This window comes from Asterias rubens, chromosome 10 (assembly GCF_902459465.1).
Source record: "Asterias rubens chromosome 10, eAstRub1.3, whole genome shotgun sequence".
Taxonomy (NCBI): Eukaryota; Metazoa; Echinodermata; class Asteroidea; order Forcipulatida; family Asteriidae; genus Asterias; species Asterias rubens.
The window spans coordinates 11,561,916-11,623,028 of NC_047071.1; the positions used below are offsets into that span (position 1 = coordinate 11,561,916).

Genomic DNA, 61,113 nt, shown 5'->3' on the forward strand with positions numbered 1-61,113 from the left:
CTGTGTGCATAAACGACTCCCTCTGAAGTAACGTAGTTTTTGAGAAAAGGGTAATTTCTCACTAAAATAATAAAAGACTTCTAGGTAGAAGTCTTTTATTCCTATCTGAAAGCACACAAATTCGTCCAACAAGGGTGTTTCTTTCATCATTTTCTCGTATTAACTTCGATGACCGATTGAGCCCAAATTTTCACAGGTTTGTTATATATTATGGGATACACCAAGTGAGAAAACTGGTCTTTGACAATTAACAAAGATGTCCAGTGCCTTTAAAGAATGTGATTATATAGGAACTGTAGTTTTGACTCTTCCCAAGCCTCAGTCTTATCTCGATAATTGTTGGGAGTATTTCTACAATTCATCATCGCATCATACGAATGTTAATCATGGAGCAACTAAATTCAGAATCATATTTTGGTTATCAGGGATGTTGCATGTTGTGTACGGAGGCTTAAAGTGAACATTCTCGTGACCCTCCACAATTCCAAGCTCTTGCAAGTAACGTGGACACTTTATTTATTTATTTACTTTATTTGGCCAAGTTCTCACTCTAGAACACGTCCCCGGATTTGCTGTATCTGGTTTACACAATTCACGATTTCAGTTATCATTTATCATGGATAAAGAAAAGAGTACAAGCCAATGCGTGTTTTCGGGGCGTGGGGGCGGGGCGGGGGTACGGATGATATTGAGTTGAAAACGGCCTAGTTGGTGTTGCTTTATGGCTTCCGTATAAAGTGAAGAACTGGGAGAAATATTGCTACCTCCGTGGTAATAGAAAGTGACAAAATCAAGCCAAAGCCACGAGAACTTGAAAAGTAGAGTCCATTCCTTCAAACGCTAAATGATTTAAGGGTTTTGATGCCTTATGTTTTTGGCCATGACATGAATCCCTACTCACTGTGAATGTTGATGTACATGTAATATTGTTTACTTGTAGAAGTTTCAGCTTCATTAGTCGTCAAGTTTTTGAGAGAAAAATATGAAAATCGCAAAACGATGTTTTCAGGATAGTCGCGTATTGCCAGTTCTGGTAATACGTTGTAAAAATACATGCTAAAATAATGTTCGTCTCCTGAGACGAACATCATTTTCGTGACATTGATTTACTCATTTCTACAAAAATACAGCACCTCAGCAAATAGGGAAGCTTTCTACTATACCATCGTTATCTTCAAATCGTGTAAGTTTACTGTAACTCTGTGGATAATGTGTTTTGTGTCCTACAAAAGTTACCCAAACCCTTAAACAAAGCATCACTTGGACGAATATTTGATTATAGACAATGCAAATTAACTATAAGCCGCCAAACGTTCTTCAAATGTTCCCTCAAACAGTCGTCGTCTTTGCATTTATTTAAAAAAAAGGTCGAGACATTTATTCAAACACATACAGCCTGGCCCCCGACCACCCTAACATGTCAAACTGCTCTACGTAGGGTTTCTTAACTCTTGTCTCACCAAACCTGCACTGTTACTAGGATGACCTTATCGGCCACACACTGGGCTATACTTTGTCACAATGCTAATTGAATCACCCCAATCGGCCGTAGTTTGCACGTCGCTGCCTGGGTAGTCACAGAGTCCAGGGTTTTGCTTACTTTAAGGCCAGGGTACTCCTTGGCATACCAACCGTCACCTTCTATTTTCACAAGGAGCCGGTGAAGTTCGAGTTCAAGCCGGTATAAGAAGTTCCAATCAAACGGCGATTGGCAGCGACGGAGTGGTCTATTAAATTTTGATGTACCAATTTGTCATTTGTTTGCACAGTGCTGTGTTGACGGGTCCAGGCGAAACCGCGGCGTTGCAGCTGACTCACGGCGGGGCGCGGCCACCCCGAAACCCGCTCCGCTTTACGGTGCTGTCCTCTCCGGTCTCAAACGCAGCGGTCACCCTCTCCGGGATGAGACGAGCCGATGCCTTGTGCAAACAAACATGTTGACGAAACAATATTGAGAATTATATTGGAACGAATTTACTGTTGCTAAACTTCTTTTGATTTTTCAAAAACGACCCGTGCAGTTCTCTGGGATCGAGTTACATGGAGGCTGTTGACGACGAGTTAATAAAAAATGCCATGGCAAGTTATTTGATTGTGTGTTATGTTGGTGGATTTTTTTCCATGAGAGAGAAGGACTCGCAAACTTCAACTGTGAAGCGTATTATCCCAACAGAGGCCGACTCTAACAGACTTCGTTACCACGGCGAGATGTCTTGTTTGGACAAGCTGTAGTAGTAATTCGTACAATTAAATTTGCCGCAGAGTAACAATTGGCAAAACCAACCCCAGAACAAAATGTTAACAAAAAATATCCCCAGTGCACTTTGCCACATACCAGAATACCTTGTTTTAGTTGCAAACTGGATGGTAATTTGTAGCCAGGTGAGGCTAAAGTAAGTGATAAAATCCGACGTTGGGGAGCTCCCTCAGTTCTCCCTCTTGCCGCCATGTTTATGTTGCAAACTAAACTCAACATTCTGTTTGCGGCGCCCTCAAAGCGAAGCCGCACAATTCGGCAAATAACAATGCTGATGATGATTTTGTGTACTGTAAGCGACACCGAGTGTAGTTTCTTGTGGCTGGTGGGTCTCCCTTCCAACTGGATGGGTCGGGTCCCTCGCTACTCCCGGGGGCATCTTAGAGACCTCATCTGAGGCACATGATTCCCCGGTCAAATTGAGGGAATTACGATAGAAGCGTACGAGGCGTGAACTCCCCGCAGCTGAATGCAACTAAACACCCGTATATATGAGGACACAGTCCATGTGCAAAATTTTCTCCAGTTCTTTCTATATAACATAGTGGGTCTGATGAACACTGTTGGTATTTACATGTTGGGTGGGTGTGCCGTGAACTCACAACTTAGAAAGATTATCTTCTAATAAAAGCAGTAATCAAACATCCTGAATTGTTATAGAGCTTGAAGCCTCTTGATTACAAAGAGGGGACTTGTACTTTACGAACCTTTCTGGTAGGCAAGACACTACACTATCCCCATGGGGAAGTTTTTACATTCAGTGTCATATGATGATCAATGTTCACTTACTTGTGGGGCGGGTGTGTCGTTAACTCACAACTCAGAAAGAGTTCTATATGTCAAATTTAACATAGAAGTAATCAAACATTTCGAATTGCTATATAGGATGCAACCTCTTTTTACAAATAGGGCCTCGTACTTTACAGAGCCTTTCTGGTATGCAAGACACTACACTCTTCCAATGGGGAAGTTTTTACATTCAGTGTCATATGATGATCAATGTTGGTACTTTGTAGGAAGGGGTGTGTCGTTAACTCACAACTCAGAAAGAGTTCTCTATGTCAAATTTAACATAGAAGTAATCAAACATAGTAGGATGCAACCTCTTTTAACAAAATGCGGGACCTCGTACTTTACAGAGCCTTTCTGGTAGGCAAGACACTATTCTATTCCCATGGGGAAGTTTTTACATTCAGTTTCATTATGATGATCAATGTTGATACTCTGTGGGGTGGGTGTGTCGTTAACTCACAACTCAGAAAGATTAATAAAAAGAGTGACATTGTACTTCCAATGGCTTTTTTAATCACTACACTGGTCAACATTCGGTACGATGAACAACGTTTATACTTGCATGAGTGGTGGGTTTGCCGTGAACTCACAATTTAGAAAGATTATCTTCTGATGTCAAACTTAAAGACACTGGACACTATTGGTAATTGTCAAAGACCAGTCTTCCCACTTTGTGTAATCGCAACATATGCATAAAATAACAAACCTGGGAAAATTTGAGCTCATTTGGTCGTCGAAGTTGCGAGATAATAATGAAAGAAAAGGCACCCTTGTCACACGAAGTTGTATGCTTTCAGATGCTTGATGAGGGCTCGAAATCAAATTCGTGGAAAATTACTTCTTTCTCGAAAACTACGTCACTTCAGAGGGAGCCGTTTCTCACACTGTTTTATCCCATCAACAGCTCCCCATTACTCATTACCAAGTAAGGTTTTGTGCTAATAATTCAATTCAACATAATGCTTCGTGTCTATCTTTCACGGTTTAAGCCAATGTCAGTGCGAAATGTCCATAATGTATCAGTTTACAGAAACTTTCGAAATGGATAGCAGGCTGGCTCAAGCTCTGGTGTTTGTGATCAGCAGATTGGGGGTCCGAGTCCCGGTCTTGACATTTTTGTCCTTGTGCAAGATGATTATATACCATAACTGTTTATCCTTCGGATGGGACATTATAAAACCTTTATAGGTCAGTTCTGGTGCTGATTTACCGGAGTGTGGGTTCGAATCCCGGTCGTGACACGAGTGTCCTTGAGCAAGATACTTTACTATAATTGCTTCTCTTCACCCAGGGGTATAAATGGGTACCTGCGAGGGTAGAATTTGATATTGTGAATGAAAAAGTATTTGGAGCGATATAAACTGTTGCCCAAATTGTATACTCCCAAGGGAGCTGAGAAACATCAAAAGGGATGTTATTGGTCCTATGTCCAGGGCACTAATGTAAAGCGCAATTGGTTATTATTATTACTGTTTTGTAAAAGAACCCACAACACTTATCGTGAAAGAGAAGAGGTTAATCCCCAATTTCCCGCAGTTGTCATGTCGAGCTCATCCAGTGGGATGTAGCCCTCTCAATGAGCTCGCCATTTCCCTCATGTCGTACCCGGGTAGGATGATGTTGTCCATCCACCTCTTTCTCTGCTTGTCCCGTTTCCTCCTCAATGTTGTTGGTTGCCAATCTGCTATTCTGGTCCATCTATAACGCTAGACGTTCGTGTTTTCTTTCCAATTTTACTGTGACGTTTTCTTAAATTTACCACTGCATCTTGTTGTGTCCCCGGTGAATATTATTTCCATTTTCGAGTTTTTTTTGTTGTTGCTGCGCGTGTTTCCACAGTATTATGTCTTTAGTTGCAATGCCTTGTTGTTCGTATTATTTGCCGATTTTAGTATACATTTCATAAGACAAGTCGCAAGCTTTGTTTGGTTATAGAAGATGACAGTCCCATTTTTTTAAAAGCATTTTTTTATGTATAGAATTTCGTGTGTTGTTGATGTTAGTAGGCCTACCCCCAGTGACCATAGTCCACAACTGATCGCAAGCAGAGGGCGCTATCCACTATAGCCATTCTGCTATCCCTCAGTCTGTAATAATCGACAGTATCCCGAATGCTATTTTTGCTCTCTGTAGTAAAGAATTGTCGTTCTCAAAAACATTCCCGATTTCTTTTTTAAAGGATTCCCTACTTTTTAAATCGATTTAGAATAATACAAAAAATCCCCTTTCGGAAACGCTCTAAAGACAGTGGAAATGGTTGGTGTACAGAAATAAAAATGTAGTCCCGAGCAGGTCTAGTGATAACTGCGGGCTACAGTTAAATCTCACACCAGACCGCACTATAGGGACCCGACTGGAATTTCTATTCAAAATAACTCAGTTGTTTGCATAAGATCCTGACTCCAGATACAGTTTTTGAAATGAGATATTATGAACACCACGTCACTTCATAATCGCTAGTTCATCACGGACTACAACAAAACCAAACCAAAATTATTACATGTTTATCGTCCTTCCTTTTTGAAATAAGGATAAATGTTTTTTGTGTTCTTTCTTTTTAAATGGCTGCCCGACACAACAGACAAACGGCTGAGCTATTTTTTTAAAGACACTGGACACTCTTGGTAACTGTCAAAGACCAGTCTTCCCACTTGCTGTATCTCAACATATGCATGAAATAACAAACCTGTGAAAATTTGAGCTCAATCAGTCATCGAAGTTGCGAGATAATAATCTAAGAAAAAACACCATTGTCACACGATGTTGTGTGTTTTCAGATGCTTGATTTCGAGACCTCAAATTCTAAATCTGAGGTCTCGAAATCAAATTCGTGGAAAATTACTTCTTTTTCGAAAACTACGGCTCTTCAGAGGGAGCCGTTTCTCACAATGTTTTAAACTATCAACCTTTCCCCATTACTCGTTACCAAGTAAGGTTCTATGCTAACACACATTTGGAGTAATTACCAATAGTGTCCACTGCCTTTAAACTGTTTTGCTTTCTGAGATCATAAGAATATATCCCTTTTCCTTGAAAAAATCTTAAGACCTGTGTTTTTATCAGTGATATTCTGTAAATACTTCTCTGATTGAAACTAAAGAACTTGTCTGTGATTTTTGTCATTAATAACACAATATGCCGCTTTGTTTGCCACCTTTGTGGATATTTAAACACTGATGGTCGAGCTTCCAGTGCTTTTTAAAAGTATATTTTGATGTGCTAGTTGTCTTATATAACTTAGCAGCCGATGTTTTTGACTCTTTTAATAGTGTAAAGCGCTCAGCAACTGGTTTGAAGTTTGGCTCTGTCTAAATCCTGCTTATTTTTATTATCTTTAAAGGGAAGCGGTCGGGGACGCCAAACACGTTTTTAATTGTATATGGCCTTATCAAGCTATACACAAATCATTAAATCATATTCTTATACACGCCGTGTGACTGTGAGTCCCCCAACGGCAGGCCCACCCACCGGGCCAAGCATCGCTCCATTAATTCCCCCGTTTGTTTTTAATTCCAATAAAGAATGCGTGCCTAAATCTATTTTGCCAACAAATTTACAGAGTAAATACAATTGACACGCAGCATAGAGTGCCGACAAAGTCGCGAGGAATCCCAGTCCTGCCCCCAAGTGCCAGATCGTGTCCCCAAACTTGCCCCAATGCATTCTCTCAAAAACATATACACCGTCTCTATATCTATCTACCAGCAGTCATGGTTAATATACCCAAATATAGCTTTCCATAGTCATCAGTCCGTTGTTATAAAACAAAAAACAGTGTGAAGGGCCCTCAAGAAACACTCCTAATGCGTTTCGACTATCCCCAATTTGCCTCCACAAATTGCTTTTTTTTGTTCCTTTTTTTTTTTTTTTTTTTTTGAAATGCATTACCCGAAAAATACATAACTTCATTTTGGTTTTGTAAAAGCTGAACCAAAGAGCCCATCTGCGTAACATACCAAACCAGCGGGTCCTAGATACAAGTTGACAGGACACCGCGGAGGTCCAATCTGCCACAAGCGGTTACATGTACACTATTTTTCAGCCGCCGGCTACGAACCTAATATCATTCTCTCGCAGCCCCGGTTGAAATTATTAATACTACTGGAAACTGATGCTTTTTATTTTGGGGCGGGCTTTTGATGGAGCGCCCCCACGCGTCGGCTAACAATGTAGATTATGTTTTAGAAGTACAGCTGGCCTGTGGGTTTAAAGGCAGTGGATACTATTGGTAACTACTCAAAATAATTATTATCATAAAACCTTTCTTGATTACGAGTAATGGGGAGAGGTTGATAGTGTACAAATATTGACTGCTTCGAGTGTTATGGTTAAAACTTTGACTCCCGAGGTGATCCCCGGAGCGTTCTATTTTCCCTCGGCTTCGCCTCGGGAAAATAGAACGCTCTCCGGGGATAACCCAATGAAACGGCAGAGTATTGGTAAGGGGTGTTATAATATAAAACATTGTGAGAAACAGCTCCCTCTGAGGTGACGTAGTTTTCGAGAAAGAAGTTATTTTCCACGATTTTGATTTCGAGACCTTAGATTTAGAATTTGAGGTCTCGAAATCAAGCATCTGAAAGCACACAACTTCGTGTGACCATGGTGCGAGAGAAAGGTGTGTTTTTTCTTCTTTTGTTTTCATTAATATCTCGCAACTTCAACGACAAGTTGAGCTAAACTTTTCACAGGTTTGATATTTTATGCATTTTTATGTTGAGACTGTGAAGACTTCACCAACTGTGGAGACTAGTCTTTGACATTTACCAATAGTGTCCACTGTATTTAAGGCAGATTTCATAATAAAGGCGAATACAGATCAAGGGCGGGGGACATGGTCTGTATTAAAGGCACTAGACACTATTGGTAATTACTCAAAATAACTGTTAGCACAACAACTAACTTGATAAACGAGCAATGGGGAGCTGTGTTTTTTTTTCTGTCATTATTCTCCTGCAACTGCGGTTACTAATTGAGTCAAAATTGCACAGAGTGTTGTTGTATGCATATGTTTGTATGATGTAAAGAATCATAATGATATTGTTTGTCAAAAAATCTACAATGTGCAATGCATTAGAACCACAGCTAAGCAGAATACATCGTGACGAAGTGTTTCCATCCAGTCAAGCGCCACCACTACGTATGGTCGTGCCAACCGTAATAAATGGTGAGCACCATCTTACACATCGGAAAATACCACGAAACAATTAATTTGTATTTGTACATATGGACACTTCAGAAATACCATTTTTAAAAGAACTGATGTGTGAGAACGACTCATAGCAGCTTGTTTGCAAAAAGGAAACCTATAATCTTAACACCGTAGCTCATTGAGAAAATAAAAACTTTAAAAGTGAACCTATAATCTTAACACCGTAGCTCATTGAGAAAATAAAAACTTTAAAAGAAACAACATACACATACCCACAATAAATCACTCAAAGAAACCGAGGTTTGGAAGGGATTTAGTACCCCTATAATTCGACTCCTCCCCCTCCCTCTTCCAATGCGGCGAACTGTGTACAAATTTCGTCTGCATAGCGCCCTCTTTTGAATCCAAGTCCATGTAAATTCCGAACGGTGGACAGAATCTCCAGGATGCTGTCCCCAAGAGATTCTGTTTCCCATACGGCGAACTATGAACAAACTTCTCCTGACAGCGCCCTCTTTTGAAATGAGGGGCGGGGGAATCCCCGGAGGACAGATTCCCTAGGCAACGGCACAATCAAATTATTGTTCTTAACGCCATTAATAAGAACGTTGTGTCTTTACATTTTTATTTTATTCACATAAATTTTTATTTCACATACAATTGATTTCATTCACAAAGACAATAAAAAGATAGTTGAATATTTTACACACCAAACAAAAATTCCGCATTTTTTATATAACAACTATACTTAATAGTTATATATAGCTTTACAAAACACATTATGCGTATCCAACCAAATAACACTTAATAACACTATAATTAATTTTGAGTTAATAAATATTCAAGATAAATGAAAACATCAAAATCGTTACGATCCAAACTTTACTTTAGACTATATAACTGTTCTCAAAATTATTTTTTAAGTTGGAAAATGACACACATTAATAACCATAATTGATAAAATCTCGATCTTATACACAGAATGTTTTGAGAAATTTGTAATTATTTTTATTTGGGGTTTTCCGTAAGTTTGATATTCATTTAAATATTTAATTCTTGCTGGGACTAATCGTACATGGTATGCGAGTACGTTCTAAATATGCTCTGTAAATTACGTATGTCTCATACACCAAACTCGCACTGATATGTAGTTAGATTCATAAAAACCTCAGACAGTTTCGCTATTCCTATTGGTGGAGAGCGCGTCACATGGGATGTTTAAACCTTTGATAATGACCAGTGTGTATGACCGGTTATGAGCGGATACTCCATGCTAGTCTTGGTGCAAGACGTTTCTTGTCACGGACGATGCGCTGTTGGTGAGTTGGCCGCGCTGTGTGTGTGAAGGAAAATGATAACGTGTTGCCGGTTCTAAACGGCCGTGAAATAACGAGTCACTACACTTTACATCCCTTAATCACAATACATTTATGGTTATAACATGTTGTTTTCTTCAGTCGTTTAGGTGAAAATGGTTCCAGATTGGGTCACAAAGTTTAAACATTCATGTTATTCATACGAGCACAACGGGCTATTGTGTTTCAATTTATTAAGTCTAATATTATTTACACTGCAACATAAGATGCTAATGTTTCCTTTGAATTGTGTTTACCCGGTCTTAAATTGTTAACAGGTGAATGTTGAATGAAGAGCCTTTTTGTGTAAATATAACAATATCTCAAATTATGTAACTTCTATGTTTCCAACGCCCTTATGATTGACAGCTAAAATTAGTCGTAAGATTGTCGATGTATTACTTGATGAGGCAGGTTTTGAAGTTCACAAGTTCAAAACAATTCCACATTATTGTTCCACTTATTGTGTTTTGGGACCTTACCACATTCGCATGTCAGTGTATTAAAGCGTATACACGTACCGCCATATTATTAAAAAACCTTACATTTGTGTACTATTACGATAAGTCCAAACTTTGTGTGTACACTCTAAAAATAGTGTTTGGTTTTACACACATCTAAGTGTAAGTTTTATACCCTCTTTGTTCACATGTTTAGCCTTTAAACATGTTTAATTAATGGATACAACATGTGTTCAAACTCTAAACACAGTGTTACGGTGTACGTACGTGTACGAAATGAAAATGATAGTTGAATGTGATTTTAAGATACATTTCTTGACAAAACTAGTTTTGCTGACACCCGAAGAAAGCATACACCTGAGGTCGGTGCTTTCAGAGGTCGGTGCTTTCAGAGGTCGGTGCTTTCAGAGGTCGTGTCGACGCTAAATGGTTCAAGAGATTGAACTCCAGCTCTGGTGTTTCTGATCAGCAGAGTGTGGGTTCGATTCCCAGTCGTGACACCAGTGTCCCGAAATCAAGATACTTATTACCATAATGCTTCGCCCTTCGGATGGGACGTAACGCCGTTGGTTCTGTGTGCCGTGCCAACGCACGTAAAATAACCCAGTGTACTTATCGAAAACAGAAGGGGTTCGCCCCGGTGTTCCTGGTTTGATTGGCAGCATGTTGCGCCACCGCACTTGTAAAACATTACATGGTGCAATGTAAAAGGAGTAGGTCTCATACTTCAAACGTTGTCCCACATACCTTTAAGACAAACTCTGAATGTTAAAGCGCCTTGATCGTCACAGAGTGACGGATAACATCGCTACAAAGAAGCCACTATTATTATAGAAACAGAGATAATGAATGACAACGGCAGTACAGAAATTGTGTAAAATAAGCTATCTCAGTATTGCTTTGTGTGTTTTATGTTCAAAGTCACCGCATAATCTACGCGTATTCATTGGTTTGTCTTATTGTAGTTGGCAAGACACGTAAGCATTTTGAAATGAGGACCTGCCTCAATAAATCTTATTAATTTATTATAAAAACAGATATACACAAAGAATTAGTTTATTACAGCAGCCTGACATTAAAAGCAACGGACCTTTTTACAAATATAAGAATCGTCCACTATAAAAGAAAAACAAAGTTAAAGGCAGTGGACATTATTGGTAAATACTCAAAATAATTATTAGCATAAAACCTTACTTGGTAACGGGTAATGGGGAGAGGATGATAGGATATAACATTGTGAGAAACAGCTCCCTCTGAAGTAACGTAGCTTAAGAAGTAGAAAGAAGTAATTTTCCACGAATTTAAAATCGAGACCTCAGATTTAGAATGTGAGGTCTCGAAATCAAGCATCTGAAAGCACACAACTTCGTGCGACAAGGGTGTTTTTTCTTCCATTAATATCTCGCAACTTCGACGACCGATTGAGCTCAAATTTTAACAGGTTTGTTATGTTATGCATATATTGAGATACACCAACTGTGAAAACTAGTCTTTGACAATTACCAACAGTGTCCAGTGTCTTTAAGCAATTTAAAGGTTGCAGTATTACTGTATAAGAACGTATATAATGAGGAAGAAATTATAGTATTACAAACAAATGCAGAAGAATTCTTCAGTCCCGTCACAAGATGGACACTCTCATGGAGGACATAAGTAGAATAGTGACGACTACGACTGAAATAAGCATTGAAAATATGACCAGGAAGAGACGATCCAGTACCATTGCCACCTCCTGCCACTCGGTGGAGATCTGTTGGCTCTTATCCTCGTCGCGTCCCCGCCTCACCAGATAACCAACGTTCTTAGAAATAGACGTCATGTATTGCTCGATCACCGAATCGCCCGCCGTGTACAGTCTTTCCTTTGATCTGTCAGCCTTGTTGTCCGACGACATTCGTACAGGGCTCCCTCTGTCGTCCTCGGCGTGCTGCTCCTCGATGCCGTCGTCGCCTTCGAAGATAGGGTTGAGGACGCCCCCTCGCGACGACATGTTGGCGAAGTCCGTCTCGGAGGGACTGTGCATCTCTAACTCCATGGAGGACTGGGAGATCTGGCTGCGGACTCGGAGGATCTTGGCTAGTTTGACCAGAATGAGACGGTGGGCCCACCGGGGTACATGCGTGCTGTCCCCCCGGTGGTGGATGCTGAGCACCACGACTGTAAGAGCCGCGCAGACACCAACCAGAATAATAATGGCGGCGTAAAACTGACCTGTATAAACGGGAAAAGGTTCAAAACAAACTCAAATCAATTCGCAGTTAGTGCCCAAAGACGTTCGCGAGAACTTATTTTGTGCCTTTCTGCCAAACCTTCCGCAGCTAAAAAACTTGTAAACCACACCTGTTTTAAGGACTGGTTTGTACAAACTTGTATGCAGTGTTTGTGAATTTGGAAGAGTTATCGTCTGCAAAAAGCAGGGAAAACCTGATGTGAACATTTCCATGTAACTGCTTTTTGAAGTTTGAATAAACATTTGTTATTAACAACGTTGTCATATTTGTTGACCAGCGACCATAACTGTGTGATATCAATACGATACTCGACATGGGGCAATGTGTATCCCCCCCCACCCAACCCCTCGACTGTATCTTTATTGCATGCTTAGAATCTCTTGGTTTCTTCAGGGCGGCACTTCTATAACCGAGGAAAATTTGTTGCGACATAGGGAGGAAACATTGGGGGATGATACCCCCCCCCTGCCCTATACGAGGCATGGTATACCCCCCCCCCCCCCCAAAAAAAAAAAAAAAAAAAAAAAAAAAAAAAACCGTGGCTCTACCGGCAGTGGGGCAGTTTCTTACATAGGCACCCATTACCGTCTGTATTATTCTATCTTATCTACTATGACCTTGATCACCTCGCAACTGCACAGCGTTTATCCTCTCATCGCCATGGATAAGTTTGTTTTGAGCTTTTCAGCCAAGAACCAAGAACACCACGTTTAACACTTACCAATTAGAGGCACAACCTCGGACGTAGGTGGAATGGTTTCAGCAACAAGCAGGAGGAACACGGTCAATGAGAGTAGAATGGTGATGGTCAGAGTGATCTTCTCTCCAGCGTCGGATGGCAGGAAGAATCCCAGGAGAACGATCGACGAGATGAGGACGCAAGGAAGAACGAGGTTGAGCATATAGAACAGTGAGCGACGCTCCAGTATCACGTGGAAGTGGATGACTGGGTACGGTTCGGCGCAGCAGGGCTGGAAGGTAACTTCTCGGGATGCTGGCATTTCTGTATGGAAGAATATATGACTCAATTGTGATAAAAGCTGAACAGATTAGTAAAAAAAAAATTTCAAAAACGGGCTTCAATCTCAGACTGAGTTTTGTGAATCTGAAATTCCTAAAGAAAACAAAACATGACATTAAGTTTCACTCACAGTGAGTAGGGATTCATGCCATGGCCAAACACCTGATACTGTTCAAAAAGGAAGGAAACCCTTTAATTACGTTAGTAAAGAAATTGTTTAAAGGCAGTGGACACTATTGGTAATTAGTCAAAATAATTATTAGCATAAAACCTTACTTGGTAACGAGTAATCAAAAGAGGTTGGTAGTATAAAACATTGTGAGAAACGGCTCCCTCTGAAGTGGAGTAGTTTTCGAGAAAGAAGTAATTTTCCACGAATTTGATTTCGAGACCTCAAGTTTAGAACTTGAGGTCTCGAAATCAACCATCTAAACGCACACAACTTCGTGTGACAAGGGTGTTTTTTTCTTTCAATATTATCTCGCAACTTCGACGGCCAATTGAGCTCAAATTTTCACAGGTTTGTTATTTCATGCATATGGTGAGATACACCAAGTGAGAAGACTGATCTTTGACAGTTACCAATAGTGTCTACTGTCTTTAAAGCACACAGCGTGTGCAAGGAGTGTGCAGCTGCAGTTTGAACTATCGATTTCAGAGTTTAGACCAACTTTACAGCGTGACTTTATTCTAAATGGATAACGACAGGGGACAAGTGTAGTTGACTTGTTTACCCTAACATGTCCACAGCGCCCTCTGTATGGTCAATATTTGATCGATCACATGGTCAAAAGATCGGGACCTAACCATTAAGAGTTTATATTAATCGTTACCGGAGCCAAGCAGTAAAGTCGTTGCCGAGTCGGCAGATATTATGGCTACGACTTCGGCTGGATCGCCGAGCCATGTTTTATTGTTAGGTGTTACGATCTTTGTTTTTTAAATCTGATGAGGGCGGTCCCCCCCCCCTACCCTCCCTATTTGCTATTTATGCGCACGCATGTTTCACACTCACCAATCAAATCCCATTCCCCATTACCCGTGAACCTGGACGTGTCTGCTTCTGTGACGTTGAGCTGTAGGTTCAGCTGGTAACCGTTGAACGTCCACGAGCCGAACTTGAGCGTGCAGTTCTGTATATCGAACGGGAAGAACAGCGGATTCATCTTGCAGGCGCTCATCAAGATGGCCGGGGCTCGCCACGTGACTAAACCCTCTGAGTCAATGAGGGCGCGAGTCTGCCGGATACCGCCCTCTAAGTTGTCATTTGCACTGTCGGGAAAAAAAATGAGGAGGAACAAGGAATATTGAAGAACTGATTGTTGGACCAATTAAATCCTCGTTTATGTCTACTTTTACAAAAATTTAACATGTAAAGCATCAAACACTTTAAGAGGTTTTCTGTGAATTAGTGCACTATTCTCAAAAGTCATTCTGTTGCTAAAGTTTTGGTTCTGTCGTTGTCGTTGTCGTTGTCATTGTCATTGTCATTGTCGTTGTCTTTGTCGTTGTCGTTGTCGTTGTCGTTGTCGTTCTAGGTGTCGTTCGTTGTCATTGTCATTGGCAAGTAAATAGCCCTACATTTGTAAGCTATAATTATGGCTCAAAAAGAACGTCAACTACATTGTGTAAACTTGTTACATTCTCTCACTACATGTTAAACTTGTTTACAGACTGGTAACTCTAACATACACGAGCCGAGAATATATTTCACAGTTTTTAGAGCTTTTGTTCATTTTGTCAAGAACTTTGAAGTTAACTTGCGTCTGCTGCCGAATTATGGCGATTCTGAAAGTCACCCTTTTCGTAAACTTCTGGTTTGAAATTTAACTAAGAGATACAAGTGTCTACTTACTTGTTGTATAGCACGATATCCGGTTTCCATATCTCATTGGATGGAACAGTCACCTCCGAGATGTTGTAGAATTCACGCGGGTTCCACTGTAGGTTCTCGTCTCTCCATTGCTGTAATGGAACACATTTGTTTTACATATTTAACTCATGACAACAAATAAAACAAAAGTGAGGATGGGCGTAATTTCACAATTCCCATCTGACACTGCGCCATCACCACACAACGCCCTCCTAATCCCCCTCCGTCCCTCCCTAACTCACGCCCATACACCAACTTTTCGAAACATCCTCCGAAAACGTCCCTTCGCCTGACCAAACCATCTATCCAAGAGTTATGCATACAGGCCGAATACTGTTTGTTTACGAGCTATTTTAAAGCCATTGGACACTTTTGGTACAGACAAAAAATTAAAAGTTTTTTACATAATATACAGGGTTTACAGAAGGTAATGGTGAAAGACTTCTCTTGAAATATTATTCCATGAAATGCTTTATGAGAAAACATTAAAACAATCCGTAATTCTCGATGTCGAGAATTACGAATTTATTTTAAACACAGTCATGTCATGACACGGCGAAACGTGCGGAAACAATTGGATGGGTTTTCCCGTTATTTTCTCCCGACTCCGACGACCGATTGAGCCTAAATTTTCACAGGTTTGTTATTTTATATATAAGTTGTGATACACGAAATGTGGGCCTTGGCTTTAAACAAAATTTATAACATTAAACTAAACAGTCATCATCCAGACTTCTACAATACGTCTACTTACTTGGTATAACCAAACGCTTATGGTCATAATCTGATTTTCCTCATCCTGCGAAAAACAACAACAAGCAAACACAATTAATAATGTTGGGCGACCACACCCACAAATTTCGAACCACATGTTGGTGGCATCTTTCATTCTTACACTCAGCGGGGTGACTCTTTCCCCAATTCGGATTTATGTTGATAACAATTAGGTTCCGTATCTCTTTTTACTCACGATACACCATTTAGTGAGTTATCATTGATTAATCGATTACTAAAAGCAATGTTTCGATCAATAGTTGCATTTTAACAATACTTACCGTAATTACGCACGGGTAATTTTAAAGAAATTGTAGTCAAAGTTTGTACAAAGCACGTGTAATATTGTCAAAACACGGCCGCAGGGCCAGGCTAGCAAGAGTCGAATCTAAAGCTGAGGCCAAGGTTTCGAAAAGGACCTACGTAAACAATAAAAATTCACTTGATAAGTCTACCGCCACCTAGCGTTCCAAAGTTTTCCATGGACCAAAATAATATGTTGTGTTCTTTACCATATCGACAATCTCCACAAGTGTCATGTCCATCAATACATTGACGACGTCTCGGTGGTTTTTGACGGGCCGGACGAGAGGGTAGTAATTCTTCATCAGATGGGTCACTAACTTAAATTCCTCCGGTTCCATCGAGAAATGACCTGAACATAAAAACAAAGAGAATCGTTTACGTAATCATGACGTCAAGAAATTAGCATTGTTCACACGAAATAAGGCGAGTGTTTTTCGTGCTTGACAATTGTACTTATTTAGTCGTATTATAAATACCATTTTTTTGGGGGGGGGCGCTTCAAGTTGAGTTACTTGAAGCAGGATTTACAGGAAGCTGTTTCAACTTTTTTCAACTTTCAATTTATGGAAAATACCCGAAAAAAATTCTGATGTGGCTGCGTAAGCCTACATCATCTAGTATTTAATAAAAATCGTGAACCTACTACAACAGGGCTAATCTTTAATGATTGAACATTGTTCTTTCCTCACAGCGCAAAGGGCACTCTGTTTTTCTGTCATACTGGAACTCAAAGGGAAACAAGAAGGCAGCCCAAAAGTGTGCTTTGAAGACATCTAAAGATGAATCCCCATAGAAACCAGTAAGTACGTACAACTTTTAATATCCATTTTCCTTTTTCGACGTTTTGGTGTTTTCCCCCTTCTTTATGACTGATTGACATTCCAAGCGTAACGTCGTATTTTTGAGGAACTGAGCCAATGTCCGACATTCTGTCCCCAGGAGATTCGGTACCCCATTATGGCTAACGTACTGTGCACAAACGTCTTCTGAGAGCGCCCTCTGTTGAATCATACTCCTCCAGCCCATTTTAATTTCCAACATGAGGAACAGAATCTCCGTGGGAGTGTTTTAGCTTCTTCTTCTTTTTGCCGATCGACGGAAGTACGAGAAACGGTTACTTACTCCGCTTTGGCTGCGTAAAATGTCACTCGTCAATAAAATCGTGGACCTCGCTGCAGGGCTATCAATCCCTCCCGTGTATTAGTGTCTTCCAACATGGTTTATAGAAAACTGTTAGTTTTGTATAACGTGGCATAGGGATAAGATCCAATGGAATATGCATGCCTTCTCTGTATTAGATTTGTTGATAATCGAATTCCTCAGTGCTTTCGTCGATATTCAAATGAATGTTTACTGACTAACACATTGGGATAAACACTTGTTGGATTGTTTACTCAGTTATTCTTGTCTATTTGTGTGGATAATGAATTGCCCCATAGCCTGGCTAACAACCAAAATCGTAATGACAAAAATATAAACATGAAATGTGGAAATTTATCATCAATAACAAACTATACGTATGTATTTCGTTTGCGGTAACACCATGTGTGTATCTACTTGCCAGGTAAAGTTTGTTCTTAGAGAACCGTCTTGCTTTATTCTACTGCCGAGGAGTAGATAATCGGGGGTTCGGGAGACTTCTCAGTTCTGAAAAGAACTGTCCTGCTTTTAACTATTACCAAGGTGGATGGTATAGAAAATAGACTTGGAATACTACTTTAGCTTATAGGATCGTCATTAACTGTACTACACGGAGTCAGTTCTGAATTGGTCTCAACGTTTCGACTAGCTTGCTCTAGTCATCGTCAGGAAATGTTACCATCGACTCCCATTTCGGAAAATATTTACAGCTCAAAATCGTTTCCCAAGACTTCTCCAAAGCTTGCCTGTCCACTTACGATACACCTGCAGGTACCTGATCCCAAGGGGTTCTCATTTCTAAGGTGACAACACATTTTATGTTTCCGTAAAACATTCGTCGCTCGTTATGACGCCCATTTTAGTAAAACAATATTTATCCCTATGCTTATATGAAATGAGTAGGGTAAATATTGCGTTTTTAGGAAGCTAAACACCCATTGTTTAGTACGTGGAAGTGTCGTGGCCGAGCGGTTAAGAGCACCGAATTCAAACCCTGGTGTTTCTGATCAGCAGAGTGTGGGTTCGAATCCCCAGCCGTGACACTGTGTCCTTGAGCAAGACACTTAACCATTGCTTCGTCCTTCGGATGGGACGTAAAGCCGTTGGTCCCATGTGTTGTGTAACGCATGTAAAAGAACCCAGTGCACTTATCGAAAAGAGTAGGGGTTCGCCCCGGTGTTCCTGGTTGTGGCTGCCTAATGCGCCGTAGCACCTTGTAAACCCTTATAAGGTGCTAAATAATTGGGTCTCAGAATTCATCACTGCAATAACCTATCTTTCTGAAAGTTTGTATATACTCAGCGCCTTGAGTACCTTGTTTGGTAGATACGTGCGCTATATAAGACTTCGATATATATATATATATACTTTTAAATTGTGTTTATTTGCTCTTCTACAAACCGATGCACTTTGTTCCTTCCATTTGGGTTCCACAAACTATTTCTCCCGAAAATAAATTCAGCCTAACACAGCCAGTGAATGCACGCAGCCTTTATATCAGGACATGTCTCTCTCACCCTGTAGTGTTTTGACGATGGGGTACCGTACACGTGATTAAAAATCACAGACAGTTGTTTTCCCCTCGTCTGTCAATGTTTATTGTTGAATTTCCCTTCATTGCCGCCAACGAATTGATTTACCACGGCCCATTCGGGTACAACTCTAGTTTAAAGGCACTGGACACCTCTGTCAAAGACCAGTATTCTCACTTGGTGTGTCACATCACAATTATGCGTACATTAACACATTCAAAATTTTGGCTCAATTATTGGTCAGTGAAACTGCAAGAAAATAATGAATTAGAAAAAAAACTTGTTGCACAAGCACTTGCAGATAAATGAGAAAGGCTCACGGCCTGAAGTCTTCCCCAGATTCAGGTATTTTTGTGAGAAATACCCTCTTTCTCAAGGAAGATCTACGTTTACTTCAGAGGGAGCCGTTGCTCACAGTGTTTTATACTGCCAACAGCTCTCATGTGCTCTTTACCAAGTAAATTTGTTTATTCTAATTGATTTTGAGTGATTACCACTATTGTTCCTAGCGCCTTTAATGTCCCCTTTTGTCTAAGATGTTTGCCCGAACCATGCTGTAAAACTTTATGCATGTTGCGCAAAATAAACTCTCTTAAAGATAGCGTCGATTTGTTTTGTCTGCAAAGTACATAGCTTCAAGATTTGATTGTGAACGTTTTGTTCAATGTGTTCGAGCGGTGAGGTAGAATGCGCAATAATATGGGTTATTAACATTTCAGCAGTCACAATAAAAGAATTGTTCAATTAATTTTGAACGACCCCAGATTGATTTGGGATATTGTTCAGTATTAATATTGAAGAACCCTGATTGTTTTAGGTCAAGTTTCATCGATTGACAGATATTAATTTTAAAGGAACACGTTGCCTTGGATCGGTCTACGAGTTGGTCTTTAAAAAGCGTTTGTAACCGTTTGTTATGAAATGCATATGGTTAGAAAGATGTTTTAAAAGTAGAATATAATGATCCACACAAGTATCACTCAAAATTGCACGGTTTTCATTGTACGTCGCGAACTAACACGGTTGGGAGTCAACTTGACTCACATAAATGGCCGACCGTGTTAGTCGACAGGGTAAAAAGAAAACCACGCAATTTTGAGGCATATTTGTGAAGATCATTGTATTCTACTTTTACAACATCTTTCTGCCCATATGCATTTTATAACAGACGGTCACAGAACGCTTTTCAAAACGACCAACTCGACCGATCCAAGGCAACTCGACCGATCCAAGGCAACTCGACCGATCCAAGGCAACGTGTTCCTTAATAAAAGGAGGGCATACAGTCTGATTACACGCGAGGGGTCTGTAGTTTATGTTTCATGCGTCAGGAGAATGGGTGAAAATTATGTACAATAACATTTAATTATGATTGTAATAATTATCAGAAATCAGCTGTTGCAATTGATTCGGTTTAAAATATTGTGTTCTCAATTGGACTCTTTCCAGAGGAAAAATAGCACATACAAATAAATGTGTTATGAACACTTTATTACCAGTGTGTCTCCGAAACTAATTAAACAAAGATGAGTATTTAAAGGGTCTATGTACTTTTTGTAGGACAAAAAAACACAATGTCCACAGATTTACATTAAACTTACACAGTTTAAAGATTATGATAGTAGAAATCTTCCCTGAAAATATTACATGCTGAGGTGCTGTAGTTTTTGAGAAATGGTTGAAACAATGTCATGAAAATAATTTTCGTCTCAGTGATCATGAGACGAAAATTATTTTAGCGTGTAAAAACATTGTTTTACTCATTTCTCAAAAACTACAGCACTTCAGCAAGTAACATTTTCAGGGAAAATTTTTACTATAATTATCTTCAAATGGTGTCAGTTAGTTTAATGTAAATCTGTGGACATTGTGTTTTGTGATACAAAAAGTACCCACATCGTACTTAAAGTTGGTTTATACTCTCAAAATTTCACATTCATCAGAATGGCAAAACGGTAGACACTTGCCTGGCTATTTATTTATTTATTTATTTTTATTTTTTCAGTGTATTAAAAGGGGGTGTCTTCTCTTTCAAAGACAATAAGCCTGCCACTATGTGGGTTTTTTTTGTGTTTTTTTCTTCTTTTTTATATAATATGGAACATTCTGTAACCAAATACTTACTTGTAAATGTCACAATCGTACAATGAGAAAGGTTACAGTCGTCTGCACGCATAAATTTCCCAAAATTGTTGTGCAAATTTTGTGTAACCTTACCATGAGCCCGGGACAAACCCCTTTTTCTGTAATTGCTCCCTGCATAAATGTTCAAACCGCCTTGCTGAGTTTCTGCATGAGATATGATGCGCATAATGACATTCACCCTAATGTGTTTAAAAACCCTTAGAGTGGCACTCCGGGGATGGAACAAAATGGTGTTCACGTTCCAGTGAATTTTGCTGTAATCTAATTTCGGTGTACACGTTATGATAATTATAGTTTTAACACATTTAGTTTAAAGTGGATTTTTGTTGTTGTTTTGGTTGTGTCTTTATGGCTGTACGCAAAGGAACATTGCAAAGTATGTGTATAAAATATTGGATTTGAGCATTGCACTGTGAGGTATCACTGGTTTGCGGTTTGTGTATCTACTCTTGTGTGTATCTACTTGCTGGGTAGATTAGGTTCTGTTGAGAAGACCGATTTACTCCACAATATGTCGGATACTGTTAGTTCACAAAGTGTCCTTAATTAAATCATGTTTTAAAAATCATTTTGGACTTTTTGTTGGCTTCGTGTTGGTGTGGACGCTGTGCGGTTAATTCTCAAAAGTAGTCTCGGTGAAATACAATTTATTAAATGTAACTTTTAGTAGGCCTATCTTCATTCAACATGGAGCGTCGTCAGGGCGACATTGAACGGGTGACAAAGAAACAATTTTGTTTATGATAAGGAACTTTTAAAGAAGCCCGGTTCTTCACCCGGTTCTTTACAACGCCTCCAATAGCCACTGCTCCTTTAAGACCCAAAGGTCACAGTCGCTCGAGCAGAAAATATCGACACCCTAGGGGAACGCCTTCCATTTTAAGACGCGGAACTATAAGACAGCCAAGTATCGAGTACATCTAGATGTATTCGAATATACACTGATCACGCGTAATCGACTATTGCGGAATTCATTTTAGTTGGACATGTTGTATTCGGTTTGTAGTCGATACTTTTTCCGAGTCGAATACAGGTATCGACTTCATTATGCACGACACGGAGTTTAATTCAGTATCACCTTGTGGGCAATTCACACCTGAGCCGACACTTTGAGGGCGGACCAAAAATAAAATAGTAAAGGCCGACAATTTTTCATTTTGTGATGGTTATCCGGATATTTTTGTTTCTTAAAGGCACTGGACACCTTTGGTAATTGTCAAAGAGCAGTACTCCCACTTGGTGCATCCAAACATTTGCATATAACAACAAATCTGTGAAAATTTTGACTCAATTTGTCGTCGAATTTGCAAGAGAATAATGAAAGAGCGAAACACCCTGGTTGCTAAAAAAAAATGAGCTTCCAGAAGCCTAAAAGAGGGCTGAATTATTTTAAAATTTGAGTGAGAAATTGCCTCATTCTCAATAACTATAATTTTTTCATCAGAGGGAGCCGTTTCTCGCGCTGTTTACTTATCGACAGCTCTACACTGCTAACAATAATTTTGAGTATAAATTACCAACAGAGTACAGTACCTTTAAATGCAGTTGACACTATTGGTAATTACTCGAAATAGTTATAAGCATAATACCTTACTTTGTTAAGAGTAATGGAGAGCTGTTGGTAGTATCAAACATTGTGAGAAACGGCTCCGTCTGATGTAATGTAGTTTTCGAGAAAGAAGTTATTTTCCACGAATTTGATTTCGAGACCTCAGATTTTTAATTTTAGTTCTCAAACTCAAAGCATCTGAAGGCAGACAACTTCGTGTGACAAGGGTGTTTTTTTCTTTCATTATTATTTCGCAACTTCGACGACCAATTGAGCTCAAATTTTCACAGGTTTGATATTTCATTTCATGCATATGTTGAGATACACGAAGTGAGAAGACTGGTCTTTGACAATTGCCAATGGTGTCCAGTGTCTTGAAGGTAGAATTTTACGGAAAATCATCTGTGTTTGGTCCTTGACATGAAACAAAGCCTGTGAAATTGTATACTATGGACTGTGCTACAGCTCAAACAGGTGTTTTTTCAATCAGTGTAAAAAGGGTTTTGTTTGGTCAATATTAAGATGACTCGCTGATGAAAAACCTCACTCCTTGCATCACCTTGGATGTTTCACAATAATCGTTCGAGTGGGATGTTTCTGTGATCGAAGCGTCTTGTGGCAATCAAATCTCTAACATTGTTGGCAAAGTCTATACCCACAATTATGTGTGGTCGTTGACATTGTTTCAGATGTTTCCGAAGATCGGGAAAATGTATTCTAAATTGCCAGATTTGAAAGTACAACAATGTTAAATTTTGCACAATGCCCCCCCCCCCCCCGAAAAAAAAAATAGTATAAAAATAGTAATACAAAAACTTCACAAAATGTTTTCAAATAGCCCTGGAGAAGGTCTGACATAATATTGGCGAATTTTTGAGTGCTTTTGAATTGATGAACATACAACAACAATTGAACATATTTTGGAGTTAGCCATGCCAAATATTAATAATAATACAAACATGAATACAGTGTCCTAATGGTGTTGACATACTCAAGGGCCCTATAGTCAAACACTAAGCAGGTACAATTGTATAATCTGAAACTGAATTATAAGAGTGGGAGTAAAACAAATCGTTAAAACATTCAACATTTAAAGCCATTGGACACTTTCTGAACAGAACAAAAATTTAAAGTTCACAGATTTACAAATAAAACAGGGTTTACAGAAGGTAATGGTGAAAGACTTCCCTTGAAATATTATTCCATGAAATGCTTTACTTTTTGAGAAAACATTAAAACAGTTAGCAATTCTCGATTTCGAGAATAACGAATTTATTTTAAACACATGTCATGACACGGCGCAACGTGTGGAAACAAGGGTGGGTTTTCCCGTTATTTTCTCGCGACTCCGATGACCGATTGAGCCTAAATTTTCACAGGTTTGTTATTTGGACAATACTGTTTACCGATGTTGTGCGATTGATTTCAATACTTCTTATTCGCAGTGTTTGTTTCACACAGGTGAAAATCCTCCTTTGTGCCTCAGCAGGCTTAATATTGTGGCCCCATTTCAATTTATAAATGTCACTGACAAAACTAATACATCTAAACCAATTGCCTCGCGTTTTAATTAAATAACTTGCCATTGGATGACTATGGTGAATATCACATTCAGACAGTTTGGTTTAGAGTTAATGTATTGGTTGACAGTTTGGATTAAAGGAACACGTTGTCCTGGATCGGTCGAGTTGGTCTTTGAAAAGCTTTTGTAACCGTTTGTTACAAAATGTATATGATTAGAAAGACATTTTAAAAGTAGAATATAATGGTCCACACAATTATTTTCCTCGAAATTGCGTGGTTTCCTTTTACTGTGCGAACTTACACGGTCGGCCACGGCCATAAATGGCCGACAGTGTTAGTCGACGATGTAAAAGGCAAACCACGCAACTTCGAGTGATACTTGTGTGGATCATTATATTCTACTTCTAAAAATGTCTTTCTAATCATATACATTTTATAAGAAACGGTTACAAACGCTTTTCAAAGACCAACTCGACCGATCCAAGGCAATGTTTCCTTTAACATGTCACAGTGACACTAAGGTAGCTCATGGCTCGCTTGAGTTCATGCTGTTGTAGTTGTGGCACTACTGCTTAAAAACTGACTTGGTAACGAGCATTGGAGAGCTGTTGATAGTATAAATCATTGCTCCCTCTGAAGTAGCATCGATTTTGAGAAAGAGGTGATTTCTCGCCATAAAAGACTTCTAGCCAGAAGTATTTTATTCTTATCTGAAAGCACACAAATTCGTCCAACAAGTGTTTTTTCTTTTTTTTTCTCATCATTTTCTCGCAACTTCGATGACCAACTTAGCTCAAATTTTCACAGGCTTGTTATTGTATGCTTGTACACGAAGTGGGAAGACTGGTCTTTGACAATATTACCAAAGGTGTAGCTTCCCTTTAAACCGCTTGGCTACAGTGAGCCAATTGCGGGTGACATCTGCTAAACTGGATTAACGGGTTAAGTTTGCATGTTGACGTTATGGGGTAAACTGGTTAGAACAGTATACCATAATTGGTAAATGTTCACAAAACGATTACCATAAAAAAAATTACTTGGTGAGAAGCACCGCAGCGGTTGCTTTAGAAACTCGTTTTGAGAAAGAATTCCCTTCGTAGTTATCTGGGTTGGGTAATGTTCACCAACATTTTCTTTTCTTCTCTTAGGGTAGACGCTGTCAGGTTAATATTACACAGGTAACCTCTGATTGTGTCTGTCTTTTTGTGCTTATAATTGAGCATTAAGTTGGCAAAACAAAAATATCTATGACCCTGCCTTGAAGAAAAGGTCATGCTGGATCTGAAAATTAATCGTCGGAATTACATATAGGAACCCACGTTTAATGCATGATATTAATTATTATAAACCGAACATTCATAATGACAAAATGGTACCTCAATGCACTGTTACCGTGAAGCTTGTGGTTAAAACATTTATTCGTCCTCTACCTTTACCTTCCTGTTCTGATTCGTCGACATACTCTTTCCCTGCCCCCCCCCCCCCTCCCCACCCTCTCTTAAATAGGTAGCACTCTGCCATCTGTCCTTGAGATTAATTTGTTCCGACCTTCGTCAGTGGTTTGTGTAGTCGAGAGTTAGTGTTTCATCCCGGCTGTACAATTTGCAATTTTTTCTGTTTGGGTTGTCGTATCTGTTGGTGCTGTTTGGTTTTTACCCATACACCGATGTGTGTTAGCACTGTATACTCAGCACTTTCCCGAGTCCTGTGAGAAAAAAATATCACAGCCATATTACTCGGTTGGGATTTGAACCCACGACCGTTGCTATTCCAGAGCAATGTCTTACCAAGACTACCGAGACTGCCCGGTTGTTTTATTGTATACACGGACATGGGTAATTTGTGGCACCAGAACCTTTTGCGAAATCTTCAGAAATCATCAACTCTATATCTGATTCGTAGAGGTTTTAAAATAAAGGTGTTGAAAGACATCGGTGTGTTCAATCTCTGTTAAAGTTGTTGATGGGCCTTTAAAAAAATATATTTATATGAAGGCCTGGAGACAAAAATGAAGGGAATTGAATGTTATGCAAGTTTGGTTGAATGTTATGATCTGTAATGTTTGGGCCTATCTACTATTATGAGTAAGAAAATAATAAATTAATTCCGACGCTGTTTGTGCACAAAAATTTGTTTGTATTGGCATGTGATGGATTACATAGGCATGTTTTTGGATTATAATAATAATATTAATAATAATAAATTCTTATAATATAGCGCATTTCACAATAACCGTTATAGAGTCGATTAAAGAAGATGCTTCGATATCGTCATAAACACGTAAGTTTCAAAGATATCATTTTAATAATCTCATGGAACGAAAACAAAACGAACACAAAATAAATACAGTGAGACAAAACATGATAGCAGCAGACGAGGCGAACTTTAATCAATTTTGCCATTTTGTCATTCCACGCAACGTGAGAAATAATTTGATAACATGAATAAAATGTGAAATAACTGACTTATCACAAAAAGCATAAACACAACAAATAACTGCATATACAATCCAAACAAGTCTTCACAAATCTACAAATAAAGCTTTCAACCAATGAAACAATAAAAGTGACGATATCATTGTATATTGAAGTAACTGTAGATGAATGTATTCTTTGTAGGTGTTCAGTCTTATTTGGGACGACTAAACACGACCTCCACACACGTATATGCATTTCTTTGTATAGATATGTGTACCTTAAAGACACTGGACACTATTGATAATTGTCAAAGACCAGTCTTCTCACTTGGTGTATCTTATTAACATATGCATAAAATAACAAACCTGTGAAAATTTGAGTTCAATCGGTCATCGAAGTTTCGAGATAATAATGGAAGAAAAAACACCCTTGTCACACGAAGTTGTGTGCTTTCAGATGCTTGATTTCGAGACTTCAAAATCTAATTATGATGTATCGAATTCAAAGTCGTGGGAACTTACTTCTCGGAAACTATGTTACTTCAGAGGGAGCCGTTTCTCACAATATTTTATCTTAAGCTCCCCAGTACTCGTTACCAAGTAAGGTTTTATGCTAACATTTATTTTAAGTAATCCAATAGTGTCCATGTCTTTAAGCACATGTTCCTGCACATGAATTATCATGCAGAAGATGAAGCAATTTAGGCCAACATAATAACCCCATTCAGTAAGATAAATGGCATCCGAATCCAGACGATGTATAGATTATGATAAATAAGGGCTTCCTCGCCAGTCGAGAAAACTCGCCGTCCATTTCAAAAATGTCATAATTAATTTCTCAACATAAAGGTAGGCCGCGCTGTGGTTTAAAATAAAGCCCATGAACGCCGTGCGAAATATAATGCCCTTAGTAAATAGTGGCTAGTTTCAGTGTGGACGAACGGTCACAATGAATGTCATTATGCCTCTCATTGATACTGGGTTGTGTACATGCTGATGTAGTTTTGTGCACATAATAAGGAGAGTGGTGGGGGAAAAACATGGAGTGTGTGCGATGAGGTATATAGTAATGGCATATACATTATTGGGAGATCGTGCGAGACAACGGGGGTGTTGCAGAAGAAGAACAAATTATAATATACGTGAGCATTGTCCTTACCGCCGGAGATGCAAGCCGTCGTCAGGCACAGCACGGCCACTGTGAATAGGGGATGCTGGGTCGTCATCTCTCGGATAAATTCACTCCGGGATGGTTGTCCTTTTCCCCCTCTTCGACAGTAACCCTCCTCCTCCTTGGAAGACACAATACCAGGTTTACTTATAAGATGATGTCTCAGTCCCCTTTCTCCTTAGATGTATGATAAGATCTCTAATATGTCTTGGGAATCATGGGTTGTTGATGATGCCAGCGACGCGTATGGCTTAAGACTGTGCGTAGCGGAAATGAAGCTAAACAGACGCGCAAATGCCGGGCTCTCCCCCTCTCTCTCGCTCTCTCTGCTGCTGATGATAAAACTGGACGGACAGATGCTACGCGCTCGATAGTCATTACGGCCAACCACTGGAGCACTTAGATTTTAACCACTGATTGCTAAATGAGAACCCCCATCTCTCTGCATGTTCTCTCTATCTCAACTTGGATTTGATTGACGCAAGAAGCTCTTAGTCTTAGAGAGGCAATCATTGATGCGGTCCGGTCCTTACGTAACAAACCGCATCTTCATCATCGAGCCGGCACACCGAGAAAAAGCTAGGCTGTCACATAAGTGGCTTTCACGGCCCGGCATCGATCGACTTCATTCCGTGCTGGAGGAGGTCACTGTGTTTTTATTTTAATGTTATCTTGAAAGTGGGATAACATACACACACACTGGCTCGCTCTAGTCTTGTGGACCAGTCGTTGCGGTGAGATATAGTCGAGTCGTGGTGGCGTAATGATTCAGGTTTAACCGCGACAGAATACTGCTCTCGCGAGATCACTGCTCTCTCGCGCTAACTGCTGGCCGATACTAATCCCCCCCCCACCACCCCCATTAAATGATTAAATGAGGTTGCGCAGCGCGAGATCAGTAGAGAGCCTTTTGTTTGCATGTGTATGTCTGCTTGTTTTAATCTTGTCTGTCTGGCTGTTTCTACAAGCTTCTGCTTATCAAAACAGCCCCATACTCATGTATTTTGCTTTACTCCGTAGTACATGTACATGTGATTGTCGTTATCTTTTCATGGAAGTGTGGAAATAAATGTGGTGTTTAAAACCTAATTGAAAATTGAGTAGTCTCGCGGGTGCCAGTCTAGCGAGAATATCGCCAGTGTCGCGCGGGAATCGCGGAGAGAGTCGGAACGCTATCACCGCGGCCGACATTTTAACGACTTGTTTACAAGGCTAGCTCGCTCCGTCGCGATGCGCACGTATACTGCTCGCATAGCTTGATGAGGAAGACAGAGTAACCCGTGTGTTGTAGGTCAATGCATGGCCGAATAATAATGAAACGGTCTCGCTGTCTCGTTAAATCGAATTATAACGTGATGATTATCTGCTGACATTGAGGGCGCTTTGTAACTTGTCGATATGACTGTTAGTTGCGACGGAAGTAGCGTTGCCGAGTATTGATTTTTACTGTACCACAGAATGGGAGAATAGACTTACTTCAAAAATGTTTCAATGTCGTTTCAAATGAATGTAGCAACAACACAGGCACAATATTGGGTGCGTTCGTTTAGCTTCCCTGGGTCGACCCCGGTATGTGGCGTGTGTTTTTTTCTAGGACGAACGTGGGTAATTATCTGCACACGTTCGTCCTGGAAAAAGAAAACGCCACACACCGGGGTCGACCCAGGGAAGCTGAACAAACGCACCCATACAAGGCAATGTACACCTTGGTTTTGGGAACCGCTCGATCGTTTTGATCATAAAGTGTAAAATAAAATCGTATAATAAAATTGACCTGCGAAATTAGTTTCGCAAGGTTACAGTTTTTTGAGAATTCAAAGAAAACCTGGAGCGGTGTTTTGTTGTCCACGCAGGAAGAAATAATCCGTAATTATAAAGCAAAATCTGAGAAAGGTTTCTTGAAGAAACGTTTCACAGATTGAACTTTTGTTACTGAGAATCCATTCCTCTAAAACCACATTCCTCAGAAAGGAACTGTCGCTCAAAATGTTTATACGTTATCAACAAACGCAGCGCTTCGTATCGCGTACGTTCTTCAATTCATAGTATTTTGGAATAGTTACCAAAGATATACCATTCCTTTTAGCAACCCTTTATGAACGATTCTATAGAGGAGATTAAATGAAAGCATCAGCCAGAAGAACCAACAAGTATTTTTTTAGGAAATGTGTTGAGCTCTTTTGTGTGGACGAAACAATGTCTAACATTATATTGTATCGCAATACATACTGTTAGTTTGTCTGATAGGTTAACTATCTGAAATCATTATTCTGCTGTTTTACAACACTAGGTTTTAAAACGGGCGATCTTCCCAGTGAAGCAAACCAATGTCTCGCCCGTATTCACTTTTACAATGATGACCGGTTTAGAAAACCAAATAAATACAACAAGCATCACCAGGGAGAGGTGTTTGCAGTATGGATTTGATCAATGGCGAAAACAAAATCTCAGACAACAAAGTACGGGACAGAGTGACACACTGGTGACTTCTGCCAGTCCCTCGTGCACACTGGGGGGGGGGGGGGGGGGTATTGCTCAAAAGATTAAGCCATCATTTGCATATAACTGTTAAGTCTGTCCTCCCATGTACAATTGCTTATTCGAGGGATTACATGGGTAGTGGTCAGTGGATGAATAGGGGGTCAACTCCTGTGTTGTTTCTGATCAATAAGTCGATATCATAGTCCATGTATTTGGCATGTCTCGTACCTGTATGTTATGTTTACGTGGAGAGGGAGAGTGTACCTTGATCAATGCCGGCCTGTTATTTTTTTTGAAGCGGTCAAAAGTTATTCTGCTGTTAAAACCAGCTGTTAAAACCAGTCATTGCCATTGCTAAAAAAGTGACATACAATTGAATGCAGACGGTTGTTAATCCGTAGTAACACTTATGATCTCTTGGTAAACATGCCGTAAGTGTTATGAAAGTGACATCAAACAGTCGAGTTGCCTGAAGTTCGAACTAAAGTTGTACGACGTCATGATCGATGGATTTAATTGAACGGTAAGTTGTTGCTAGTTTTGCTTTTCTGTTTTGATCTTACAGTACGGTTGTGTTGTGTAGGCCTAATCGCACATTAGGTAACGTGTTGTCACATTAATTTTTATTTTGACAATTAATATGCAAAGTTACAGACATGGTGTGTTTTACTCTGTTTTTCTGCCCTGGTTTCAATTTTTTTTTTTTTTTTGAAAAGGCAATCCATTTAATCATTAGTTTTTACATTACCTATAGTTCCTATACGTAAGCAGTCAATCAAACCAACGCTTTGGAATGGCAGGCTTGTAGTTTTGAGAAACTCTGCATTGTGACAACTTTACATTATAACTTTTAAAAAAAAAACAATGCCTCGAAACAGCCTCACATTACTTTCAGACATCCATTTTCTCGATGTTGGATTCTAGTCTGACATCAGTAACATTTCATTTCTAGATTGTAGTAAATGCTCACATACGGTACATCTTCCATAGTTAGTCGAATAATGTTTTAGAAAATTTGATCAGCTGTTTCAAAATACTTACCAACCAAAGGGACCTAATGGTATAATTTAAACAAAAGTTAATAATGGCCTGATGTTTCTACCCTACCTTTTTCGATGGCTGAATTGAAAACACAACTTTCATGAACAGGGAGCAGTACAATTGGAAAAAATGGATATTGTATAAAATCATTCATTTCTTTTTGTATCTTTCGTTCAGGTTGTGGAATCTCTACTTGGAACCAGGTGAAGAAACTTATCAACTAGTTTTTAAGAAGCAATATTTTGTCTCAATGAACAATGACTTGGCATGAGGGCTGCATTCTTCACCGTACTGATCAAAACGTTGGATGACATTGTTGATGTCCTTTGTGACAGCTGAACTTCCCATTGTCGTTATGGGATGGTTTAACATGACATCGGCAAAGGTTCTTCCTGACAAGCAAATTAAGAACGATTACAGTTCATTGATGGGCAGAGGTTTTTAATAGGTGTTGTGCGTGAGTCAACTACAAATGCCTTGATTTCTTTAGTGGGCTTTTGAGAGAGGGACGATGACGGACTACCCAGCGCTAAACGATGATGCTGCGAGTCCCTTCGACTCGTTGGCCAGAGCCAAGGCGATACTCCGGCAGAGCACCGAGCGGGCCGTAATGGAACGCCGTCGCAAGGAGCAGCAACGTGGGCTCCAGAGCTCCATGTTGGAGTACACCGAGCACGCTAGGAGTGTCCGGAAGTCACACCTAGAGCAGGACGCACGACGGGGCAGTCTGATGAGAGACCCGGCTTTCGCTGCTCGACTCGAGGCAGCGCTGGATGTTACACCCCGTAAGGGACGCTCCCCCGTCCGGACTACCGACGGCGAGCTGCGGAGACTCTACGGAAATCTGAGCGAGGAGAAGATAAAAGCTCTCGAAGAGAAGCACCTACCGGAAATACTGCACCAGAAAACAACAACCCGGCCGCTGCCGGGAAAACAGCGAGGGGAAGGAACGGACTTCTGGGACATTGTGACGAAAGATGGGAACGTAAAGAGGATAGTGGTCCTCCGTGCTGATGATGAGTTTGTTAACACGCGATGCCGTAAGCCTGGGGACGATGGTGCCTCCTCACGCACCACCGCAGGTAACGCTACCGACGGTTTCATGAGTTACAGGACCGATGACCCAAACTTTAAGAGCAACGCGCTCGGGAAAGATCATAGAGTGATATTACCTATAACTGACGAGACCAGAAACATTTCTGCCGTGCAAGACCCGACACCCGAACAGATAGTTAAGAAACCGGTTATTAGGATAGAGGTGTCGATTCCAAGGATGGAGTTTGAAACACCGAGTCCCGATCCGTCTGAACCCGAAGATGGGGGAGGTGGACTTCGGCAAACTTCGGACTTGAGGCTTACCCAAGAATGTTCACACTCCGAGTTGAGAACTCAAGAAGCTGCGATGGATAGTAACGCTTCCAATGGACGGGGCCAACATGGGAATAAGAGGGGCTTTCTTGATTTTCAAAGTTCAAAACTTCAGCATGAAAACTCTATGTCAGTAGATGGGGGTTGTTCGTCATTGCACACTGTACTTAAGATGCCGTCACAAACATTCCCGGTCGACGCTCCCAGAAGGGAATTGACACACGGAGAACCGCTTGGAACCATAGACGCCGCCAACGGCCAACATCATAAGACTGATGTCCAGATGCACGAGTTATCCCAGAGTTCTATCTCACTGGATGATACGTTATCTTACCACAGAGGTTTCACGGTCAACACTAGCGTGCAGACCTTGCCTTCAAGGATGGAAGGAATTCTGAAGAATGCCATGAGCTCTGCTCAACGCGGAGGACCTAGTCGGCCGAGCGAGTCGATGGGGGGAGCCGACGCGGAGACCCCGGGAGCGTTCACCTGTCGACACGGTCAGTTGGTGGCAACGTGCACCACTTGCCGGACTGTGGATGAAATCCAGAGACGGTTGAAGACCAACCACTTCCGAAGGCAGATGAGACAGAGTTTCCAGTGGAACCTTCAGGCGGGGACGGCACTCAGCAACAGCTCGCGGTGGGATGGGGGTGGATCCGGTAAGATCAACCTCGTTCCCCGATTGAAAGAAATGCGGGCGCAGAAGAAGAAGTCGAGTGCCGTACTTTATAGGCAGAGGAAATCGGGTAAAGCGAGATCAGGTGTACAGAACGCTACCGGCAGTTTCATGAAGAGGTCTGTGATGGAACGATCGGCAGCAAACAGCAGTCTGCTGAAGAATAGTTCTAATGAAAGTTTGGGCGCGAAGAAATCAGTTCGTTTCTCTGACGAGAATGTTTACCATCGGATGACGGGGTACTATCCGACGAAAGACGCAGAGAACGTTGTTTCAGCATCGTGATACGGTGAACAGTTGAAAAATAAATGGGGCTAGTGTAATTTTTTGTTCTAAAAACTAGATTTTCTATTTTTTAAATTGGTTGTTACTAGACAAGAGTCAAGACGACCATTCCATATTTAGCTGAAGTATTTAAGGCATTGGACACTATTGGTCATTACTCAAAATAATAATTAGCTTAAAACCTTACTTGGTAACGAGTAACGGGGAGAGGTTGGTAGTATAAAACATTGTGAGAAACGGCTCCCTCTGAAGTGACGCAGTTTTCGAGAAAGATGTAATTTTCCACGAACTTGATTTCGAGACCTCAGATTTAGAATTTGAGGTCTCGAAATCAAGCATCTGAAAGCACACAACTTCATGCGACAAAATTAATGTGTTTTTTTCTTTCGTTATCTTCTCGCAACTTCGACGACCGATTGAGTTTAAATGTTTACAAGTTTGTTATTTTATGCGTATGTTGAGATACACCAAGTGGGAAGACTGGTCTTTGACAATTACCAATAGTGTCCAGTGTCTTTAACACTAGTCTTTGACAATTACCAATAGTGTCCAGTGTCTTTAAGAATGCTTATGAGATAAGCGAAATATGAAAGATTATGTTCCCTTTCATTCCTCTGTGTCGTTTTCAATAAATATGTCCTTATTGATTGTATAGTCTTAAGTTGTCGTACTCAGTCAGCCAATGGACAGGTCTATACAAATAGATGACCCATTCTCATAGAGTCATTATTTTGTGTCCATCATTTTTCAAAATGGCGTATGTTGTAATTTTACAAACAAAGGAAGTGAATTTGATTATTTTATAGATTTGGGTTTTGTTTTTACTTCGTGAACTATGACTTATATAGAGTTCCTATAGTGTTCAGATTAGATTGTCATTGTCATTTTTGTCACGTCTTTTCTTTTCTTTTTTTACATTCAAGTTGTTTTTATTACCACTTAAAATAACGATACAAACGAGGCTTTGATAACATAAAATAAGTTTGACTTTTTAATGACAAGACCAAGTCAATGACATATCGTTTGTTGTTTCGTGCACCAGTACATGGCCAACCTAAATCAAATCTATGCCCATAACATTCTGAATACAAACGCCAGCAAAGATTTGCAATTATTAACAAAATAATTAACAAAATTGTTTTAACCTTTATTTTAATAATATCAGGACCATCCCAAGGGAGCTCCGAAACAGTTGCATTGATTCGTCGGTAACATTTACATTCGGTTAAGGACACTGGACACCTTTGGTAATATTGTCAAAGCCCAGCCGTCGATTTCACAAAGAGTTAGGACTCGTTTTATCTCGAGTTAGGACGAGTAACTCTAACCTAACTTAGGATTGATATTAAGGTCTGCCTGCTACAGTGCAGGGTTTGGACTCGTCCTTTGTCCTAAGATTAATCTTTAGTTAGGAAGAGTTTTGTGAAATCGACGGCAGTATTCTCACTTGGTATATCCCAACATTGCATAAAGTAACAAATCTGTGAACATTTTGACTCATCGAAGTTGCAAGAAATAACTGAAAGAAAAAACACCCTTGTTGCACAAATCTGTGTGCTTTGTGATGCCCAAACAAGTATGTCAACATTTTAGTGGGAAATTACTTCTTTCTCAAAAACTGCATTACTTCAGAACGACCCGTTTCTCACAATTTCGTATACTACCAACAGCTCTCCATTGCTTGTTAACGAAGTCAGCTTTTATTTTGAAAGTTATTTTTAGCAATTACCAATAGTGTCCGAGGCCTAACTACAGCATAGTGGAAACATACCCGTTTAAAGCCATTGGACACTTTCGGTAAACAGTATTGTCCAAAGGCCCACACTTCGTGTATCGCAATTTGTATATAAAAATAATAACAAACCTGTGAAAATTTAGGCTCAATCGGTCATCGGAGTCGGGAGAAAATAACGGGAAAACCCATCCTTGTTTCCGCATGCTTCGCCGTGTCATGACATGTGTTTAAAATAAATCCGTAATTCTCGATATATAGGATTGATAACTGTTGTAATGTTTTCTCAAAAAGTAAAACATTTCATGGAACAATATTTCAAGAGAAGTCTTTCACCATTACCTTCTGTAAACCAATTAAGTTATTTGTAAATCTGTGAACTTTAATTTTGTTTTCTGTTCCGCAAGTGTATAATGGCTTTAAAATAGTAATAAAGAATTCTTTGAAAAATATTAAATGTACAAATCCAAACATTCTATGAAATAAGAAAATTTTAATACAATTAACTGTAAATGATGCAGGGTTTTCAAAACCCCAAATAAAATGAAAGACTGGATTTCTGTCGAAAGTTGCTCGGTGAATTTAACCTTCTGTTCGTCATTACACATATGTTTAACAATAATAATCAAAATTATTCACAAGAGGGCGCACTTTACTAAAGCCAAAGTTTGCTTCGAACAGTTAAACAATATTATTTACCTACAGAGGCAAACTGACAAAACATTTATATAAAAAAACTTAATATCTGAATACAGTACTGGTTAATAGTTCATTTTACTTAAGTATTTTAAAAGTGTTGTGACTTATAACAAAACAAATAACTAAATGTTATTTGAATCACAACCAACAAAAATGGCATGTACGTGAAGGTTTGAACCTTAATTTCATGCGGACGTTAAAAGTTAGAACTTTCTCATACAAAAACAGGAACTTTGTGAGTTGTTGTTGCTTGTTATTGTTTGAAGGCACATGCAGGGCCCAATTTCATAGAGCTGCTAAGCACAAAAATTTCCTAAGCATGAAACTTCTTCCCAGATAAAAACAGGATTACCAGCCAAATTTCCATTTGTTGCATAGTGCTTGTTAATGGTATTCAGCTTTTGTTTGCTTATCCTGAAAATCACATGGAAATTTGGTTGGTAAACCTGTTTTTATCAAGGAAGAAATTTCATCCTAGGCAAATTTGTGTGCTTAGCAGCTCTATGAAATTGGGACCAGGCAAAAGGTTTTCTCGAGAGAACCACCACCATCAGTTTGTCCTAGTATAAAATCAACCGAAAAGTCAATCTTCTGTAAGAAAAAAAACCAAGCTAACGAACAAGACGTTAAAGTTAGTGTTTGTATGAGATAGATTGGCTGTCCCAAGCTTGTTGTTTGTGTGAGTTTGCCGAGTTCCCTTGTCACAGCTGCAGTATACTGCAATGTAATCACAGCTGCGATCATAGGGGAAAGTGACAGAACAAGACTTGGATGGGATTAGAAGCCACGACCTTTGACACTAGGAGAGCAAATACCTTGAATGCAGGTGTTTTGGGTTAGAATCCCATCCGAGTCATTTGATTCGTTTGTTTCCGTATGACTTGAGAACCGTTAAGTCGCACAGCTTTTATCACTATCGATGTAGCATACAATACAAAAATACAATAGTTATTTATTCCAAATGCAATTAATTACCTTTAGATTAACGCATTATACTACAAAAGTTGTCTCAACAATTCCTAAACTTTTGTTGATGTTTCTTTAGTAATTTCGTAATGTGTTTACTGGGGCTTTTGCAGTATAATAAAAAAAATATCACCGAAAATGCTATAAAAATGCCTCTTTTGTATTTAAGAATAACAAGTAGCTTCTGAGAGTTTTAAAGTGACGACCTCTTCGGCTCTGTCAAAAACTGCATACAGTTTGAAGGTGATTGCATTTGCAAACAGAAAATGGAGAGAGATTAAGTCTGATCTGCCGACTTAAAGTCTAATCTGCCGACTTAATAATCAACTAGACAAGTTGTTTTCGAATGTCATTATTGCGTGGTTGTACGGTCGTAAGTACTCTATAAACAATGACTGCACCCAACACATCCAGCTGAAAAGAAGTTCTCGAACAGAAAGTCTTACTCTGAATTGTTTCGTCCAATCAAATCCACTTTTCTGCGGAACGAATGCGACGGTCGACCCTGATCAACCAATCAGAGGTGTCGTTTCATAGACGCCGGCGGGTGGCAGGCTTCAAGGAGAAAGCTTAAACAGCCCGAAAAAAAATTATGTATATGCGTACGGGGCGATCGACACATTGGGGACAGAAAGTTAAGTTTTGAGAGACTGTCTTTACTCTGAATTGCTTCGTCAAATCAAATCCACCTTTCTGTGGAACGCTGGAGACAGTTGACCCCAATCAGGGGTGTCGTTACATAGACGCCAAGGAGAGCAGGGGTCTCAAGGAGCAGGGGCGAGCTTGAACAGTCCGAAGAATGATGTATCTGCGTACAGGGCGATCGACACATTGGGGATTGAAAGTTGGATGCTGAGCACGTCATTGTCTTCCAGTTTAACTACACCGCCAAGGAAACACGTGCTCTGCTTAGCTTCGGCGCTGATGTTGGACTTGGTGCATGTGAAGCGTTGTCGGTCGTTGACGCAGATGCTCTGACCGACTGCGGAGTTGAGATCGTAGAACATGATCTAACAATTGGATAATAAAAGGTTTTGTACAAAGTTGAACAAAGATAAATATTGACAGGATCGGGACTTGGACGTAAGGCATCCAGAATAACGTGACGGTGCTCTATACCAACTGAGCTAATCCAACCCCATGTTGACGGTCCCTCTTTTACTCAATATCTTTGTTTGGGGTGCCAGTCAGAAGCCATACCATTTAGCTGCCGTGTGGCCAGGGATCACACCAAAGTTTAGAATAAAACATGGCCTCTTCGTTTCGCCTGGTCTGCTTTAGTCATCGTCAGGAGACATTGATCAATTAATTGTTTTCTGAAATGGGGTTCATCATGCTGAAGAGGAATTTAAACGGACTGTCCGTTTTTGTCTTGTTCTTGGTCTTTTAAGGTTATGGGAGAGGAGAGTGTTGGGGTTAGTGTCGATTGACCAAGCCACCCACAGTTTCGGGGGAAAACATCCTAGCTTTTAAAGCCAGTGGACACTATTTTGGTAATTACTCAAAATAATTGTTAGCATAAAACCTTACTTGATAACGAGTAATGGGGAGAGGTTGATGGTATAAAATAATGTAAGAAACGGATCCTTCTGAAGTAACGTAGTTTTTGAGAAAGAATTAATTTTCAACGAATTTGATTTCGAGACCTCAGAATTAGATTTTGAGGTCTCAAAATCAAGCATCTGAAAGCACACATCTTTGTGTGACAGTGGTGTTTTTTCTTTCATTATTATCTCGCAACTTCGACGACCAACTGAGATCAAAATTTTCACAGGTTTGTTATTTTATGCACACGTTGAGATGTGAGAAGACTATCTTTGACAATTACCAATAGCGTCCAGTGTCTTTGAACATTGACTTTTCTGAATGGTCCCTTACCTGGCTGTAGATGTAATAAACACCTCCCTCGGTGACTTTGACAACTTGGGTTATGCCGAGTTGGAATTTGTCTTTGTCCTTTTGTGTCATCCAGTCTGCGTACCCCCAGATTCGAGGCTCTCGAATACGTCCGGCTTCTGGGGAAAATCGACTTGTAATCACTAACTGGTTTAAAAGTAACAAGTTTGACAGTAACTGTAACTATAGTTAGTAGTTACTTGTTACTAGTTAGCAGCTAGTTTTGGAAACATAAACCATGAGTAATATTTGCAGAGGAAAATGTGCTGTTAGGGTTGCGAAGGTTTAAAAAGTTGGAATTTGTCTTTGTCCTTTTTGTCGACGTACCAGTCTGCGTGCCCCGTGGCCCTTGAATCAGTTCAGCTTGGGGGAAATCGATTTATAATCACTAAGTGGTTTCAAAGTAACTCGTTACTACTAGTACTACCTTGTTTAAAAGTAACAAGTTTTGGAAACGAAAATCGTGAGTGCTGTACCGATGTGTAATCAATATACTCGTTTAAAAGTGACTGTAAAAGTTACCAGTAACTAGTTTTGGCAACATAAACGATGAGTTGTGTTGGTGGAGGAAAATATTTGGCTAAAAGGGTTGTAAAGATTTTAAAAGTGTTTTCGAAACTGAATGCATCCATCCACGCAGTCAATCATCTAATAACTATTATTTATAAATTTAGAGGTATATCAATGAGGCAAGGACCAGACAAGCTTACAAACATTATAGTGGCACACCGGTCATGAACAAACTACACAGCCATAAAGCCATAATTGGTGACAAGCTCGATTGGCTTCCCTGGGTCGACCCCGCGGTGCTCACGATGAACTCCTGACAAGAGCTAATCGAACGATCACACTCACCCCCTCTTGTGGTGACGTCTTGCACCTCGGGTCACCCCCAAGCGACACACTCCACAAGCAGGGCACTAGGGTAGCCCCTGGAATATCGAAGCTATTCGAACGCACCGGGGGCAGACCGGGGTCGACGCAAGGAAGCTAAACGAACGCACCCAATGGAAGCCTCATTAAACACCTTTTACTTACCATCTGTGATTAGGACATTGCCGTCCCTTTGCCCTTCGAAGTGAGCTGCTAACCCAAATGTTGTCGGAGCTAAGAGATAAATAAATTTCGTTTTGTTAAGTATCCTTGCTAATGTAACTCCACTTTAATGTAACTCACTACATAGCTCTGACTTAATACAGCACCATGTACTGCCCTCTCTTGGCCATGGTCAAGTCAGCTTCCCATTAAAGGCAGTGGACACTATTGGTAATTACTCAAAATAATTATAATCATACAACCTTTCTTGGTAACGAGTAATGGGGAGAGGTTGATAGTATAAAACATTGTGAGAAACAGCTCCCTCTGAAATGAAGTAGTTTTCAAGAAAGAAGTAATTTTCAACGAATTTGATTTCGATACCTCAGATTTAGAATTTATTTTGAGGTCTCGAAATCAAGCACTATAAAAGCACACAACTTCGTGCGACAAGAGTGTTTTTTTCTTTCATTAGTATCTCGCAACTTCGACGACCAATTGAGCTTAAATTTTCACAGGTTTGTTATTTTATGCATTATGTTGAGATACACCAACTGTGTCTTTGACAATTACCAATAGTGTCCAGTGTCTTTAAGATCATGTAAGAGCAACTATAAATAGAAATATGGACAGTACTATTAAAACTTGTGGGTACAACTATTAGAGTGTTGGTTTTGAAAAGAGCAGGTTTGATCTCCACGGTCCCCTCTTTCCCGATGTAGTTTTTAAAGATGTAAGATGTAGTTTTAAAGATGTTACATTGGCATTGTGAGGATATTGTTGCGGTAACTTACTGCCCAGACTAAGGATTCGAACTGCCTCTAGCTACCGGGCAATCTCGGTAGTCTAGTTGGTAAGAAACTGCTCTAAAATTGCAAGGGTCGTGGGTTCGAATCCCACCCGAGTAATAATGTATGCATGTGAAATGTGTTCACAGGACTCGGGAAATTATTGATACAGTGCTAACACTTTCTGTGTATGGACAAAAACCAAGATTAATGTAGATTATCTTACCAGTGCATGGAGTACATGATTGTTTCGATGAGCGGTCTCTGGATCTAGTGTTCCCCCGTCCATCTCTCTTGTTGTCCCCTCTGTCTCCCCTGTCTCCACGGTCCCCTCTTTCCCGGAGAGATGGTTCTGCCGTGGACAAAGCAGAGTCCTCCCGGCTTCTTCGATTGGACTTTCTGTCATGTTTAGATCTTGCAACTCGATGGAGTTCTCCAACGTCGTGAAACAAATCTCTCAGTATCAAATTCGACTGTTGGTCAACAGAGGGCGCTAGTCCCTCTGAAATCGCCGAGGCTCTCTTTATCAAATTCGTCTGCTGATCCACAGAGGAAGCTATTCCATCTGACATTGGTAAAGACCCAACGGTGGTTATGTAAGGTGATGATGTTGAGAAAGACCGGTGAGGTAAAACTGTCGACTCTTGATTCGATGATTGAGATGATTTGAGTGATTCCTGCTCTGAATTTAAGTGATATCCAGAATGGATGGATGACGTAGTAGACATGAGGCGCTGTAAAATGCTGCTAACCTGTGTGAATATAGAAGAGTGAAATGAGGCAAATCAGTGTACTGGCAAATCAATGGACAAGACCGAGTGTGACCACACAAAACCAAAACATATAGATATTATTCGAAAGAGACTATGCAGTGGCTCTTTTGTTATGGCAGGTTGTATAGAGAAGAACTAGGGGCTGCCCCGGAAGTTGTGAGGCTTAGAGATTTGTATGTATCCTCAATGAAAAAAATTGTATTGTCTTTGTATAATACGTAAAGGCAGTGGTCACTATTGGTAATTACTTAAAATAATTATTAGCATAAAACCTTACTTGGTTACGAGTAATGGGGAGAGGTTGATAGTATAAAACATTGTGAGAAACGGCTGCCAAATTAACCAAATTTAAAGCACCTGTTGCGAAGGCCGCTCGTGGTAAAGCGACTGTTACATCCTAATGGTACATTGTAGTAGATTGAACATTCATTTTTGAAGGCCGCCCTCGTTCGACAAGAACCATCTAACTTGAACCTGAACCTTTTTATTATTTAACAATAGCAGTTCACTCTTGTATGCCAAATGCATGTGGGTTTGTTTTGTTGTGACGCACAGAAGCAACTGCCACTCAAAACTGAGAAACACGGCTTTAAAGTTGGGGGACAGTAAAGTTGATCTCATGGCACCGCGTGCACTGAACTTCTACGGGGCTTATAATTATAAACGTGGCAGAAAGGGGAGAACTGGAGGAAATTCTCATTCATGATACAAGCTTGTCTATAGTTGTGAATGAATGGTTTTAAAGCCTTAAAGGCAGTGGACACTACTGGTAACTGTCAAAGACTAGCCTTTACCGTTGGTGTATCTCCACATATGCATAAAATAACTAACCTGTGAAAATTTGAGCTCAATCGGTCATCAAAGTTGCGAGATAATGATGAAAGAAAACACACTTGTCACACGAAGTTGTGTGTGCGTTTAGATGGTTGATTTCGAGACCTCAAGTTATAAATCCGAGGTCTCGAAATCAAATTCGTGGAAAATTACTTGTTTCTCGAAAACTATGGCACTTCAGAGGGAGCCGTTTCTCACAATGTTTTATACCATCAACCTCTCCCCATTACTTGTCACCAAGAAAGGTTTTATGCTAATAATCATTTTGAGTAATTACCAATAGTGTCCGCTGCCTTTAATCGCAGAATTGAATTGTTAAGAATAACTAATTTTCAGAATGGCTGCCATTCTGCGATGGCCCAGCAGCCACAAATGTCTTTCTCGTGACTGTCAGTTGACTTGGGTTATTCATAGAGTTGGTTTATTTTACTTCAGCCATTTGATTTTATTAATTATTGCAAAGCATGTTCTACCATAGACTTGATTCAAGTCCCATTCTCGCTTGAGAGGTCCCTAAGCATATCACACCAACTTACTAATGAAACAACCCGCTCGCCGTCAAAATGTGGTCCCGCATGTGGGACAGGTTGGGGAATGCAGAGCATCACAAAACAGTATAAATAGTTTCCTGGGGATGGTACGGGATTGGGACTTGAGTCAAGTCTAGTTCTACCATGCTATCTATACCTTTATCACAATCCGTTGGCCACAAACCTAGATGTTCGGAGCCTGGGGAGTACCCTGGCGGAACCCTCTATTGTTTGCTCTTCGACGGGGCTGTCCCTTCCGCACGTAACACACTATGGTTATTTACCCAGTCTATTGTTGTTCGTCCAAGCGTGTGTAAATTTAATAGCAAGACCTTGCATTTTGGCAAGGTAGTTTCATCGAAAAGTCATTGTAGCATTTATGATACACAATCCTCAGAAGCCTCAAAAGTCCCGCTCACTTTTACGATACCTTTGGAGCACCGACCGTATCCACTATCAAGGCGCTCTACCCCCGCACAACCCAAACTAAAAATCACGAATAATATTTTTGGTAGGCTTTTTTGACCGTGGCAAAAACAAGTAGGCCAAGCATAGAGTTTACCGTTGTCAACAATTTAACTTGTGCATTAAGGGAGTTATTTGTGAGAAAAATAACCACAATTTTGCTGAAATTTGCAAACACTGGAATGGGCAAATTACTGACAACCAAAAACCATATCAGCGCCGCGTAGCGGCAACAATGCACAAATCGGATCACAACCTTGCACAGGTGCTCCTTTGTTTTAGCAGCGGCGCGGCGGCACTGTACTGCTCAAAAACATTGGGAACAAGGATGATCCTAACTGTTGAATGGGAAATGCTATTCCCCATGTGCGAATAGGTCTTTTTGATCGCCGGTGCGGATGGGAGTAATAGTGAATGTCACGTGAAGTAAGTTCCACCAACCAAATGACAAGGATCCGTATGTCAGTTATATAATATACAAATATTGTGAGAAACAGCTCTCTCTGAAGTGACGTAGTTTTCGAGAAAGGCGTAATTTTCAAAACATTTGGTTTCGAGACCTTAAGTTTAGAAGTTGAGGTCTCGAAATCAAGCATCGTAAATCACACAACTTCGTGTGACAAAGGTGTTTTTTTCTTTCATTATTATCTCGCAAGTTCGATGACCGATCGAGCTCAAATTTTCACAGGTTTGTTATTTTATGCATATTATGTTGAGATACACCAACTGTGAAGACTAGTCTTTGATAGTTACCAATAGTGTCCACTGTCTTTAATGGTGTTTCATGAATTAGGTTTGCAAAAGTCATTTAAGGGGTTTAATTCCATATGGTACCTTTCAATCCACGCCATTCACATTCTGTTCGATTCCTTTGGGGCGCAATATATTTTTCACTTCTTTGCAAAATGAAAGACGCTGGTAAAAGATTGTTTTCAGATTAGCCCTATTCCCATTTTGGCTAATTGCATTGAGATTGTTCCGAAGAGAGTTATGTGAAAACAACGAATGTACAGTAGGCCTTTAGATTCTATCTCTACCATGTGCAGAATTATCCTGTGCGTCGCGGCCCAAGGAGTAACATAAACTTCGGCTTTATGGTTCTTACCTCACTTTATATCAACTATCTTTGTATCGATTAATCTGCTTATCAAAGGTTAAAGAGTTTGTGGGGGATTCCAAGTCTAAACTCCAAGTCTGGAATTCCAGTAAACTTGCGAGGTATCGCGCGACCTTTTAACCTTCCAATGTAAATACGCAGTTTAACGGTATTTCATAAAAACGACGGTTTTAAAAAAAGCAATTTAAAGAATCTGTTTCCATGTTGTTCTTTTAAATATGAACGCCTTCCAACAAGTCTCTAGAAATTGTCATCAGTATTTAGGTGATCTTTTATAGTATTATTTTTTTAATTTTCTTTCTTTCTCTTTCGTGGTGGAGTTTATACAACGACAGTTTCTTCAGGTTGTTCTACCGTATGCCTACTTAAATTTTGATCGCAGCTTTCAAAATGATTATTTAAAATTAGAAACAATCTTATTTTGGGCGGTAGTGTTGGAGAGTATTTTTTATGGAATATCGCCTAAAATCACAACGGCCGGACGCCCACTTCAAGCTGGGGGCTACACTTAAATGATTTGGGCTATCAACTCAATTCAACTGTCAACAGGGGCACGTTGCAACCTACTCCTAGGGCTAAAACAGGGTTATTCCCTTCCTTCACAGTCCAGAAAGGATGTAGGCATGGGTATCATCCACTAGGAGCCTGGGTGGTATAGACCATAATGCACTATACCTTCCCAACTTAAGCTGTTACTGTTTTGACATTGATGGACGTTGAGATCGAAACTTTATTAATATGTGTGCCCAATATTGTTACCATTCTTGTATCTTGTATATTTATGGAGAACCGTTTACGGATACTATCTCGAGTTTGGGGATTTACGGGATGTCTTGCCCATAGATTGGCCTTAGTAAGTCCAAACAAACAGGATGAAAGTTAGAGAGGCTGTGACACTGTTCTGCTTTCTCTTTTTTGAAAATATTTTCATACGCGTGTTCCTTTTTCATATTAACCCAATTTGTTCTATGGACGACCGATTGAGCGAGTGAGTGAATGAGTCTTACAAGTATTACGTAACTTTGGGCAGTCAATTTTTTTACTCGCGTTAAGCCGCTTTAGTGTTTGCTTTAAAAACTCGTGTGTTGTAGTACGACATTACGGTTGTCATACCTTGGCCTAGTTCGGTGGGTAGAAGTTTCTGCAGTCGCGAGGAAATTTCATGATTTCGTCAAGGTCCTGTTCGAAGATCCACGAGCTTGTAGCATAATATTTTGAATAAGTTTTACATAACGTATGGTTTCGTCTGAGCCCCTAAAGTGTTACACCCAAACCCATTGTCAAATGTCAATCATAGGGTTGTGAGGATTCAAGTAAAAAGAGCACATTTTGTTAACACATTTTTGTTCATTAAACCATTGGTCGTAAAGTGTTATGGATTAAACTATAAAGACACTGGACACTATTGGTAATTGTCAAAGACCAGTATTCACACTTGTTGTGTTATGGATTAAACTATAAAGACACTGGACACTATTGGTAATTGTCAGAGACCAGTATTCTCACTTGGTGTATCCCAACATATACATCAAATAACAAATATATACAAGTTTAGTCAATTGGTCACCGAAGTTGCAAGTGAATAAACAACCTTTATGAATGTGGTGCTTTCAGATGCATTGTAAAAGTCTTCAGACCTGAAATTTCAAAAATACTATTTAAGTGAGAAATTACCTCGTTCTCAAAAGCTTAAGCTACGTTACTTCAGAGACTGTCGTTTCTCACTGTTTTATACCATCAACATCTCTCCATTGCTCGTTACCATGTAAGTTTTTATTTTGAGTAATTACCAATAGTGTCCAGCAGTGCCTCTAACATAAACCTCCATGCTCTAACATACACAGCTACACCAAGGACCGGGCCTTAAGTTTCAAATAACATGTTTTAAACTTACACTTTCCTGCGTTGTTGGTTGATCGATATTCTGCTCCTTGCTCGCAGCCTCAGGCTGATGACTCTCTTTGTCAGGTCTTCCTTGGCCACTGTGTCCTTTGTCGCGCCGAAGGCTAGAACCTCCACATCTTCTCTTCAGCTTTTCAACTTCTTCTTCAAGATTATTCAGCCTCTGTAGAACTCTAGCAAAGTCTTCTGAGTCTGTCTTTGTCCGGGAAAAGCGTCTGGTTGCCTCCGTGGAAAGCAGTGAACCGTCAGTGACGGGAAATTGCGACGAAAAGTACATATACACCGCTAAGGTCGCTATGATTCCAACGGCCAGGACGGCCGCGATGACGCAAAGAACGAAGAAGACCGTTGTTGACCGTCGGAGAGCGGCAACGGAGCGTTTTCGCTCGTGCTGTGCGTCGACCAACCGACTGTAGGGGAAATTATATCCTGCCATTGTGCTCCTTTAGTAATTTTATGTGGAGAGCTGCTTTTGCTCCGTGAAAACACAGCTTGGCATTACTCTACCCAGCAACGAGTCCTTGAATGGTTTGATGACAGCTTGGATTTGGCCCCAAATTCTGCAATCGAGACATCATATCTGAGAGGAACACAATAATTACTTGTTGACATTTCCAAAAGCGCGTACAATGTTGCACATCTAAGTACGTAAATTACTATAGATGAGTTCAACTTCATAATGAATGAATGAACTTTGTTATGTGGTACTGGTTGACACACACAGACGAAAACCCTTGGCCCAAATTGAAGACAAAAAAAATGTACAAATCCGACGATGCAATTTCAGGTCGTCAGAAGACAGGTGTTTAAATGAGTTCAACTGCATAATATTGTATGGATGAACGCTGTGAGGTGGTCTTGTTTGACGCCACAGTGATTGGTCTTTCCTATCAAGATCCTTGGACCGAATTGGAGACAAAAATGTACGACTCCCCCTACGATGCATAGAGCAATCCTGATCATCAGGACCCAAAATTCATTTGCTTAGCATGAAGTTTCTTCCTTAATAAAAACAGGTTTATACCAACCAAATTTCCACGTGATTTTCAGAATAAGCAAACTACAGTTGAATGCCAGTAAAAAGCAAAATGCAACAAATTAAAATTTGGTTGGTAACCTTGTTTTTATCAAGGAAGAAATGTCATATTAAGCAAAATTGTTATGCTTACAGGCTTTATGGAATTGAGCCCATAAGACAGGTATGTTTAACCGGGTTTAACCTCATTATTTGAATGGACTTTTGTATGTGGTCCTGCCATCATTAAACTTTAAACGAGATCGACAAAACCTCGACCAAGTTCACATTTTGAACCTGCTGAACTTTCTCTACGTGTGTGTCAACACGAAATACACCACACGCCAAAAGTTTGCGATTGATAATAGCACATGCGGCGTAATCCAGCATCAAACTTACCTGTAAAAGGAGAACTTTTACTCCACGAGTTCACTCAGGAAGAATGCATCGTCTAGTGGGACTTCAAGACTTTCTCGCGAAAGACCTGAAAACTCCACAACTACGAAGTTAGAATCAGCGACAATGATCATGAAGTTATGTTCACTGTGCAATCACGCGGCCTCCTGTGTGTCGGAGTTCTATTTGAAAGCAAGAAATGAAAAACATCACTATTATTATACATTGGGGAATGGGTGTCGCAGTATAGTTCATTGTGTGCACGAAGCGAGAATTTTTTGTGTAACCACCAGGTGTGTGCGTGTGTTGACTCTACAACGGACAAAGGTCTGCTCAGACTACCATGAAGTTATGATTGTGTACGTTTGTACCAAGTGAGGGCGCTCTTTGAAAAAGAACCGAGCGAATCGACTCTGCATGTCTCGCGAGTATGGGTGCGTTCGTTTAGCTTCCCTGGGTCGACCCCGGTGTGTGGCGGGGTTTTTTTTCAATGGACGAACGTGGGCAAATAATTACCCACGTTCCGCCTGGACAAAAAAAATCGCCACACACCGGGGTCGACTCAGGGAAGCTAAACGAACGCACCCATAATTATTCGGTCCCGAGTTCGTGAGTTTTGTTTCTTTTCACATGTACGTAGGACCACAAGGGGTCCAGCAATCTTAGACTTTTGAACGCTAGTTGGCAGCAAACTTACCAGGTAAATACACAGTAAGATTGTGTGAGAGAATTGGGTACACATGCAAGAAGTTAACAGTCTAAAGAATGGCCCTTTATTAACGGGAATAGCATTGTGATGACCCAATCTCACTGCGTTGTAATGACCTCGATTTGTGAATGGCCGTAGTCTTGGTTCCAAGACCATTGGTGTTGCGCGGTCACACACAACCAACGTTCCGATCTATGCACGGCAAAAACTGTACACGCTTGAATGAACGAACGCTAGCGGGCGCTCTGTTTCTCTGATTTAGATCTGAGCACAGACATGGTGAGATCCGGAAATCAGAGAAACAGAGCGCCTGCTAGCGTTCGTTCATTACAAGCGTGTACAGTTTTTGTTCGTTCATTACAAGCGTGTACAGTTTTTTGCTGTGCATAAGCGGAACGTTGGTTGTGTGTGACCGCGCAACACCAAATGGTCTTGGAACCAAGACTAGAATGGCCGCTGTTAATGGACCTAAAAACAGCGGTTAGCCTCCAATATCATAAGGCCATTACACGCAGTAAAGACCGTTTGGTTCCTCACGCTGTATTCCCTAATAAATAAACGAACAAGAACATCTACAGTCGATCGTACCAGCAAGTTCTACCGTTTATCTTTATTCTCTGAGGCGTAAACATCAATGCTGGTTTAACAGTGACCACAAAAAAAACCTTCATTGTTTTTAACAGTGTCCGTTTCAAGCAACTTGCTGGTGCAAAACTGCATGTAACTCATCAAGCCAAACATAGTTTAACATCACCATGGTATTTCATAAGAGATGTTGACGACAACGTTCTCAATGTCTCATTTTGTCACACTTTCATCCCTATTTAACAACAACAAACTATGTCAGCTACGAAAACCAGGTGTTCGTGAGTGATGACATCAAATTGTGAAGGAATAAAATTGTTCACGTCCTTTCTTGTAGTTTAGGAGTTAGGCTTTTTCTACATTCCGTTTACACAGGAGGGGGGGGGGGGCAATGTCAATGGCGTCACACATGACGAATCAATCAAAAAGAATTCCACGTGTATAAATGCTCTAGAAATGATCTATCCAGTACAGAGCAATAATTATGCTGGTTTAAAAAATGCGCGTATTCATAGATGCATGTACTTTAAAAATAGAACACAGTTCGGTAGTAAATGGCATTTCACAGGGATCAGTGGCAGGCAACGTTCCCAACATCACAGTGTCACATTCACTCATAATCCTAAAAACAAAATGGCGAACGAATCCACCCGAACCACCCGTGTGATGCTCTGGAGTTCCCCGCGTAGCCTGTCTACGGCATTCACCAGAGCTATCTTAGAGCTGGGCAACGTGGAGGTCTTCAACGAGGAATTTGCAGCCGCGTATTTCTTCGGACCAGAGAGGGTCGGGGACATCTACAGACCGAAGCTGTCACCGAACCACTCATTTAAGTGGGTGAAGGAGCGCCTGGAGGCAGACTACCCGGGTAAGGTCGGGGTGTTTGGCAAGGACTTCGCCTACCCGATTCTCCCTCGTCTTGAGATGCTACCCAAGGGATTTTACCATACGTTCCTCGTGAGGGACCCGGCTAAAGTCTTCATTTCTCTCAAGCCTCGTTTCGAGGCTTCACGCATCAGTATGGCCTTTTCCGGAACATCTGATCTGAAACAATGTATCCCAGTGAAAGGCTACACATATAAGGAGCTTCGAGAGCTTTATGAGCACGTCAAGGGGCAAGGGCTGCCGACGTTAGTCCTGGACGCCGATGATCTGCTAGACAAGCCTGTTGAGATGATGCGTTATTACTGTCAGACCACTGGTCTACCCTTCAAGGAATCGATGGTAACATGGAAGCCAGCTAACTGCCGGGATCTCAACTGGCACTGCTGCCGAGCTTTAAGATTAATGAACTGGTTAATGCAGTGGTACGAGGGTGCTTTGAAGAGCTCGGGATTCAAGAAGCCTTCTGCACGCCATATTGATGTGGAGTCGCTCCAACCTGATGTGAAGTTGGCCATTGAAGTGAGCCAACCTCACTATGACTTCATGTACAGTCAGCGTGTACAACTCGATTCAACGGGGAAGTGACTTCCAATACTTGACACTGTCAAGATTTGAAACAAGTAAACATTAATGTAACGGAGAAGTGACTTCCAATACTTAAAACTGCCAAAATTGAAACAAGTTAACATTAATGTATACTCGTGCATTACTGTCAGTAGTCAGTCTCATGGATTCATGACTGGAGGACTCTTTGCGGGATCGACCCCTGATATGATATAATTGTAAGTGTATTTCCTATGATCACCTTTTTAAAGTATTGTTAAGTTTAACTAATCTTTTTATAGTAGTGCTTATTCTTAACTTTTTTAATTTCGCGGTTTGTGGTTTTAACTATTGGCTGGTCCATTTTGTGGTTTATATTTTTAGAAATCTTTTACGCTTTTTGGTTGTTTTTGCTCTTGTTTACAGCTTTTTTTAATGTGTACAGCGCCTTGGGGTCCAGTCATGGATGTAAGGCGCTTTATAAGCGTTTATTATTATTATTGTTATTATTATTATTATTATTATTATTATTATTATTATTATTATTATTATTATTATTATTATTATTATTATTATTATTATTATTATTATTATTATTATTATTATTATTATTATTATTATTATTATTATTATTATTATTATTATTATTATTATTATTATTATTATTATTATTATTATTATTATTATTATTATTATTATTATTATTATTATTATTATTATTATTATTATATTATTATTATTATTATTATTATATTATTATTATTATTATATTATTATTATTATTATTATTATTATTATTATTATTATTATTATTATTATTATTATATATTATTATTATTATTATTATTATTATTATTATTATATTATTATTATTATTATTATTATTATATTATTATTATTATTATATTATTATTATTATTATATTATTATTATTATTATTATATTATTATTATTATTATTATTATTATTATTATTATTATTATTATTATTATTATTATTATTATTATTATTATTATTATTATTATTATTATTATTATTATTATTATTATTATTATTATTATTATTATTATTATTATTATTACATTATTGTGGTGAAGAGATTAGCATTGTTGATAATAATTAACATAATGGCATTGTGTCTTTGTTTAGCGTGGGTTTTCATTTGGCAGACAATGACACAATGAATGTTAACACTGTCAAGATTTGAGAATTTAACATGAATGTTGTTTCATGGATAGGCAGAGCACACTCTTTTAGATCGTTGTTTAGTTATCAAGATTAAAGCTATTTGTTTTAATGGAACAATTTTTGGCTTCAATTTGAGCAACCAGTTGTTATCTACCACAACTGTTACAGTCTAGAGGCAAGAAAGTAATGTCTGCTTTGAACCCAGAAAACAGAGCGTCGAGCTCAATATAAATGTTGGTAGGGCCTCAAAATACTCTATAATTATAATATTGAGCACCCCGCAAGGGTTTCAATGAAGACCTATGGGTGTTGGTGACCTCCAACTTGATGTATTATGCACGACATTTGGCCCTAGAAAAACGGTCGTATTTGCTGGGAGGTGTAGGGACATTTTCGGGATTGATGCTCGAACGTTTGGATTCATAACACAGTGGTGTAGGGGTGTTTTGCCTGGGATGAAATAATTCGATGGACACTGGGACTCCCAAAATCCAGTTGAGCAAAGGATTAAAGTTCAAGAATCAATGAATAGTTTCCTTTTAGTGTTAAATACTGTGAGACTTTTTAGTATTGTTCGTGTATTTGTTAAATAGTTTGCATAAATCTGCACTGTATGCTGTGGAAGTTTAGTATTGTGCACCTGTACTTGGCGTAACTGTAGTAGGGCGCCCTCATTGTATGGATCGAAAAGAGGTAGCTCGTTACCTCGAACATCTCGGGTGCGTTCCAGTTGCGCAAACTTACAGCAACCGTTTGCGCAAACGTTGTTGATCGTTCGAACGATTGGTTGCATACTTCGTGATTCCAGTATGGCGGCACTCTGTATTGAAGATGGCGAAAGTGCGTACGTATTTTTGTGGGTTTTTTCTGCTGTATTGAAGATAAATTTTAAGCCTGTTTCGAACATAAAGAAAACAATTATATTGTTAAGTTCTATGTGGTATTTCAACAATATTAGTATGTTTGTGGCAAGAATATAATATCATCTGCTTTGTCCGCTATTTTGAAAACTACCCACCTCCGAAGTACGTTCGCCTGTTGGTTGCCAACGTAAGCCAACGGTGGCGGCGCACAACTAGTTCCACTCCAAAATGTTGGCGAACGTGCGCAAAATGGTGCCAACCGTTGATGGGCAGACACTGGCCTTTAGAGCCTGTCAGTTTCCTGCCAGATGTACCTTTGACAATACGCTTGCTGTAAGTACAGAACTCCCTGCTTCCCTAAGCGCCGATGTAAGCACAGAATTCCCTGCTTCCCTAAGCGCCGATGTAAGCACAGAGTTCACTGCTTCCCTCAGCGCCGATGTAAGCACAGAATTCCCTGCTTCCCTAAGCGCCGATGCTGTGCTTACGGTCAGCAGAGCCATGAAATTTGTCCCAGGTCTGTAGTTCGTAATAGTGTTAATATTTCTTATAGCTCATCACACGTTTGTGGTATCAAACAATTCATCAGTCTCGCTAAAGAAACAAAAACAAAGGTAGATTTATGACCACAAAAACCACAAAAACTTCTTACAAATCTGGTGGTGAAACATGTGTTTCTGCTGTATTTATTAGCAAATTTATGGCTACGTTTTAATCGGAATACTTCTCCTGGTGGTATGGGTGACTGTACAAACAAAGCAATTAACTTCATCAAGCATGCACGGCAGTGGACACTATTGGTAATTACTCAAAATAAGTATTAGCATAAAACCTCACTTGGTAACGAGTAATAGGGAGAGGTTGATAGTATAAATCATTGTGAAAACGGCTCCCTCTGAAGTAATGTAGTTTTCCACGAATTTGATTTCGAGACCTCAGATTTAGATGTTGAGGTCTCGAAATCAGCATCTGAACGCGCACAACTCCGTGTGGCAAAGGTGTTTTTCTTTCATTACTGTCTTGCAACTTCGATGACTAATTGAGCTTAAATTTTCACAAGTTTTTTATTTTATGCATAATGTTGAGATACAGCTAGTGAGAAGACTTGTCTTTGACAATTATCAATTGTGTCTCGATTGCTTTAAAACAATTGTTTTTAACAATACATACCAATATTTACCCCCTTCTTTTCTTTTTTCTTTTTTTAAAGATTCATTCTCTGCCTTTCCCCGTTTCAAAAAAAAATGCATTGGGCTTCGTGCAGATAAGACAGTGGAGAAGCAGTGTTTTCTTTTTACTTTGTCGCTTTCATAAGAAAGATTGTTAATACCTTTTTGGTTGTTACTGAAAATATAATATTAGCGTATTAAAAACTTACTTGGAACAAGCAACGGAGAGCTGTTGACAGTATAAAACATTGGGTGAAACGGCTCCCTCTAAAGTAACGTAGTTTTTGAGAAAGAGGTAATTTCTCAGTGACATAATTTTATCTGGAAAAGTCTTCAGTACTGAAGCCATTTATAGGCAGCTAAAAGTACACGCATATTGTGCAACATGTGTGTTTTTTCCTTTCATTATCGTCAATTGAGTACAAATTTTCAAAGATTTTCTATTTTATGCATGCATGTTGGGATAAACCAAGTGAGACAAATGATCTCTGACAATTACCGAAGGTGTCCAGTGCCTTTAATTAAAAAGAATTCCAGCTGCACACAGGAATCCCTTCCTAATAACATAAACACCATGCCGGTTTATTTTAGTTATTATCAAAAATCCTACAGTTCTCTTCAACACATAATGTCCTCCATCATATAGTACGTGACACCGACTACTGATCTTGACAGTGTTACTGTTGTTAATTATTGGGTGCCACTTCTCCGTTTGCATCTAATTGTACACGCTGACTGTACATGAAGTCATAGTGAGGTTGGCTCACTTCAATGGCCAACTTCACATCAGGTTGGAGCGACTCCACATCAATATGGCGTGCAGAAGGCTTCTTGAATCCCGAGCTCTTCAAAGCACCCTCGTACCACTGCATTAACCAGTTCATGAATCTTAAAGCTCGGCAGCAGTGCCAGTTGAGATCCCGGCAGTTAGCTGGCTTCCATGTTACCATCGATTCCTTGAAGGGTAGACCAGTGGTCTGACAGTAATAACGCATCATCTCAACAGGCTTGTCTAGCAGATCATCGGCGTCCAGGACTAACGTCGGCAGCCCTTGCCCCTTGACGTGCTCATAAAGCTCTCGAAGCTCCTTGTACGTGTAGCCTTCCACTGGGATGCAATGTCTAAGATCTGTCCCTGACACGGCTCTACTGATTCGCGAAGCCTCGAAGCGAGGCTTGAGCGAAGCGAAGACTTTAGTCGGGTCTCTCACGAGGAACGTATGGTAAAATCCCTGAGGTAGCAGCTCAAGACGAGGGAGAATCGGGTAGGCGAAGTCCTTGCCAAACACCCCGACCTTACCCGGGTAGTCTGCCTCCAGGCGCTCCTTCACCCACTTGAAGGAGTGATTCGGTGCCAGTTTTGGCGAGTTTCGGTCCTGGATCCTCTCTGGTCCGAAGAAATACGCGGCTGCAAATTCCTCGTTGAAGACCTCCACGTTGCCCAGCTCTAAGATAGCTCGTGTGAATGCCGTAGACAGGCTACGCGGGCAACTCCATAGCATGACACGGGTGGTTTGGTTGGATTCGTTCGCCATTTTGTTATTTAGGATTGTGAGAACAACTCGGTCAATGCGACACTGTGGCGTTGGAAATGTTGCCTGCAACTGCTCCCACAGTGAAATACCATTTACTACTGGACTGTGGGTTTTGATTTATGAACTCATGCATTTAGTAATACATGCATTTTTTGTAAACCAGCATAATTATTGCTTTGTACCGGATACTGTTGAAAACTGTGATTTTGTGAGGGTTGAACTGGTCTAACAACCACAGCTCAGAGAGTAACAACATTGTATAACTTGCTGGTACGTCGACGCCATATATACATTAGAACATAGATTCAATGGTTCATGCAGTTATTCTATAAAAGATATACTGATGACCTCCCTCTATAGAAAAACAATAACATGGACAAATTTATGACTGTATTTCAATCTTAGAACTTTTACTGGTTGTTTGAGTACCACTGTACAAATATCCAATATCGATGCACAGGTAGACATTCCCTGTAGAAACCTACGGGAATGTCCAATATCCAATATCGATGTACAAGGTAGAAATGTAGGGGTGTTTTGCCTGGGATGAAATAATTCGATGGACACTGGGACTCCCAAAATCCAGTTGAGCAAAGGATTAAAGTTCAAGAATCAATGAATAGTTTCCTTTTAGTGTTAAATACTGTGAGACTTTTTAGTATTGTTCGTGTATTTGTTAAATAGTTTGCATAAATCTGCACTGTATGCTGTGGAAGTTTAGTATTGTGCACCTGTACTTGGCGTAACTGTAGTAGGGCGCCCTCATTGTATGGATCGAAAAGAGGTAGCTCGTTACCTCGAACATCTCGGGTGCGTTCCAGTTGCGCAAACTTACAGCAACCGTTTGCGCAAACGTTGTTGATCGTTCGAACGATTGGTTGCATACTTCGTGATTCCAGTATGGCGGCACTCTGTATTGAAGATGGCGAAAGTGCGTACGTATTTTTGTGGGTTTTTTCTGCTGTATTGAAGATAAATTTTAAGCCTGTTTCGAACATAAAGAAAACAATTATATTGTTAAGTTCTATGTGGTATTTCAACAATATTAGTATGTTTGTGGCAAGAATATAATATCATCTGCTTTGTCCGCTATTTTGAAAACTACCCACCTCCGAAGTACGTTCGCCTGTTGGTTGCCAACGTAAGCCAACGGTGGCGGCGCACAACTAGTTCCACTCCAAAATGTTGGCGAACGTGCGCAAAATGGTGCCAACCGTTGATGGGCAGACACTGGCCTTTAGAGCCTGTCAGTTTCCTGCCAGATGTACCTTTGACAATACGCTTGCTGTAAGTACAGAACTCCCTGCTTCCCTAAGCGCCGATGTAAGCACAGAATTCCCTGCTTCCCTAAGCGCCGATGTAAGCACAGAGTTCACTGCTTCCCTCAGCGCCGATGTAAGCACAGAATTCCCTGCTTCCCTAAGCGCCGATGCTGTGCTTACGGTCAGCAGAGCCATGAAATTTGTCCCAGGTCTGTAGTTCGTAATAGTGTTAATATTTCTTATAGCTCATCACACGTTTGTGGTATCAAACAATTCATCAGTCTCGCTAAAGAAACAAAAACAAAGGTAGATTTATGACCACAAAAACCACAAAAACTTCTTACAAATCTGGTGGTGAAACATGTGTTTCTGCTGTATTTATTAGCAAATTTATGGCTACGTTTTAATCGGAATACTTCTCCTGGTGGTATGGGTGACTGTACAAACAAAGCAATTAACTTCATCAAGCATGCACGGCAGTGGACACTATTGGTAATTACTCAAAATAAGTATTAGCATAAAACCTCACTTGGTAACGAGTAATAGGGAGAGGTTGATAGTATAAATCATTGTGAAAACGGCTCCCTCTGAAGTAATGTAGTTTTCCACGAATTTGATTTCGAGACCTCAGATTTAGATGTTGAGGTCTCGAAATCAGCATCTGAACGCGCACAACTCCGTGTGGCAAAGGTGTTTTTCTTTCATTACTGTCTTGCAACTTCGATGACTAATTGAGCTTAAATTTTCACAAGTTTTTTATTTTATGCATAATGTTGAGATACAGCTAGTGAGAAGACTTGTCTTTGACAATTATCAATTGTGTCTCGATTGCTTTAAAACAATTGTTTTTAACAATACATACCAATATTTACCCCCTTCTTTTCTTTTTTCTTTTTTTAAAGATTCATTCTCTGCCTTTCCCCGTTTCAAAAAAAAATGCATTGGGCTTCGTGCAGATAAGACAGTGGAGAAGCAGTGTTTTCTTTTTACTTTGTCGCTTTCATAAGAAAGATTGTTAATACCTTTTTGGTTGTTACTGAAAATATAATATTAGCGTATTAAAAACTTACTTGGAACAAGCAACGGAGAGCTGTTGACAGTATAAAACATTGGGTGAAACGGCTCCCTCTAAAGTAACGTAGTTTTTGAGAAAGAGGTAATTTCTCAGTGACATAATTTTATCTGGAAAAGTCTTCAGTCCTGAAGCCATTTATAGGCAGCTAAAAGTACACGCATATTGTGCAACATGTGTGTTTTTTCCTTTCATTATCGTCAATTGAGTACAAATTTTCAAAGATTTTCTATTTTATGCATGCATGTTGGGATAAACCAAGTGAGACAAATGATCTCTGACAATTACCGAAGGTGTCCAGTGCCTTTAATTAAAAAGAATTCCAGCTGCACACAGGAATCCCTTCCTAATAACATAAACACCATGCCGGTTTATTTTAGTTATTATCAAAAATCCTACAGTTCTCTTCAACACATAATGTCCTCCATCATATAGTACGTGACACCGACTACTGATCTTGACAGTGTTACTGTTGTTAATTATTGGGTGCCACTTCTCCGTTTGCATCTAATTGTACACGCTGACTGTACATGAAGTCATAGTGAGGTTGGCTCACTTCAATGGCCAACTTCACATCAGGTTGGAGCGACTCCACATCAATATGGCGTGCAGAAGGCTTCTTGAATCCCGAGCTCTTCAAAGCACCCTCGTACCACTGCATTAACCAGTTCATGAATCTTAAAGCTCGGCAGCAGTGCCAGTTGAGATCCCGGCAGTTAGCTGGCTTCCATGTTACCATCGATTCCTTGAAGGGTAGACCAGTGGTCTGACAGTAATAACGCATCATCTCAACAGGCTTGTCTAGCAGATCATCGGCGTCCAGGACTAACGTCGGCAGCCCTTGCCCCTTGACGTGCTCATAAAGCTCTCGAAGCTCCTTGTACGTGTAGCCTTCCACTGGGATGCAATGTCTAAGATCTGTCCCTGACACGGCTCTACTGATTCGCGAAGCCTCGAAGCGAGGCTTGAGCGAAGCGAAGACTTTAGTCGGGTCTCTCACGAGGAACGTATGGTAAAATCCCTGAGGTAGCAGCTCAAGACGAGGGAGAATCGGGTAGGCGAAGTCCTTGCCAAACACCCCGACCTTACCCGGGTAGTCTGCCTCCAGGCGCTCCTTCACCCACTTGAAGGAGTGATTCGGTGCCAGTTTTGGCGAGTTTCGGTCCTGGATCCTCTCTGGTCCGAAGAAATACGCGGCTGCAAATTCCTCGTTGAAGACCTCCACGTTGCCCAGCTCTAAGATAGCTCGTGTGAATGCCGTAGACAGGCTACGCGGGCAACTCCATAGCATGACACGGGTGGTTTGGTTGGATTCGTTCGCCATTTTGTTATTTAGGATTGTGAGAACAACTCGGTCAATGCGACACTGTGGCGTTGGAAATGTTGCCTGCAACTGCTCCCACAGTGAAATACCATTTACTACTGGACTGTGGGTTTTGATTTATGAACTCATGCATTTAGTAATACATGCATTTTTTGTAAACCAGCATAATTATTGCTTTGTACCGGATACTGTTGAAAACTGTGATTTTGTGAGGGTTGAACTGGTCTAACAACCACAGCTCAGAGAGTAACAACATTGTATAACTTGCTGGTACGTCGACGCCATATATACATTAGAACATAGATTCAATGGTTCATGCAGTTATTCTATAAAAGATATACTGATGACCTCCCTCTATAGAAAAACAATAACATGGACAAATTTATGACTGTATTTCAATCTTAGAACTTTTACTGGTTGTTTGAGTACCACTGTACAAATATCCAATATCGATGCACAGGTAGACATTCCCTGTAGAAACCTACGGGAATGTCCAATATCCAATATCGATGTACAAGGTAGAAATTCACTGTACAAACCAAACCTACGGGAATGTCCAATATCCAATATCGATGTACAAGGTAGAAATTCACTGTACAAACCAAACCTACGGGAATGTCCAATATCCAATATCGATGTACAAGGGAGACATTCACTGTACAAACCTACGGGAAAGTCCAATATCCAATATCGATGTACAAGGTAGAAATTCACTGTACAAACCTACGGGAAAGTCCAATATCCAATATCTATATAGTAGGTAGAAATTCACTGTACAAACCAAACCTACGGGAATGTCCAATATCCAATATCGATGTACAAGGTAGAAATTCACTGTACAAACCAAACCTACGGGAATGTCCAATATCCAATATCGATGTACAAGGGAGACATTCACTGTACAAACCTACGGGAAAGTCCAATATCCAATATCGATGTACAAGGTAGAAATTCACTGTACAAACCTACGGGAAAGTCCAATATCCAATATCTATATAGTAGGTAGACATTCACTGTACAAACCTACGGGAATGTCCAATATCCAATATCGATGTACAAGGTAGACATTCACTGTACAAACCTACGGGAAAGTCCAATATCCAATATCTATATACAAGGTAGACATTCGCTGTACAAACCTACGGGAATGTCCAATATCTAATATCGATGTTTAAGGTAAATAATCACTATACAAACCTACGGGAATATCCAATATCCAATACCGGTGTACAAGGTAGACATTCACTGTACAAACCTACGGGAATGTCCAGTATCCAATATCGATATAATATACAAGGTAAGATATTTACTGTACAAACCTACGGGGATGTCCAAAATCTAATATCGATGTTTAAGGTATATAATCACTGTACAAACTACGGGAATGTCCAATATCCAATATCTAAAAGCAACATCGATAATTCGCTTTTCAAACTTTATGTGAACGTCCAATATACATTATTAAATGTACCGTCATAATATTACAAATAGCAAAGCAATGTGTTGTTGTTGTTTTAGCTCTGCCTTTCCCGATCTCCGTCTCACAACAGCCTCAAGGCACTGGCCACTGTAATAGTAATATTGCTCAACATAATTGTTAGCATAAAAACTTAACTGTAGATAGTAAAAAACATTGTGAGAAATGGCTCCCTCTGAAGTAACTTCGATGACCAAATGAGCCCATTATTGTCACATTAGCTTTGTTATTTTATGCATGATGTTGGGATTCATCAAAGGAAAAACTGGTCTTTATGATACTAAAGGTGTACAGTGCCTTTAAGGGGGATTTTTCTTCGTTATTGTTTAAGAAAGAGGATGCCAGCAACAGAGAGAGAGAGAGAGTTAATTGTAACGACGGTTTTCTCTGGATTATGTTGTGTGTGGGTTGGGATTCATCAAGTGAGATTACTGGTCTTTGACATTATTATACCAACGTTGTCCAGTACCTTTAAAGGGGGATTTTTCTTCATTCGACATGATTAATGTTTAACGAAGAGGATACAAGCAAAAGAGAGAGAGAGAGAGAGAGAATTGGAGAGAGAGTTAATTGTAACGACATTTTCTCGGAATTATGGTGTGTGTGTGTGTGGGTTGCACCTTAGAGCAAATCTCTGTTTCGTTGTTTGCACCTGCAACCATTAAATCAAAGCATGTCACCTTCGGGTGTTAAACAGCCTCGCAACCATCAAATCAAAACATGTCACCTTCGGGTGTTGAACAGCCTCCAAGGAGAAAGTTACGCCTAAAAACTAATGGATAGCGTAACAAGCAAAACAA

General features: G+C 40.0%; 6 protein-coding genes across 7 annotated transcripts; 2 read left to right on the top strand and 4 right to left on the bottom strand.

The window, feature by feature from the left end:
• Positions 1-11,475: 11,475 nt before the first annotated feature.
• On the bottom strand, positions 11,476-28,369 carry LOC117295810 (neuronal acetylcholine receptor subunit alpha-7-like). The gene is made up of 7 exons (XM_033778573.1): positions 27,688-28,369; positions 16,429-16,571; positions 15,897-15,941; positions 15,125-15,234; positions 14,285-14,541; positions 12,970-13,251; positions 11,476-12,228 (listed from the first exon to the last, which is right to left on the bottom strand). Exons 1-7 carry the CDS (start codon positions 27,752-27,754, stop codon positions 11,639-11,641), a joined length of 1,494 nt encoding a protein of 497 aa, XP_033634464.1. The 5' UTR covers positions 27,755-28,369; the 3' UTR covers positions 11,476-11,638.
• A 3,363-nt stretch (positions 28,370-31,732) lies between these two features.
• LOC117295672 lies at positions 31,733-33,553 on the top strand. Its single transcript, XM_033778383.1, has one exon. The coding sequence runs from the start codon at positions 31,733-31,735 to the stop codon at positions 33,551-33,553; it is 1,821 nt and encodes a 606-aa protein (XP_033634274.1).
• A 3,553-nt stretch (positions 33,554-37,106) lies between these two features.
• Positions 37,107-47,974, bottom strand: LOC117296034. 2 transcript variants are annotated; one of them, XM_033778886.1, is made up of 6 exons: positions 47,705-47,974; positions 46,283-46,870; positions 40,896-41,421; positions 39,885-39,953; positions 38,829-38,962; positions 37,107-37,960 (listed from the first exon to the last, which is right to left on the bottom strand). In XM_033778886.1, the coding sequence occupies exons 2-6, from the start codon at positions 46,724-46,726 to the stop codon at positions 37,715-37,717; spliced, it is 1,419 nt and encodes a 472-aa protein (XP_033634777.1). In that variant the 5' UTR covers positions 46,727-46,870; positions 47,705-47,974; the 3' UTR covers positions 37,107-37,714. The 2 variants fall into 2 exon arrangements, with proteins under 2 accessions (XP_033634777.1, XP_033634776.1); XM_033778885.1 differs by having other exon boundaries at positions 38,829-38,965.
• Positions 47,975-49,575: 1,601 nt separating this feature from the next.
• LOC117295966 (branched-chain-amino-acid aminotransferase-like protein 2) lies at positions 49,576-50,859 on the top strand. Its single transcript, XM_033778786.1, has one exon. The coding sequence runs from the start codon at positions 49,629-49,631 to the stop codon at positions 50,463-50,465; it is 837 nt and encodes a 278-aa protein (XP_033634677.1). The 5' UTR covers positions 49,576-49,628; the 3' UTR covers positions 50,466-50,859.
• Positions 50,860-54,096: 3,237 nt separating this feature from the next.
• On the bottom strand, positions 54,097-55,242 carry LOC117295279 (branched-chain-amino-acid aminotransferase-like protein 2). Its single transcript, XM_033777834.1, has one exon. It carries the CDS (start codon positions 55,176-55,178, stop codon positions 54,330-54,332), a length of 849 nt encoding a protein of 282 aa, XP_033633725.1. The 5' UTR covers positions 55,179-55,242; the 3' UTR covers positions 54,097-54,329.
• Positions 55,243-57,754: 2,512 nt separating this feature from the next.
• Positions 57,755-58,900, bottom strand: LOC117295888 (branched-chain-amino-acid aminotransferase-like protein 2). Its single transcript, XM_033778675.1, has one exon. The coding sequence runs from the start codon at positions 58,834-58,836 to the stop codon at positions 57,988-57,990; it is 849 nt and encodes a 282-aa protein (XP_033634566.1). The 5' UTR covers positions 58,837-58,900; the 3' UTR covers positions 57,755-57,987.
• Positions 58,901-61,113: the final 2,213 nt, after the last annotated feature.

Coding starts and splice junctions, on each gene's coding strand:
- LOC117295810 (XM_033778573.1), bottom strand. CDS start 27,754: ATGACGACCCAGCATCCCCTATTCACAGTGGCCGTGCTGTGCCTGACG. Junction 15,235..15,896: donor TAAGCGTTTGGTTATACCAA/GTAAGTAGACGT, acceptor GTTCCATTACAG/CAATGGAGAGACGAGAACCT. Junction 14,542..15,124: donor GATATCGTGCTATACAACAA/GTAAGTAGACAC, acceptor TTTTCCCGACAG/TGCAAATGACAACTTAGAGG.
- LOC117295672 (XM_033778383.1), top strand. CDS start 31,733: ATGACGGACTACCCAGCGCTAAACGATGATGCTGCGAGTCCCTTCGAC.
- LOC117296034 (XM_033778885.1), bottom strand. CDS start 46,726: ATGGCAGGATATAATTTCCCCTACAGTCGGTTGGTCGACGCACAGCAC. Junction 38,966..39,884: donor CAATGTCCTAATCACAGATG/GTAAGTAAAAGG, acceptor GATTTTCCCCAG/AAGCCGGACGTATTCGAGAG. Junction 37,961..38,828: donor TTTATTACATCTACAGCCAG/GTAAGGGACCAT, acceptor TCCAATTGTTAG/ATCATGTTCTACGATCTCAA.
- LOC117295966 (XM_033778786.1), top strand. CDS start 49,629: ATGGCGAACGAATCCACCCGAACCACCCGTGTGATGCTCTGGAGTTCC.
- LOC117295279 (XM_033777834.1), bottom strand. CDS start 55,178: ATGGCGAACGAATCCAACCAAACCACCCGTGTCATGCTATGGAGTTGC.
- LOC117295888 (XM_033778675.1), bottom strand. CDS start 58,836: ATGGCGAACGAATCCAACCAAACCACCCGTGTCATGCTATGGAGTTGC.